This window comes from Alosa pseudoharengus, unplaced genomic scaffold (assembly GCF_046254945.1).
Source record: "Alosa pseudoharengus isolate Yale_2024_CS ecotype anadromous, Long Island Sound unplaced genomic scaffold, YU_APseudo_1.1 YU_APseudo_1.1_scf_10, whole genome shotgun sequence".
In the NCBI taxonomy this organism is placed as follows: domain Eukaryota; kingdom Metazoa; phylum Chordata; class Actinopteri; order Clupeiformes; family Clupeidae; genus Alosa; species Alosa pseudoharengus.
In genome coordinates this window covers 26,952,656-27,024,744 of record NW_027468565.1, presented here as the reverse complement: position 1 = coordinate 27,024,744, position 72,089 = coordinate 26,952,656, and the positions used below count along the sequence as shown (strand labels likewise).

Genomic DNA, 72,089 nt, shown 5'->3' with positions numbered 1-72,089 from the left:
GGCGTTATCAGCGCGAACACGTCATGCCTCTAAAAATGCCGCCCCTTCCCGCTGCACAGCCCCGTGACACACAGCAGATGGACGCGGCCGGCCGCAGACACACATACCTGCTGTTATAAATAGGGGAGAAAGGCCCGGATCCACCCAGCTCCACAAACCCAGATAATGCCGAAGGAGCCTCCTCCACCACATGCTGAGGCAGGGCCCACACTGCCATCTAGAGGCCACAGAGAGAGAACAAAAACAGATCGGACCAATGGAACTGTAACCCAGGTGACCACCAATGGGGCGTAGGTCCTATAAGAGTAACATTGTCAGGTCAGGTGACTCTCTCCGGCATCACTGTGTTAGCAGGTAGTGTGTGTGTGTGTGTGTGTGTGTGTGTGTGTGTGTGTGTGTGTGTGACTGATGAGGATGGAGACTCTGGCGGAGTTAGAGGCCGTTTGCAGTGTAATTTCAGTTTGAAAAGGGCAGCTGGAGCTGCGGGGTGGAACAGGCAGAAAGTGTGTCAGTCGCCAGAGCCGCAGCTGGGTAATTATGTAGCTGGGTAACGGATGTCCACACACATACACGCTCTCTCTCTCTCTGGTGAGATCAGGCTGCTCTCTCTCTCTCTCCCTCAGTTTCTTTCTCTCTTCCTTTCACTCACACACACACTAATGTACATACTAGAGTAATGCACACATGCAGAGGTGAACACCTCCTGTGTAATTCTTTCCTGCTAAAACTAGGCCTAGTGCAGCTGATGTCAGATACTTCAGGCTGCACAAGGGACATGGTTAGCTGGTTATAGGACAGCTCATTCACCTGTAAGGCACCTCTTGGTGGCTGCTTGACACAAACACTCTCTCTCTCTTTCTCAATTCAATTTCAATTTCAATTCAATTCAATGAGCTTTATTGGCATGACAGTAAGTGTTACAATGTTGCCAAAGCAGTAGTTACATCAAAACAATTGTAAATAATAATAATAATAATAACAATTGACATGGACTATGGAGAATAATAAAAATAATAGAACATTAGAGCACACACACACACACACACACTCACACACACACACACACCCACGCCGCACTCCATCCCCTCCCCCAAACATACACACACTAGCACACAATTTTTACCTTATTACTTTCTCTCTCTCTCTCTCTCTCGCTCATACACATTCCCAACCACCCTAACCCCTCTCCCTCCAGATGCCAGACTCGGCCTTGGGGAGAGATGAGGGGACTCAACTCAGCATCCTGCCCGTCAGCCTCCCTCCGCTGGCGTCAGGAGCTGCCTCTCCTTCGCCTGCTCAGAGAGGGCTTATACGTCAGAGAGCCACAGTGACCGTTTGTCTCTGCAGCAGCAGACTAGAATAGCTGATTATGACAGGCAGAGTTCTTTTCTCCACTTTAATCAGTCGAGTCACTGTGCAGCTGATTATGTGGCTGTGAGGATAGAGGATGATTTGTCTATTTTTTTTATTTTTTTTTCATTTTTAGGGCCTCTCTCGTCAAGCATCTCTCTGACGATGAAACTGTTGAGACAAAAGCAGGCACAAAAAAGCCCCCACAGCTGTTCCACTCAGCAACAGACACACACACACACACACACACACACACACACATAGACTCACACACACACGCATACACACACACACACACACACATAGACTCACACACACACACACATACACACGTACACACAAAACACACACACACACACACAGATGCAAACACTCGGCCAGCATCCATCAGCCCTCTCTCATTGTATTGACTTTGCCCCCTCCCGATTTTGTTTAGCGTTTTATCTTTTGTTTACCCATGGGTTTTATTCTCCTCTGTTTGGGGAGAAACCCAAAAAGTGCTTGGCAGCCGCCCAGTTAGATCACGCCGTCACGGATGAAAGGCCCTCGCGCGGGAGAGAGGCGCTCTTTGGAAACCATAAGCGCCACTAATTACAATAGAAATACACAAATATGACGGCTGAAAGGGGGCCTGGCCATGGAACTGTTAGCAGTGGAGGAATGGGGGAGCGGTGTGAGAGAGGCTGTGAATGTGTGTGTGTGTGTGTGTAACAGAGGAGCTGTGTGAGAAGCTGTGTGTGTGTGTGTGTGTGTGTGTGTGTGTGTGTGTAGCGGGGGAGCTATGTGAGAGAGGCCGTGTGTATATGACACAGTCGGGTCACCTCTGTGATCGGCCAGCATGAGTTCCCGCACAACTTCCCCCCTCTATGCCAGCGACGACGTTTGCATAAACGCGCTTTTGTTTTGTGTGTGTGTGTGTGTGTCTGTGAGTATGTGTGTGTCTGTGTGTGTCTGTGTGTGTGTGTGTGTGTATGTCTGTGTGTGTTTGATGATGTTGGAAGTCCAAATATGTTGAAAGCTTTGGCATAATTCATTCACTGCCAAGCCAGTTTATCAAATAGCAAGCGGTACATATAATCAGGTTGGACATCAGCCAGGAGAGAAGTAAAACTTTTACCAAATGATTCAAATGGTGTTTGGTCAAATGATTGCAGATGCTTGTCCGCACATTAGATGGACATTTATGGAACCTGTCATATCAGTTCCAATCTATTTCTACAAATATATAAACACCTGCTGAGAAAGTCATCTGTCTAATCTATGATTTTTCATCCAATATATTTCAAAGTCATGAAGTGCAAAATGTGGTATGAACAGCCTTCTATCAACACACCAGCTACAGTGTATGAAAAATGCACTTCTAAGACTTTTACTAACACACACACACACACACACACACACACACAGAGAGAGAGAGAGAGACTCACATACACAGACATACAATCTTCCACAATTATTGGCAATGCAAAAGTATCTATTTATCTATCTATCTAAAAGTGCTGAAAGCAATATTATAAGCAGTATAAGCTATTTTCTAGCTTCTCACTTTTTTTAACTGTTTACACACATTTTCAAAACTCTGTATCTATTTTTCAAAACTCTACACACAAAACCCACAATTGCTCACACAAAATGCAAAATGCCTCAAATCTCCAGCAAAATGACATGCAACATTCAAAATGTCATTAACACATCTCTAAAGTAAACAGTTCACACATTTCTTACACCCTTTTGCAACACAGATGTCATTCAAAACCCCAAAACTCTATTGGTTTTCCCATGCTTAACAAAAGGAAAACATATTTTCACAGGTGGTATAGATTCCTTGCATAAGTCTGAATCTCTGATACACCTGTGTGAAACTCCTTTGCACAATTCTTCAATCAGCAATCATTCATTATCCATAAGAGATTCCATGTCTGTTCTGCGCTGCTATTTGCAAGTATGGATCTAATGCACATTTAGACAAAGTACTGTTGCCTATTTGGTGGAGAAAACCGTATGAAAGGTGTTTACAGTAGGTCTGTTTAGATGAAAAATTACAAGTTGTAGTTCAATGAAATGTATCTTGCTAGGTGTTTACTGTATGTCTTACATGTCAATGACAGTTACATCTTGGGAGGAATGAATAAATATATTTTTTAGTACATTTTGCCTTTTCACAGTTTTTTTCTGATACCAGTAGTAATGGAACAGACATAGCAAAAATGCTCATTTTGAGAACTAGATTTTGCATTTTATTGTCCAGTGTGTAATGATTGATTAAAAGAATGTTTTTGAATTGGCAACAAGTTGTAGTGTTTGAAGGCAAGATTGGCTTTTGCTGCATGTTTTAAGTGTTTTGCAAGCAAAATGTGTCATTTTGTCCAGAGTGCTTTTGTTCAGACACAGGTGTTAACTGTTTTGAGAATGTGATGTCAGAGTTGACACAGGTATCAAAACGATCGAGAAAAAATGTAATATTATATGACATTTTGGATATATCATATGCACCCAAAACCTAAAGCTTTTCTGTCTTTCATGGGCTTTATATGTATATATCCATACAAGTGTGAAAGTCATCTACAGAGAGAAGTTGAAATACACAGTAAACATGTAAGCACAATTGAAACCAAAAATAGTGATTTTTCCCAAATAATTTGCTGTTGTGAATACAGTATTTTACAGCCAACAAGAAAAGGAAGCAAAATACAATGACCACCAGATGTACAGTACATGAAGTTTTAAAAAGTCTTCTGCCAAAGACAGGAATTACTGACTACTATCAAATTACTTTGCTTTTGATTTGAAAACTGAGTCAAGCACTGAGAATTACAGTTTTTTTCAGTCGCTAACAAGCGTTTGTCTAACCAGTTTTCACATTTTCAAAACTCTAAACACAATTAGCACAGCATCGGTCTTTTGTGGCCATACCATTCACACATTTCATGTCATTTTGACACAATATGCAGTCAGTGAACACATTTCCACAATGCTTACATTTTCTTCCAGTAACAAACGAGCTATACCTCACAACAAAATTATGGATTGTTTTTGCAGTATTTACGAATGTTAACACACAACATCCCACAATAGCAAAAACAATATTCCAAACCTTAGATACAGTATAAAAACCTCTGCTTCTACTGCCAAGCGGTTTTAGCATCGCCTTGGATACTGTAATATCAGATGCGATGTTGATGAAAACATGTGGCCTAACCCTGAAGATCTCAGAGATAAGATACAGTAATTTTGTGCTTTTTTAGTTCCCCCCTTTTTTATCTGGCCTTTTTGCTGTTGTTTTTTTGTTTAGAATGCTCTTGTGTGTTTCATGGATATTTTGTTCACTGTAAGCAATACTAGAAAACTTTGTTTTATCATACTGTAAACAGTATTTCTACTGTACCTCCTGTAGTACACAGTAAAGGGAAAAAAACTGATTTGCTTTTTACTGGAATGCTTTTGAATGTGAATGTGAACATAACATGTGGACATACAGTTCCCAACCAAGACATTTTGTGTAAAAATGGTGGATTGCATGTTTTGCATGGAAATACCTGTAAAACTGAAACATAAAAGTCTATGCCGTTTTTGTAATGTCAACAATAGCCAGTATTTTGAAACCTGGTGTACTTTGATTGACTGCATGTACCTTGTGAAGTGAAAACAAGTGTTATTCTTTGACAAAATAATTTCATTTTGAGTCAGATTTCCAGTGTTTTGGTAAAGTTAGTGTGTGCAGAGAAAGATGTGTTAGTATATATTTAACAAAATGTGTTTTTGAGAAGAAAATGATCCATTTGGCTAATTGTGTTTTGTAGGTGTGAATCTGTGTTAAGAGTTTAGAAAAAGTATCTGAAGTATGGGTAAACGCTTGTTAGCGATTGAAAAAAAACTGTAGTGTATTGGTGTGGGGTTATGGTGTTTGAAAGACATGTTTAGAAAATTGTGTGACTAGCAAAGATTTAGTGTGTAAGCAGTTAAAAAAAACAATAGCATGGCTACATGACTTCAGTCACGTCCCATGTGTCAGGTTCTAGGGAATGGGACCTCTGAGAACTGAGGGCTCTGACTCAGGCAGAGCAGTCATAATCAACACATGGCAAAACAAAGGAACTGGTCAGAAATAGTCACAGTCCATGGGAGTGTTGACCATCTAAGCAGCCAGCAGTCCCGTACTCAGGGAGATAAGAGGACGCTTTTAGCTACATGGACGGGAAAAAGGATAAAGAATATATGTCTGGAGGAAACAGAGAAAGGGAAAAAAGTTGCACAAAAAGCTGCACTTTTGAGCGAGGGAATGGAAAAGAGACGTGTGTGTGTGTGTGTGTGTGTGTGTGTGTGTGTGTGTGTGTGTGTGTGTGTGTGTGTGTGTGTGTGTGTGTGTGTGTGTCAGTGCGTGTGTTTGTGTGTGTGCGTGTGTGTACTGTATGTACATATGTGTTTATGTGTGTGTGTGTGTGTGTGTGTGAGGGATAGAGAGAGACGCTTATCACAAGTGGCGCCATTTAAGCCTGACATTTCAAAGTAGACTGCTCAGTCCCAAATCACCAAGTAACAACCCAGCCACCCCCTCTTTCACATACACTCACAGAGAAAGAGAGAGAGAGAGAGGAAAGAGGAAGGAGGGGAGAAAGAGAGCGAGGGAAGGGAGCGATAGGGGTAGAGAGACAGTGACAGGGAGAGAGTGTATGTTTGTATGTAAGAGAGAGAGGGAAAGAGAGAGAGAAAGGAGAGAGAAAGGGAGAGAGAGAGAGATTGTGACAAAGAACACACAACAACCTCCCCACGACCTCCCCTTATCTTCCTAAACCCAGGCATTCTCATTCTGGCTCAAACTCTCTGTGAGAACCACACACACACACACACACACACACACACACACACACACACACACACACACACACACACACACCAAACTCAAAACATCACCATTTTCCCAGCCAAGCGCTAGGGCTGGATGTTAATTGGCTGGGTGGGTATTTTTCATCTCATCTTGCAATCCCCACCACAAAACTAAAAAAAACTATAGAGGAACAGACTCAATCTCCTCCCAACACAAAAACAGTCTCTCTCATTCTTCCCTTCTCTCTCTCCTCTCTCCTCCCTCTCTTCTCTCCCTCTCTTTTCTCCCTCCTCTCTCATCCCCCCATTCTCTCCCTCCCTCTCTTCTCTCCATCCTCCTCTTACCCATCTCTTCTCTCCCTCCTCTCATCCCTCCATTATCTCCCCTCCCTCTCTTCTCTCACTCCTTTCTATCCTCTCTCATCCCTCTCTTCTCTCCCTCCTCTCTCTCTTCTCTCCCTCCTCTCTCTCTTCTCTCATCCCTCTCTTCTCTCCCTCCTCCTCTGCCCTCCTTTCCTCCCTCGTTCCTCATCCCCAGTTCTTACCACTCCTCTCTCAGATCATCTGTGCCGCGTCCATCTCCTCTTCAGACCTGAAATCCCTCACGTTTCCTTCACCCTAAAACAGAGAGTCAAGTCAAGTCAAGTCAAGTCAGTTTTATTTGTATAGCGCATTTAACATGCACAGAGTGCAACCCAAAGCGCTCCACATATAAGACATTGTCATTGACACATAGACTAACAAAGACAATAGATGCAGGACGGAGCGGCGTAGTCGCCAGCGTACCCGTGACACCAAGACATACAAGACAGACAACAAACAAATTAATAAATAACATAAAAATAAAAATAAAATTAGTCCAATTTTCAACCGGCTGAAAATGTCCAAGGGCAATGATGACTCGCGTGAAACTGCACACAGCTGTGTCTCCACACAACGCCAAAAAAGTTCTTTACAACTGACCAACCTGGTGAACTCACTAGCAGTCTGGAGATAACGTTAACGTTAGGCCTTGTTAGTCTGGAGATCACTGGAAGCATAACAGTCCAAAGTCGTGGGCGATCGTGTAGATCAGCAACTTGGTGGACTTTTAACAGCGACAGTTTGTTGGTCCGTGATGTAGAGTTCTTCAACGTTAACGTTAACGTTAGTCTGCTCAATTCAGACTCCAGGCAGTTGGCATGGCAGCTCACAGGTCAGAAACAGTTCGGTGGCCTCGGCAGATCTTTCGCAGAGTAGCTCACAGATGGATGGGAAGGCCCAGGGCAAAAGCTAACGTTAGCCATAGCAAGCTCCCAATGGACAAACGTTAACGACATCAGCCGACTTGGAAGCAGTAAAAAGGACTAAGAGAATAACGAAACACGAAAACTATCAAAAATAACGTAAATAAAGAGAGTGTGAAGCCATGAGGAGAACTACAGCACAAATGGCAAAATCACAATAAACACATCACATCACATCACTTCAGTGCACAAATGGCAATATGAGCATGTCAGATGTTTATAGTCTATATCAGAAATGGCTCTTTGATATGCACACGCACACACACACACACACACACACACACACACACATACACATACACACACATACATACACCCAGACACATACACACACACACACACAGACACAGACACACACACACACACACACACACACACACACACACACACACACATACACACAGACACACACACACACACACACACACACATGGATAGATAAGGCAGGTTGCATACTTGTGAGCACAAGCCTCAGATGGTCTCCAATTCAGAGCTGTTAGCTTTATTGGGTCAGGGATGTCCCACCGGCCTCTCTCTCTCTGACTCTTTCTCTGAGTCTCTCTGCAAGAGGACACATACAGAAATTACAGACACAGTACTTCTTGAATATCGAAACATCTTTTTAAACAGCACATTTACCATTTACCATACATGAGTATTTTAGTAAACTACAACTACAACAAAGATACAGTTTATTAGTTCAACATAGCACAAAGTGATTAAAAACTTGCAAACTGTATTTGTGAATGACAAAACATTCCTCAATTATTGTTCCCCCACCCTAAATATATAGGCTTGTATGACTCACAACTATGACAAATTCATCTTTTCTCTCTTTGGCCTACACTGACATCTTCTGGCCAACTTTCAAAACTACAATAATAGTCAGAGATTAAAAGCACCATCTAGCATTATGGATGCCTCCCACAGACTCACTGTCATATCTCAGCAGGGGGTGTCATTGCTGAGTCATTCAAATATTTTATTTATTTAAAACCTTGTGCTTAAACCATGAAAGTAAAGATATTTTCTTTAACACAAAGCCAACATTCCTGAGGTGTGCTTTGTTGCAAATCTCTTTCACAAATGATTTAATACATCTGCCAAAATTTTCCCCACATTAATACACTATTGTATTTCACATGTTTCTACCAGAAACTCTGACCGCAGCAAAGCTTAATAAAACTGGTTTTGGTATTGAGCTTACATGCGCTAGTACACACAGGAATAGAGAATTGCTGTTTTTTGTTAAATTTCACACATTGTAGATATGGCATATATTGCTGTATTAAATTCTGTATTTGTCTCTATATTTCATGATATACTTATTTCAACACATTGACAATAAATCGAGCATGAAGGGATGAATTCATTGGTTTAGTAAAATGAATTCCCTCCCTTGAGAGGCCATTTAGTCTAATCCTTAGTGCAGAAGAGCCCATATTGTTTTAGAATGTGAACAGAATTCCCGGAGAGTCCGTTTACGTCATGTACCATTTAGCAAGGTCATCTGTGACAACTCCCTTGAGCTTGTGGCCTTACAGCCTGTTGGATTACTGAGTCTCCTCATGTACCCCAACTTGCTATCAAAACTTCTCACCAATGTGATTCAGTACAGGCTGTAGCTAGCACTATCAGTAAAAAGCAGTAGGTGCAAGATCACTCCATTCACACTCAGGAGACATGCTCTGAAACACACACACACACACACACACACACACACACACACACACACACACACTGGGAGGGACAGGGAGAGGGGGGGGGGGGGCTGAGTTGCCAAGCTGCAGTAGACAGGCGATGTTAGTAATGCAATGCCTATCCACAGCTTATCTGTCTGTCTATTAAGCGGTATCTCTCCCTCTCTCTCCCTCTCTCTCTCTCTCTCTTGCTCCCCCTCTCTCTCCCACACTTTTCCTCTATGAAATATTGAACCATCAGGAGTAAGGGCACTCTGGGGCAGTACTAATGCTCTCTCCGGGGAGCGGACCGACAGACAGCCACTCCAGCACTCTGTGCAGCTCGCTCCTCTCTCACACACACATTGTTCGGCTGCTGTTGCTTCTGATGCTGTTGCTGCTGCAGCCACTCACTACTGTAAGTGGGTCACACTCACAGGTAGCTAACGCTAACGCTACCGCTACCGCAAGCCTCACGCTCGCACCAATATAGCTACCGAGAGACAGCGCAGTGGCAGTGCAGTGCATCGCACCCCCTGGATGCTGCATCATTTCAAAAAAGGAACATTGGGCCTGGCATAGCACCACAGGATGGGTGATCAGTGATCTTGCTAGATTTGGTAATAGGAAAGATATGACCCTTAGGAATCCCACATGTATAAATCTAAAATGGCCCTCGGAATCCCACATGTAAAAATCTAATCTTTTGCTGAAGCCCATGCAAAGTTTTCCTGGCAATTGCTTCAAAGTGACAAATAAAAATAGCAGTGTCAACCTACAGCAATGACAAGAATGCAGTGGACCACTGATGTGCTTTTCCTGCTCTGAGACAACTCGGATTCTGTGAATACAAATAGGGTTTTGCACGCAAATCTACTGTGTAGAATTTGCATAGTAGACAGAAAAACTAGCTTGGTGGGCTTGAAAAGTTAGTCCTCCTACCAAGAATCTGCTTGGCCTACAGGATAAACAAGGATACAAGATCACAAGAAATACCCAAGGGTACCACAAATGCCACATGTGGAAGATAAAAATAGCACGAGAATACTTGCTTGGCCTAAAATGTTTTCAAAATAGCACGTTCCGTTCGCGGAGTGTCTGCTGTAACAATTAGCTTTCTCTATAATCAATGGAACTGACTACACCAGATGTGATAGTGGCGCATACAGTATGTTCAAAAGAATTAGACCAGTCTTCTAAAACTATTTTAACGCTGCACAAACGGAGCGCTTCAGTTGAGTATTAGAATGAGAATTCTCAATATTAGAATTAGCTGGATCCAAGTTCTCATTGATCTCTTGAAGTAATGCCAAATAATATACGATTTTGACATAAAAGAGGAAAGGAAACATCAGTGAGCAAAGGCTGTGTACTGTCTCATGATCACTAACATGATGATTATTGTTCTTGCTTTTACACTTGGGATCTAGCACTTCCCACATAGCTGTTAGCAATATCTTAATTCACACTCACCTCTGGTGTGATATTCAAATGATATTCAAAGTGACTGTGCAGTGTTATGTGCTGTTTTATTTCATAAAATGTATGTCGCTTTGGATAAGAGCATCAGCCAAATTAATAAGTATATAATGTTTTAATGAGAGCCATGTCTACAACTATTTTGGCACCAAAGGTGTTCTTAACATTCTCAAAGCCAGAGTCTGAAGCTAGGAAGGAGAAAGAGAAAAGGGCCGTGTTTGAAGTGAAGATATATACTATATATTATCTATACTGTAAATATATGGACATCATGGATGAAGAGAAGGGTATAGGTGTATACTCACTCAGTATCCTATAGATTTCATAGGTTAAATGTGACTTTAGTAATTGGTGGTATTAGTATTGGTGGTCTCTATGCCAGCCAGTGAGATGGCGTGTCTGACTGACTGAATGGACTGTTGGAGTCCAACATTTTGTCAGTGCCTTGTTTAGAGTCTGGCCTTGGGTTAAGTATCTTGGGAAACACAAGTGTCAAGCTCCCCTGAAGCTGAATGATAGCAGCACGCAGCTGGCGCAATCTAGTGCAACGGTGAAACGGAATTGCGTCTGCTTGGGCTAGACGCCGAGTGTGTGGTAAATATAGTGACCACTCTGCTGCAAGTGTTTCCACCAACCTTTCCATAGCATTATTTCTATAATCAACATAATCCTGGAGATATAAGGAGACATTAGATATAGCTCTGTAATATAGATAGATAGATAGATAGATACTTTATTGATCCCCAGGGGAAATTCAAGAAGGTGTAAAGCACATTTGTAGAATTAAAACCTGAATGTTATTTCTTGTTTTCATTATGTCCATATTAAATCATCAGGCACTTCCTTTCCCATCATATACAATTCACTGGAGATCTATTTCACCTGGCTGTGGCAGACACCAGTTTAGCTGTCTTAAAACGAACAGGTCATAAGCATTTCCCTGCTAATTACCTGGAAATGTGCCTGGAAATCTTCTAACATTATCTACAACGGCAACAGCCCTTCAGCCCTTCAGTCCAATCATTTAGTCCCGCAACATTAGGTTAACTATTTTAAATGCATATCTTTGGAAGGAAAATCAAACAATCATGACTGTCAGAACATTCAAGGATAATTGTGTACTCCATGTTTGTGTACTGACTGTCCACTAGCCTACTGTTTTACTGCTACACTGTTTGCATGCTATATTAGCACATTGGCATAACCCCTCCCTCCCTCCCACAGCCTGGATTGTGGCCGTACTTTATACTTAATACTTGACCAATGGCGGTAACCCTATAACTTCAACCTATTCTTGCACTGATATAGTTTTTTATATTACTTTGTCTACATTATTTTCTTATATGTCCATATTTATTTTATGCTGGTCTCTAGACTTTATTCTTGCACTGTTGCACTTACTTATTTACTTATTTTACTTTTTTATATTTATATACTTATATTACTTTTTCTGTTGTAAGTGCATGTTTTGTGTGATGTCTGTATGCTACTGAGACCTTGCATTTTCCCTTGGGGATCAATAAAGTATCTATCTATCTATCTATCTATCTATCTATCTATCTATCTATCTATCTATCTATCTAATTACAGTAATACATTCACTCAACTGATAGCATGAAACATCATTGGATAAGCTTGGAAGACTTGAAGCATGCTTGGAAGAATGCAAGCATGTCCCACTACACATATCAGCACACAAAGAATGTCAGATGTGGAGAATACTACCTCAAACATTTAATTTTCAGTAGACTTGCTGATATTGGCAGGAGATAATAAGGAAATAGCTGTTAGCTGTGGTATTCATCTCCTAATAATCACAGGCCAATATTACAGTAAATTAGGAAGCAGGGGGGAGTGGAAGACAATAATACTATTCTGCTGATACTCATCCACCCACACAAAACTATTACTGTAACAGGGATGCAGCGTGTCATTTGAACTATAATGTAATGAATAATGACAAAATTATATTAACTTCAAATAAAGAAATCGTTTTAACTAAGACCGCTCCACGGACTGTTTTTCCTCTAGAGCCTGTTTGGCCTCCATATTACAGTAAGAAATTATGCTTAGACGAATACACATTCCCATCAGGGCAGGTGGCCTCTAATTTTAACCTGCTTTGAAGAAGTTTTTCAGTTGAGTCTGGATTAGAATTTCAATGTTCTGTGTATTACGTCTACGGCAGCCAATTCTTTCTTTTATGTTCACAGATTGAACTCAACAGACGTTGCTAGGTTGAGGTAGAGCCCAGTGCCGGTGTACCGTTTGGATGGGGCGAAGGATAAGGGTGGCACTCTGCATGTAAATGTACACAGCCAGGCACGCCCCAATGATGCCCTCTCTCACTAAAATAGCAAAACATAGAGATCTAGCACATGAACTACAGAGGTATTTGTGGCTGAGATCTAGCACATGAACTACAGAGGTATTTGTGGCTGTGACACCTCAGTGTTGTGTCTACTACAGAAAAAAAGAAAAGAACGTGCCTGTCCATCTATTTATTTGTTTTTATTATGTTTTATTGTGATTAAATGATTCTAGGATGTATTGGTTTTGAAAATAAGGGAAGCTACTAAGACAGGATATTAGATGTTGTGCCTCTTTGTTCCTTATAGCAAGAGTGTTATGTGTTGTGTTATCGCCTGTGCTGTCTTGCATAAAGGACCATGGTGGAAATATGTGTTCTCACTTTCACATTTCTTCCCTCAGATCTACATTGTGTCTTCTATAGCCTATTCATAAAATCAAATTAAATAGTCAATCTACAGTTGACACATTATCCCAACAGAGGTTATGTTTCCCCCTCATATTTCGTTTAGTTGCTGCCCCTATCCATTCATTGCAAGAGATCACAGTGTGTCCCATTATGGACCTGTGAGCACATTGGCAGTATGGGCAAGACAGTCCGTTTTAAGCTCCTGCACTGCACTTCATGAATTGTAAATGTGTCTCTCAGTAGCTTACCTCCCACAATTTAGAGCTTGTAAAATTGAAAGTCACACCCAGGGTATCATCCAAATGACTGGTAATTCAGTGGAGAGGTGGAGGAGATAGGCAATGTGTGCTGTGGCTGGAGCTATTCGCCCTTTAGAATGACCTGACCAAATACTGCTGAGAAAGAGAGAGAGAGAATGAATAAATGAAACTAAACAACTACATATGAGAAATTAAGAATGTCAGATTAATGTGTGTTCTATCATTAGGCAAAATAATGTAAACTACTTTTTAAAAGTTTTCAGTCTGTTTCGTTTCCAACCTGAGTAGATAAAACTGCAACTCGAACCAGGGAGAGTGTCTTATTGTCTGTAGAGCATGCAACACAGCTGTCTTGTCATTCAATTTAATCTAGTTTCAATCCGGCCTTAAAAAAACCAGATCGAATACATGTTGTGCAGAATTGTAGTGCTAAACAAGAGGACGCCAGACGGAGAAGAGCGACATAAAATACTAAAAGAGTGGCAGGCATAATTTGGTACATCAGTCCTCTCTGGAATTAATACATAAAACTAACATGCAAAAGTTGCGTAACAAATTTGACCAGCTCAGTGATGCAATCCTATCCCACCACTGGACATTTTATTACGCAACGCTAATACAGTGCATGTCACTAGTGGTATAGATCCTCTGAGCGTCCTTCGCGCGCGCAACGCAAATATTGCAGCATTTCTCAATCCTCTAGCTTCAAGTCCACTTAGCGACTGCGAGGATCTCGTCGTGTAGTGCGTCCAAACCGGCTACCGTACATGCAGGATCCAGCCACTTATATTATCTAACATTTAAACGGTAAAGGCAGTCGATTCGGATAATACTAGGTTTTGATTGCATGACAGTGTACGACTGGATGCTTTATCGAGTGTAAAATGCCTGAACAACGAAATAGTGATGGAATGTGTCCGATTTCCGTTTACCAACCAAGCAGTTTAGGGTGCTTTGCGCAGATTGTCTAGCCTATCGGATGGTTCCGAATACAGGTGTTCCTGGAAAAAAACGCATGGCAATATTTCAGGGCATGCACATGACATAATGTTGTTGTAGGTGGAGACAACATCGTCAGCTCTGACACACGCATCATCGCCGCTTCATCTGCTTTCATTTAACCGCGTCTCTCCTTTCCTACCCACGGCATCGCTGTCTGACGGAGGAGCCTGACGGCCGCTAGGAGAAAAGGATGCTCACCGTAGCCACGACAGGACTGCGTCTGACCCTGAGGTAGACATCGATACAGTTTTTGACGAAGTCATTTCTATAACTAGCTGTTTTTTTCTGTATAAACAAAACACGCGGATTTTGCTTGTGTCGACCGTGCTCTTTCAAACAAGGTCTTGAGAGATTTGCGTTAGCTGTTGCAATGATAAAATCGCGTAATGTAGGCTACGAATACACTGTGGTATACTGTCGCAGATAAGCTACTAATTCATTAATTTCTGTTTATTTCATCAGAAAGGACCCAATTGCTAAAAACTGACTGGTGGTGTGCCAGTTTGAATTGATGAATGAGTCAAACACCAAAAATGGCACTCTAAAGGTGTGGAACGGGTAGTTCGTGTCTTCAACCTGCACGGACGGTCGGGAATTAAGCGTAATACCGAAATCCTGTATTTGACTTTGAGCCACTGTTTTCCGCTTCGGTAACACAAACCGCTGTGGACATAATGCTTTGATCTTGGAGCAGTCTCACATCTCAGAGAACACAACTGCCTCTGAAACCTACCTGCTCCTGAATTTAGCAAGTGAGCTCTGCCGCGTTATCACCCATTTACAAACTAAGTTTTATAGCAGAGTAGGATATGATACCAGGAGCTGCTGCAACGATGTTACCTTCCTCTGAAGCTGCGAAACTCTACCAAAAGAACTATATCAGGAACTCCAGCGCCATTGGACTCCTGTGGTCCATTTTCACTATACTTTTTGCTATCTTGAACGTGGTGGTTTTCATGCAGCCGTACTGGATAGGGGACGGCATGGACACACCTCAGGTTGGTTACTTCGGCCTCTTCCACTACTGTATTGGTGACGGGCTCTCCCGGGACCTTGATTGCCAGGGAACCTTTACCGAGTTTGCCGCCATCCCGTCCACCGCGTTCAAGGCCGCGTCCTTTTTCGTGGGAACATCCATGGTCCTTGTGCTCTCTTGCATCGGCTGCTTCGTCCTCTTCTTCTTCTGTAGTACGCACACAGTTTTCAAGATATGCGGATGGATGCAGCTGGCCTCAGGTGAGTGCCCACCTGACGAAGTTTAGTTAATGATGGAATCAGTGTCTGTAGGAATGTCACCGGTTTACACAATGATAACAATAGATAACTTAGTAAAGCCATGTGTCGAGTTTTCATCTTGAGTTTCAAGATTAAGGTGAAAATTTGTAAATTTACTTTAAGAGCTGTTGTAGAACATTCACCATACATGCACAAGGAGATGAGATCTTGATCAACTTTTGCCACATTTGTACAGTGTGTGTGCGTGTGTGTGTGTGTGTGTGTGTACATCTGGTGTTCAGATCAGAAGTTTCAACATACTTGCCATACTGTATGTAAAAGAAAGAGTTATTCCAAAACCAATTTTATAGTGTATGTATATTTAAACATTTTCATATCTATGATTATTATGAAGCGATGAGCCTATTTTATGAAATAGTTTTTGGAATAACTATTCAGCTTTGCTAAAGTATTGCCCTAGATTTTTGCTACTAGTGGCACTGAGGATTCTGCTTCCCCCTCAGCATAGGAAGACAAACCAGGAAAATTATCGTATCAAAGTTTAAGTCAAGAGTATAGCAGCCTTTAGACAATAGCAAAATAGACACCAGCTACTTGGGTAATTATAGTTTTATGTAAAAATTTTATGAACATGATAGTGTAATGAAAATCACAATATCCATTCTTCTGCAAATGTCATAACATTACCCTCTGCACCTTTTAGAAAAGTATCTAATGTAAGTATTATATAATGCACTTACAATTGTAGATAAGTGACTGTTTCAAGGGCAGATGTATTTGATTATGTTAATTCACAGTGCCTGAGGTAGTATGAAGATTTTCTTTATACTTGAATACAAAGCTATTCAACAGCCAGGAATAAATTGATTGTTTACCCTCCAACAGCAATGTCTGTCTCAGCTGAAACTGAATCTCTAGCAGTGTTTCACCTTTCTGCAACAGTGCAGGATTTACAACACCAACACAAACTGCTTATACTGCAACACTTCTACCCAGTCCTGTAGTATGCTGTAGTAAGATGGTACTGGTCCCAAGGTTTTTACCTTCAAATCATCATCATCATATCATTCTCTCCGTTTTTTATTCAGGGACAAACTGACTGAGCATCAAGCTCTTTTACAACAATGCCATGAGTTTATAAAACATACAACAACAATAATCAAAATAACAAAACAAGAACAATAAAATGATAAAAAAATAAAAAATAGTGAGAAAAGAAGAGGGGATATATATTATATATATATATATATATATATATATATATATATATATATATATATATAATTTTAATAAAATAATATAATAAAATATCTAAATATTAGTCAAAACAAGAACATTTTATAACAGCCATACCCTTGAATTGGTCTAGTGACACAAACCTGTCTGATTTGAATAATTCTGTTTGTTCCATTTATTAAATGCAACAAATGTAAAAGCTAATTTACCGAATTTCGATTTAATTTGAGGAGTTTCAAGAGATATAAATCCAGTTTCAGACTCAGACACGTGTCTTGTTGCATATTTCACACGCCTGATTTCCACCCATCAAGCAATCAAATTAGATGGCCTTCCTAACATGATCAACCTGATGTTGCGTGTGATAATGTATCAGCAAATTGCCACATATGAGTCTGGACCTGCCAACGTAATCCACTCCATCAGTAGACACTCCAAGATTGCCCTGCCCTGGGTGTGGCAAACCCTCACTGCCCGACCTGACCCACTCCTCCCGCTCCCAAACGCCCATCGCTGGTCGCCGAGTCGCCCGAGCGAGCAATGCAGCACACATGGCTGCAAACAGGAGGCAGAGAGGAAACTGAATGGCCCAGGAACCCATGCATGCAGCGAGCAACCGAACGAACGAGCGCAAATGAGGGGATGTCTTGGGAAAGGCAGTGCTTAATCCAGCTGCATTATCTGGGGTTTTAAATTAACGCTATAGCCTGTCCTAATGAGCCCTCCACTGTGCCAGGGTCTCTGCAGCAGTCACCACCATCAACCCCCCATCCCCCATGCCCTCATCATCCCCCAGCCATGCACCTCCGCAGTAGCCCAGTGCAGCCGCCTGTCAGTGCCAGGGAGAGTAGGGCGCTCACAGTAATGAGACCCATGCCACTCTTCAGCCTCAACCTACATGCAGCATTTTGTGTTCATAAGTTTCCCCGGCATGAAGCCAAATGTCAGGACTGCTGCTGGTTTAATAGTTCCCTCACACCAACCTCACTCAGGCTTGGTACTTAAAAAAAATAAAAAGGACGCTCTTGAAAGACGCCATGTTTTTTTGGAGGGGTTTGAATGGCACAGTACCTTCTGGAGGACTTTGAAAGGCACAGTACTTTCTGAGGAGAATATTGAATGGCTCTTTCTGCTTTTCTGAGAATGTTGAAAGGCATGGTGCTTTTTTTGGGAGTTTTTTACCCAGGACAAGAATCATTAATGTCTATGGATCAGTCAGGGGATTTTAGAGGGATTTCCAAAGCATTTCTCTCTCACAGCATTTTGATCAGGTGCCTGATTGAGGAGGGTCTCCACAGGATACCTCACCCCAAGTGTGGACGGCATACCCTCCCAGTTGTCATAGCGATCAAAGCACATCATGGCACCTTGCTCTTTAGGGTGGCACACACACACTCAGCATTCACATCGCTTCTCTCCGGCCTGAGACCTAACACCTCTCAGACCCCGTTTACACGAGCATGTGTATTTTTATAAACGAAGACATTTCCCTACGTTTGAGCCTTTCATTTAGACGCAAACGGAGAATTCGCCCCGTAAAATGGTTATCCAAAAAAACTCCGGCCAAAGTGTTTTTTTTTTTAAAACTCCGTTTATGCGTTTGGTTCTAAACTGTGGTAAACGGAGTTTTGGGCAGCCAACGTCACAGTATGCGACAGAAGTACACCAAATGTGTGACCAATGTTTACATTTACATGTTCTCACGTGCGACTTTTCAGGGTTCTGATTGGTTAATGTGAGCTTGAGCTTATCGTTAGACTGCCACTGTGGTTTGGCGTGCTCATGACAGCATGTATGTACACGGGTTTGTGTAAACACATTTTAAAAATAAACGGTCTCGTGTACATGCAGTTTTATTTGCAAACGTAGATGGCCAGATATTCGTTTAGGAAAATACCCTGCTTCGTGTAAACATAGTCTCATTCTCTCTCTTCTCTCTCATTCTCTCTCCTTCTCTCTCATCCTCTCTCATTGTCTCTCCTTCTCTCATCCTCACCTCTCTCATTCTCTCTCTTCTGTGCACTTGCTCATTTTCACCACCTTCATTTCCCTCGCTCTCTGTCTTACAGAGTCTTCCATTTTTTTGCAGTCTCTGTGGCCCAATGAGAAGCCATTCACTTGGTAAATTTGAGCTTAAATAACAGCAAATGGGTTTTGGGGGGGAATTGTCAGACTCCGGTGTCTTTCAACATCAACAGACTCTGGAAACAAAAGATAGGTAATGAGTATGATACACGATAATTGATATCATTGGTAATTTTAGTGATACTGCTCCGGTAGAGAATAGAGATATGTGCCACAGACTGACCTGAACATTTAGTAAATGATTTGTGTGGTCCCTGTGTGAGAAATGCGTACGGCCAGTGGTGTGTATAAGTGTGGACAGCAGCATATCCAGAGGCCAGCCCAAGCCATTTATTGTGGAAGAGCAGAGCAGTGGCTAGTCCGCAGGCCTGCCCGGCCCCTTGCCTGCCTTTCCAATAGACCTGGTCCTCCCTGAGCCTTATGCAGGCCGACAGCTTTGAGGAATTTCAGCACCACTACTCTCAGGGTTGTCAGGGAATGTGAGCCGCTACACGTATCTCAAAGAAAAGGGCAGAAACATTCCGGCGTAGAAACTGTAAAAAGGTTGCATGTTTAATGAAAGATGAAACCACCCACCCAGAGATCTAAGCAGCAGCACAGGGGGTAGCTCCTTGAGTGTGCCCCCCCCCCCATGCTCTGTTTTAAAGGGGTGAGAAAACATAACTGTAATTGTGTTAGCTATGATTGCCTAGGCTATGATGTCTAGACTTAATGTGTATAATGGTTCTGTTGTCATCTCCGATTTCTCAGAGTATGCATGGGGCTGGTGTGATGTACTGTATGGCCAGTTAGCTTGTATTCTAAAGCACCTGATCACTCAAAAAGGTTCATGTCAGAATGGAATCTTAAATCCACCCTGGTTTACCCTTCAAAGTTCTGGCTAAAATGAAGGCATTTGTAAGCAACAAAGGGCATAATATATTGGCTATATATCACACCAATATAGCCTTCACATACCCCATAGGACTGCTCTTCAACGTCTACATACAGGATCTGTCCGTCTGCTCTGTGCATCTCCCGTGTCCATACTCTACTCTCACGTTAATGCTTCCCTCTGAAATCCCCTTCACTGCCTCTCTTTCCCACCCACATATATATATACATATATATATATACACACACACACAGTATATGTGCGCGCGCGTGTGTGTGTGTGTGATTGCTCTGTACAGCCCATGTTACCAGCTTTTACTCTTTCTATCTTTTACTTGGTCCACAGGGTCCTGTGCGGAAAGAGAGCTAGCGGAAGAAAAAGAGAGTGAGCGAGAGAGAGAGAGAGAGCCAGAGCGAGAGAGAGATAGCGAGAGAACAGGGGAGCAGATCAGCACATGTTCTCCACCTCCTTTTCCCAGCCACCCTGCACACTGCGCACCAATTAACTCCAAAATGCAAAGCAAAGCTGGCAGTGGCCTCCGAGGCAACCAGACCGTGAGGTCAATGATAATTACCTCAACGCCTTTCCCTTTTCTTTTCATCTGTTCTCTTGTGCCGCATGGTTATTTTAAAGCCCTCCCTGCAGTCTGTCGCATGTGGTGTGTCTGCCCGTGTAAACACAGAGTCGCCATCATCCAAAAGGAGCAGCGTTGCATCATGGTAGCTGGAGCGCTAGCACTCAATTCCCATCTTAGTGTGTGTTTCTGTGGTACGATGACAGAGTAAGCAGGAGCATCTCGCTCTGTTCGACACGGTTATAAAGATCGGGGCTACTGCCTTACAGTACATGCACAACAGAACCCAGTGTATATATAGCAAGAGACCTAAAGCTTCGTTAGAATTGAGAAATAGACCAGTTTAGTAGTTGTTTGTGGTTTGCTTAGTCGTTTCTGGAGCTTTTGGTGAATTTAAATATGTGGTGGTCTTGTTTTCTAGCTCATGGGAGTCTTGTGCCTCTGACAGCTTGTGTGGGCTTCCTTTTTGCCAGCGACTATTTTTCTTAATGAATATCATTTGGAACAGTTCAGAAGCCTGTTTTTTTACTGTTCTCTATGTTGTTTCCTAGATCCATTGATCCTTCCTGTCTGTAAGCACCACAGCTAGATAATTCATTCTAATAACAAGAGCATTTATGCTGACCATTTTGCCTTACCACTTCAGCCTTCAGCATGCTGCTGGGATAACTCTGCGAAGGCCCCTAGTGAAAAATATTCCATGCATACGAAATTAAAATAAATTATTTAGATAGAAAGAACAATATTGCATCATTAATTTAATGCACTCTGAGATCTTTTGATCTGACCTCTAAAAAAAAATCATAGCAGGAATTTTAGTGGAAAAGAAGTGTCCTTAATTGCAAATGTCTTCCAATTAATATTCTCCATAATTATCAGGGTTAGTGGCCTTAAATCTTGTGTTGTGGGATGTAATGGTAAGAGGAGCTGTAAGGACATGTTTGGAGGGACAGTATGGCCCGCAGCAGAGCTGAGGTCATCTCAGGTTGGTGGTGATGTTTGCAGACAGTGTGGTGAAGGTTGAAGAGGAAGCTGAAAGCACAGTTAGGTCCTGAGGGGCCAGCTAAACAGGGGTGAACCTGGCTCTTACACACACGCATACACAGACATACATGCGCACGCACACAAACACACACACACACACACACACACACAAAATGGACAGTCGTCAGAGCGTTCCAGTCCTCTTTATGAAAGAGCAGACTTTTTTAGTTCTTCTCCTGGTGCACAATTGCAGAGGATGCTTGGCCCTGTTTATGTTTAAAAGCCCATAAAACAATACTTTTTTTATTCACAATTTTTGTTTGTTTGTTTGTGTGTGTGTGTTTGGGTTTATTGATCCATTTCTCTTGATGCAGCACTACAGTTGATGAATGCAAGATGTATATAAAGCTAGATTTCAACCAGGATCAAATAGCTCCACATATTTTGAACAGATTTCTTCATGGAGAGTTCAAAGAGCAGGCCCATTACCAAGCAGGCTATGTTCCACTTTTGCCGGCTCCACATCAGAAGACAGAAAATGTTTCCACAGTGTTAAGAGTCTTTACTTCAGTGCCAGACGGCTACAACAATGTAACCACTCTAGTGATTGGGTTCTTGGTCCGTTTAAGAAGTAAGGGTTTGTGTAGGTACTTGGATCACACCATTTTGTGGTATAGACAACTGTTTCCACTGATTGTTGAAAGCATTATATTGTAATTATCCTTTCTTTGGCAGGGACATCTGCTTTGGAGCACCTCTTTACTGTGAAATGGAGGTGGCTAGTCCAGTAGTTGATCTGAAAATTAAATATATTTTGAAACTGATAATCTTTTACTGAGCGGTTTGGTATGAAATCTTGCCAAGAAACATCATTTGTGGCAGATGCGGTTGCAAATGGTATTAAAAAAGTGTTGAGCTGTTTTAAAAAGTCTTGACACAAGTTTGAGATACAGAGAGTCTCATGAATGTTTCAGCTGCTGGGACTTTCCCTTCGCAGGGGTATGACCTCATTTCCCCTTTAAGAGTCAAACAAGCACGCCACTGCCTGAGTGAAGCATATCTATCGTGTGACAATGAGAGAGAGCGAGAAGAGACAGAGGAGGAGCCTGACCTGGCCCTCACACTCCCAGCTGGAAAACAGCAGGCGTGCAACTCAAGTGTTTTTTCACTGATTGTATGCTGCAGCAATTAGCTAGCATTAAAATCAATATAGTTAGCTACACTAGATGTGATAGCTTCCACTATAATCAATATAGTTAGCTACATCAGATGCAGGGCTTAAAGTGTTCAGGCACTATGCCCTAATTCAGTCGTGGGCCGTTACGTTTAAGATTTGAAAATTAGATCCATGAAATAACTGGCCTTTAAAAATAAAAATCTGCCTACCTCTACTGGAATTTAACATAGGGGTATGTATACTTATGGCCCCTGTATTTTAAGGAAGAACATTTATTTATTTACGATACATTATTTATTCACAAAGAAAAATGTGTCCTTAAAGGTTGGATTTTTTCCTAATTTTTTAAATTAAGGCATTAAGATACATTTCCAAAAGATGATTTATGGTGGTTCCTAGAGATAGAACATGACAGGGATGTGTGAGAGGGATGCTGTGGGATACATGAGGCAATGCTGGGTGATCTTCCCAAAGGGCAGCTTGATGGAACCCATCAACATGGCTTGGTTGTGTATAGGCCCTAACTGCCATACCAAACAAGCCAAACCAATGTGGCTGGTTCCTTGGTGATGCAAACAGATTGCGTGTGACTGACTGTTAGCCTGGAGACTCAAGTGTGCCCTGTCCCTTGGAGGGGAGACGGGGTTGATCACTGTGAGAGTTTGCCAGTGATTGTAAAGGCCTGATCATATGAGCCTGGCCCTGAGGCCAGGCCTGTTTCATCTCCTAGTGAACAGAGCACAGGGAGCAAGAGCCGCGTCTGTGTTGATCTTTCATAAGGGAGGATGTGAGAGAGCCACACACAGGCGTATTGTTGTCAGTGGTACTGGTGGGAAACTGAGGGTGAACTGACTAGAGCTCTGTGGCCGGTTGCACAAAGCACCTTAAGTTAGGTTTTTCCCTTAAAATCTGATATAAGGGTCCCTTAAAATAAAAACGGTTGCACAAACACCCTTAAGTTTTCTCCTTAAGGTTTCCTTAACATTTTCCTTGTAAGAAATCCCTTAAACTGTTGCACAAACGAACTTAGTAGTCTAACTAAGGGGAAAAACCTAAGGGACATCTGACTCTGGTGGGAAACTGAGGGGGAACTCACTAGAGCTCTGCTCTTCCAAATAAGCTGTCCACTAAGGCTGCCCAACAGCAGTCACACACACACACACACACACACACACACACACACACACACTTAGGCTCCTAAACTGATGGCTGGAAATGCCATTCACTTTATAATGACGCCTGTCACATGGGCCACTTGCTTTCCTTTGCACCGGCAGAAATGTCAATTCCCCTGAGACAGTTTTATGAGGTATGAAGTGTCAGCCCAAGACACTGTTTGTGTGTGTGTGTGTGTGTGTGTGTGAGAGAGAGAGGGATTGAGTAACTACAGCGCTAATGGAATGTTAGCGTTCTTAACCATATCACACAGGGGAGTTAACTTGAGGCAATGGAGAGAAAGATCCAGTCATCCATATCATTGGGTTTATAAACAGTCATGCATGTAGGCCACGCTACTGAAGTGTAGATTGACCTTTCCTAATAGTCTCATTCACTGTCAGGTTTCTCAGAAAATGGTCAATATTTCTACCCCAGTCAACCCTAAATTTCCTAAACCCTAAATAGCCCTCGGGATAAATAAAGCATCTCTCTGTCTATCTATCTAACTAACCTCACCTTCAGAGATTAATTGGTGTCAAGTCTAGGAATCTATCTGTGGTTGTGTATCTAACCCTCATGCGCAGTTTATTGCCCTTCTACTGTAAATAAGCAAGACAGTTGAATATGAGTAAAGGGGTGCACTTTCTTAGTGACATCAAAGAAGAACAATAATGTACATCCTCTCTGCGAAACCACCGAAATATGTATACCTTTCTGCCATCTATGTACCTTGCTAATTTAGTTTTGTGACGTTGCTTTGCAAATACAGCTTAACACAAAGGTAAGGGGGAGCCTTTGAAGCCAGTGCAGCATGAGACGGCAGCTTTGGGAAAAGATCTGAAAGAGCGGATTTGGTGAGGGGGGTGGAGCTGGGGGGGGGGGGGGGTTGCAGAGGATGACAAAGTTAAACCAGCAGACAGAGCTGACAGGAATGTCAGAAATGGATCGACGCAAGGTGGATGATAATTGCAAAAGCAATCTACTTCCTTTTTGTCCACGTGCTGCTGAGAATGGTGTCGTCGAGCTTGTCTGTGGAGACCTCCAACCCTTTTCAATCACTTCAGCCAGACACACGGTGTCCCCTTCTGCACACTAATTCAGAGATGCTGCAGTAACCTATTTGACCGGGATACAGCTCATGTGTGGAAAGATCTCTCGAGCCTGGCCTCTTCTACCCCGTCTCTGTACCGTTCTTTCTCTCTCTCTCTCTCTCTCTCTCTCTCTCTCTCTCTCTCGCTCACTGGCCCGCTCGCTCACTCGCTCTCTTTCCAAACAGTTGATCTGCTTTAAACCAACTGCAGCATTAAGCCTTTCTTTCCCATCGTTTTAATTAAGAAACACAGTCAGTTGAGTTCAATTTAATTAGAGCTTGGAGGCGTGGAGCAGCCATCAGCCATGCAGCACACAGCCCTGCTGAGGTCGACGAGCTAGTGTACGAGAACAAGGTAGCAGCGGCACACTCACAGAAACACACACATACTGTACACACACCCACACGCATGCATACACACACACATATACAGTATACACACATACACAGTGCATCACACGGACAGACGCATCATCATGCTTGCGGCACGCACATATACTCACAATGATGCTCAAAGCAGAAAAAAGGGGAAAATGCTTGCATAAACACGCTTCACTGCTTGCTTGGTACACCTGCACACAATGTTACCTCATTTATTTCTGGGAAGGAAACATGGAACTGTACTGTCATGATTTCGCCATGTACTTTGCAGGGCAATGTAAGGCCTAATGAGACCTTGTTCTGGTCCGAAGGAGCGCACGTCAGCACAAAGAGGAAGCAGGAAAAGCCAAGCGAAACATTGGAAATGTCCTGTACCCTTTCAGAAATGCCTTTTCTGAAACATCTCCTACCGTCTGCAATCTTGATATCTGCTTGCGCTCTGTGATGAAAAACTAGTCTCTGTCCTTCAAATGACCTTGTCATAGACATTGGGCCCAATTTTGATGATCTGAAACCCACGGGGCCTTAATTTGAAGTGCAAAGTCAGTCTATATGAGCAAAGTTCTCGTGCATGAACTAACCGCATCATGTGGCGTGAAAGCCTTTACCTGACCCAGCACTATTTGTGCTTAGGATGTTAGACCTTACCAGCATTTAAAGTGGATTTGGACCAATGTACAATGTCAGCATTCTTCTGTTGCTTTTCATCCTGTGTGAGATATGGTTTTACAATCGCACCTAAAATGCAAGTGGTTTTGCTTGAAAACGAGGTAGTATTTCAGATTTTCACCACCAGGGCGCAGCCATCTTTGATAAAAGCATATGGTGACATCACTAGCATGGAATAAACGCAAAGATTTATCACGCAAGATGCCTTAAAGAAGGCAGAATCGTTTAATCGTATGATACAGGCAGTATGCTTTTTCTGAAGGACAGAAAGTGTATCCAAATTCACACTTATTCTTCTCTGTTGTGTCGTCACGGAGTACTCATGACACAGATATTACATGCTGCATATCACATGAAACTAGATGGCCTCAGCTTTCGAAAGGTGGTAATGGTGCTAGTTGCTGTAATAAACGGTTCACAAGAAAATTTACTTTGAATGGACATGACATTTAATTATATTTACATTCTGTACAGCTCTACATTTATTTCCACACCCATTATTCTCGGTGGAATATCTCACAAACACTTCACTCAACACATGACAAACTATATATCAACATAAACAACAGACCTTACCGAATACAATTATGTAAAGCATTCTTTTGTATACTTAGCCGTTCCCAAGTAATCCGGTTCTGCACTCATGCTAAACAACCGTTCTTGTGACATCACACCGTGTTGTTAACGTAAAAGCATACTAATTTGTGTTGTTTTTCTTAGAAAAGGCGTACTTTTATTTTTTTATTGTAGTGTTTGACTGATGGTCAGTGACATAATCATTTTCAGTATTGTCAAAATAGCAATTTGCAATCAATGTGCCTGGCCACACCACTGGGTGCGCAAGTTGATTTGCTATTTAGACAACTTGAAAGCTGGATGAGAAGATGATCACTGCATTGGTCACATGCTGCACATGCTACGTCCCATGATGTGCTGGGCATAAGTCAGGGCCGATAATGTTTTAACATCACATGATCCTAAAAATGGAACCGAAAATCATAACAAATAGCTGATGATTTGAGATTGAGTTTTTGTTTTCTTGGTGTCGGGAGAAAAATGTTCATGTTCCATGAAACAACAAAAATACTCTTTAACTCCTGTAGTCTTCAGTAGTGTGGCAAGGTTAATATTTAGTTTGTGGTTCATATCAGGAAAGAATAGGTTTATTGCCTCACGTTATTCATACAAGGTGTACATGTACATGTACAAACAACTCCATTGTGTGTTTGTGTGAGTGAGTGAGCACATCATGCCCAACTATGTGTGCATGCGTGCCCGATCCCTAACAAAGGGGAATGCTCGCTGCCCTTGCCAGGATTGGCATGGGCCACAGATGCCTCCCTGTGACCAGAACAGTAGCCCACACCATGGACGCTCTCCGTGGCGGGACCGTGGCAGTGTGTCTTCCTGCTGAGAATCAAAGATCCTTTGATCTTCTCCCTGCTCCTTTTCTCCAACGTGAGCAGAGAGCCGCCGCAGAGGTGCGGGGCGCATCTGGCTGTGTTACATAAGCACCAACAGCTCGCGCGCGCACACACACATACACACACACACACATGCGCACACACACGCACTAGTTCTGCCAGCTTGCTCACATTCTCTCTCTGCCTCAGTCAAACAGCACAAACTGCGTTTTCTGGAGAGACCATCTGAAATGCCAGGAATGACAAGCTCTCTGAAGGAGACCTCATATAAAGGTTGACGCGTTCGTAAGCGGCAAACCAACGGGCCCAAACGCATTCTAATAGCAGAAAAGCAGAGTGTGTTCCACCGTCTCTCTCCTCTGGCCGAGCCTTTGCTTCAGTGCCCTTGATTTCTCTTCCACACAATAAATCAATATGGAATAATGACAGACATCCCTGTGGCTGGAGAACTGTGTAGCCTACTCGTCATTAGCAGTCAAGCAGCAGTTCCTCCAAAATAAATTCACTCATACATCAAGGCCAGCAGAGTGTTTTTTTTTCTGTACTCTGTCCCAATTGATTACCCAAAGTAGCTTATTTATAGAGCACTGAGGATATGATGCAAAACATTATCAAATTAATTTATATTCCAATTAATAAGAAGAGCAGTGGTGATTCACCACAAAATTACACATTAATTGATCTTGTTAAGTTTCCCTTCATAATTGTTTGCATATTACTCACAAATTGGCTTTGGAATTGCTTGTTGTCGCCTAGGTGATGGCAGAATATTTGTATTATCAACCAGATAGAATTAGATGACTTTGAAGCAATAACATAGTTTTTCAATTTTAAGTTACTTAGTTAGATTGTTTTTGAACATCAATGGTCATTTGATGTAAGGACATGAGTTGTACCAAATACTGTTGCCAAGGCAAGACTTCACTGTTTGCTAGTGAGCTTGCTAGTTTGGGAGCGTGCCTATGTTCCCACAGCCTAACCCTAACCCTAAGAACATAGGCCTTTGGGCCCTATGATCCCGCAGCCTAACCCTAAGCCTAGGAACATAGGGCTGTGGGCCCTATAATCCCGCAGCCTAACCCTAACCCTAGGAACATAGGGCTGTGGACCCTATGACCCCGCAGCCTAAACCTAAGAACATAGGGCTGTGGGGAAAAAATCTTTAGAATTTTGGGAACATTGGGCTGTGGGAACATACAGTAGGGCTGTGGGAACATTGGGCTGTGGGAACATACAGTAGAGCTGTGGGAACATAGGGCTCTGGGACCATTGGGCTGTGGGAACATAGGGCTGACCCTGCTAGTTTTATACTCCTTAATGTTTCTTTAAAACATTCACTCAATCCTGAATTGTAATAGTGAAGTATACAGTAACTTCCAGTGGTCCATACACTATGCAAGGAACCTGAGATTCTTTGTAAAGATTTTACTGCATCAGACACGTGTACTCGAGAGAGAGAGTCATCTGCTCTTGTAGATGGTGAAGTTTCATAAGGGCTGAGTATTCACGTTGAAAGAGCCTATAGCTGGAAAGTTGAAGGGAAAGCTGATTCCTGCTGCATCTAATCCCTGAGTTGATGGGGCTTTGAGCACTACAGGCTTTCTGTGCTTGCAGTGTGAAAAATAGCTGATGTTGACAGGGTGGGCTTCCAAACATGCCTGCAAGGCTCTCTTTCTCTCCCTCCCTCTCTCTCTCTGCCCTTCTCACATTTTTCCATCTCTATATTCTCCTGTCTTTTCAATGTCTCCTTTTTTTTGCCAAGAAGGCCAACGGAAGTAGGATAGGAATAGGAAAATAGGTCTCTGATCTCTGATAAACATCCAGGAACACTTTGCACTAGATTTCACAGGTGCACACGATCACTCAGAATGGGTGTATAATTATTACACTACAGAAACTCCTGCTGAAAAGGTCAACAATGTGTTTTAACACTTAAGCTGTAGCCATTAAAGAATTTTCTCTGTCCATTTACGGTATTCTAATCATTTTCTTGCCCATGTCTATAGACAGAACACTGCCACGTTTTTAGATGCTTTGCTCAAGTACTGTAGGCCTACCACTTATCCCTCCTAAATGAAAAACAATTCCGGACCACAAAAATGCTGTTAAAATGGGCAGGGCAAAATCAAAGGTATATTACATAAAGCATACTAAACATAACCACGCAATTCCATCTTCTTATTAGATATTTATCTGCAGGTTCTCTGGCCTCTGATTGATATTGGTGACTGACAGACCAGACTCATGAGATATCCTGCGGTGACGAGTGTGGCAGGAGGAGATTGCGTTTCTGACCGTCAGAAGTCAACCACAGAGGTTGGGCATGACATTGCAGTGCTGTCACTCGAGTCGTGCGAGGCAAAGAAATAGATAGATCTGGAGAAGCCATTGGTGTGCTTTCTGTCTGGCAAATGCCAAGTCAGTATTACTCTCATATTGAAAGTGGCGATGCATTTTATTGCATTTAACTCCCCAGTTCTGTACCCTTTAAGCAGATTTAGAAAGCCGAAGCGAAGAGAAGTATTATGCCGCATTCCAATTGTCCGCCCAGGTCAGTCACCGTGTTGTTTTCCCAACAACTAACAGGAAGTTCCAAATGGAACGTCCCCTGAAGTTGTATCCCGACTCTGCTCGTTCGAACCCAGAGTACCATTAACGATAAATGAGAGTCGTAGATATACTCTGTTTATTAAAAGTTCTGTCTGATTTGTGTCTCTTTAAGTTGTAGAAACAATAGTGTCCCCTCTATCTGTAGCTATGTTGCTGTGACATTTGTTTGGGTAAAACACTGTTGCATAAACAGTTGTATAAAATAGTAATGCTTTGTTTCAAACTGGTATTGCTATATCTGGTAATATCACTAACAACAGACAATTACTAACAAACTGTAGCATTGTTCTCATGACTTGTTGACTAACTGCAACACAACCAGCTCAGGTTTTTACACGGAAGTGACATTGTTTCACGACTGGAATGTGGCATTAGTTCACATTTTTTGATGGCAACATATTGAAAACCTTGGACCAGTGGTCTAACTTGGCTTTAGAAATTGGTTTCAATGAGAGCGTGGCCAGGTAGAGCAAATACAAATGCACTTAAATCTGTCTCCAATAAAAAAGAAACTGAATTCAAGAGGTTAGGCAGGACTCCTTTGAACAAGTTTGTTAATGACTGTAAATATTTTTTGTTTCCCTGAGGCAAAACTGATAATTTATTTAAGGTCCCTCTTTGTGTTGCTTTTCAACAAACTACCATATAAAAAGCTATTTCAAACCAAGTAGTGTGCTGTGCTGTTAATGTTTTCTTCATGGCTGGATTTTTTAATGACTTCAATAAGGTTTTTTTAAGTCAACACTCAAACATGACCTAGAAATATCAACAGAATGTGAAAAAACTAGTGTTTTGATGTAAAAAATGCCCAGATATCCAGTAAAGTTAGCATTCAATCCAGCTAGCACTGAGCCGGCTTTATTAAAAACAATGTAAGGCAATGAAAGAGTGTTGTGTGGCTACTTTCAAGACAACCCGAAACCTACAGAACCCCACATTTGCACCTTTAAAAGGAGCAATAGAGGTGCAGATTTGACGCAATGGGGAAAACTATTCTATATTTGGCATCATAGGGAAGACTATTACAGATTTGACGTCATGGGGAAGACTATTCCAGATTTTATGTCACAGGGAAGAAGACTATTCCAGAGTAAAGGAGCTAATCTTACATGGCATCAGTGCTTTTCAAAGCATCATATTAATCTTGACATTTGCAGACATCCAGTATAAGATAAGAATTGAGGAATCCGCCATTCTGTGTGCTCTGTTTGGTTCCGGTTACAGTAAAAGGTAAATGACATTTATGGGGAGTTAAGCCAAATTAGCATTACAATAGCTAAAATGGAGAAATGCTATCTGCATCATTCACTCAGTTTTCTCTGCAATACAAATACAAGTGGCATTATGCCTTTTACATTGTCAACAGATGTTTCAAATGCTTTTCTGCCTAACTCTCTCATACAAGATTGCTTATACACATGAATTTAAAAAAAGAAATACACAAACTTCAGATAAGACTGCTCTGCTTCACTGCCCTCTCACTTTCTGGCTACACAGCATCAACAGACAGTTCAGCCAAATGCTCTCAATCAACCGAGAAGGTTTGACCTGCATGTGGCAGAATCTGGAGGCAGAGAGAACCAGCTGAAACCTGGTTCTCCTTAAAGTTTAATGACCTATTAGCCCTAACCGATTGTTTCTCGTGTCTCAGAGACGACTGCCTTGTTTTCACAGCGAAGAATCTGGCTCAAGTGTGAGGGGCCTTTCAAATCCCTTTAACTGCTTCAGTAAGGCGAGGATCACATCAGCCAGCGGCAGTGGCAAACGTAACGCAACGCTCAGACCATAATACGTTTTATCTTGTTCCTAAGCAACACAGTTTGTCAATTGAATACGCTCGCGTTGCGCTTTGAAAGTTGAACCAAGTTCAACGCTCAGCTTGTTCAACGCTAGCGGTACGCCAGCGTTGCCATCGTTCCGCTGCCAAACCATAGAGAACAATAGGAAATCTACCGCTTGTCGCTGGCTAATGTGATCCCCGCCTAAAGGCTATGCTGCTGAACAGGTCGCACTTTGGTAGCCCTCTTTATTATCCACTGTATCACCTCCCTGAAGGTGTCACCTTGTGACTATTCAACTGTGCCCTGAGACGTGCGAGCGTATTGATTGGTCACCTTCCAGTGACTCTCTGATAGCTCTGGCGTTTCTTGGGGTCAGGTGCCCTCTGCCAGGGCTGAGTGATTATGAAGTACCTCAGCCAGCCTGGATAGGGCTCGAGGCTTAGCCAACCTCACCTGACTACATCACAGCACAGTCACAGATCCCTTCAGGATGCATGAGGTAAGTCAGGGACCACGGTGGAGGTCAGGGGCACAGAAGGACAAAGGGAGAGAGAGAGAGAGAGAGGGGGCCCAGAGCTGTTGAGAGAAACTGATGCTGACAGCCCAGGCTAGTGTCTCATTAGTATTGACGACATATTCTCAGAGCAGTATGTATGTGTGTGTGTGTGTTTATATATGGGTATGTGTGTGTGTGAGCGAGGGAAGGTTGTGACTAAGCACCCGGAGCTGCAGCGTGGATGAGCTGATAGGTGTTGGCCCACAAACAATGTCAACCTTAGGTCAGCTTGTCCTTCCCCTAGGCATGATGGCCTTGATCCAGGCGTCTTTGTGTGTAATTAAACCGCAAACACTTTTTTCCTTTTTGGAAAATTGACCGAAGAATTAAACAGATCCCAACCGACAGGCATTTTTTATCTGCCCCATTTGAGTGCTTTCTGTTGTAGGCTCAGTTCTGCCAGACTAATTTAATTTTTTTTTTGGACAAATTCAACAAATTTATCCTCATGGTCCGATAGCTACAGTATACATTCAGCATGGGCTTCAGTAGTCGCACCAACCCGTCTCTGTGAAGGAGAAGAGAACATAGTGACCCAGGCCAAGCCGTAAACAACTCCATTCAAGCGACGTCTTACTCCAGGGACTCTGAAATGGAGGGGGTGTCATTTGAATTGTTGTGCTCCAATATCAACTGCCTTTCATCAGAATTGCATACTCTATATTGCACACAACCCTTTTCCCCCCACCACTCCTATCCTTGAGATAGTCAGTCTGTGCAGACTTATAAAAATATCACACTATTTTAGAAAAAATAGTGTGAGATGCTTCATGAGTTTGTTTTGTTTCAAAACCAAAGATTCTAGAACAGAGCTCTGTTCAAAACTATAGGCACATCAAAGCACTGGCTGCTCCAAAGTGTCCTTGTGTGTTGAGTCACCTCTTGTCTCCTTGTTTCTCCTGAGATGATGTGTGGCTCTCGCTGCCAACGCTACCGCCATGCTACTGCCTCCCCTGAGCATTCACACGTGTCCCACACCACCTCACCAGACAAGCTGAACGCTGTCTGCAGTCTCTCTACACACACACACACACACACACACACACACATACCGCAGGTCACCTCAAGTCTTACTGCCAGGCTTCAAGCACACATATGGATCACTGTGTCTGGAGGATTGTGTTCATTGTGCAGTCGAGTTGTGACATTTTGGATTTCACTCATAAGGCATCATTCCCTGCCACAAACATATCTAGAGTATTACTAGAGTATATAGGGTATAGGTTGGATTAGACACGCTGCACTGCAAATCAAACATATCTAGAGTATAGGGTATAGATTAGGTTAGACCCCCCTGCCCTCAAATCAGCTGCCATCAGAACTATTAGTCATGCAGTGGTCACAAAAAGAAGAGAAAAGGTCATGTCAAGGTCACAACAGATCCGGTAAATGGAGCTGAATGTTACTCCAATGACAAAACTGTTAGAAACAATCCCAGTCACAGACCCGTTTTCCATTCCTTGTTACAAGGCACAAATTGATATTTAATGACCAGTATTTGCTGCTCTGATGTTGTTTACATATCTCTATCTTGGCTAAGTGAGCTAAAGGGGAGATATGAGCTCCTCGTTAATAAATCATGTGTCAGATACAGAATATTGTAATCACCCTCACAGTCTCTTGCATACTACAGGTGCATTTTTTGGATCATCAATCATCGCACTTGATGATGATGGGTGAAGTGCAACTAATATGTCATCAATTTGTATCCCACGCCCCCAGTGGAATGGCTGTGATGGATAGCTGTTGTCTGCAGGCTGGTGCACTATTTGTGGCGATATGAAAGTCCACTAGTCTCAGTGCCAGGTAGCGGGAGACAAGAACACGATGCCCAGCGGAACCTTGTGCCACAGCAGGCGGCGTGACAGTGATGATGGAGTGCCAAGGAGCAGAGCAGGTGTCAGTGTCCACTCTTCCAGTGCATCGGGAAGTTAATCCATCTATGCAGGGAGACACACACACTCTCTCTCTCTTTCTCTCTCTCCCTCTCAAACACACACACACACACACACACTGAGACATGCAGTGTCATGTGCAGAGATCCACACCACCTGACTGTTTCTGACTGTTAACACTTCCCTCCCTTGTGTCACCCACACACCCCCCTTTAGTATTCAAATGGTTCGCTCTGGTCCCATTTCAGACCCATAAAGCCCCTACCATCATTTGGAAGGCACGGGAGGCGTGCTCTTCTCTCATTCTTTTGACTTTCCTTGCCGAGTGTAAGCCCTGTAGTCAGCTTAACAAATACAGACTCTGAGAAATAGCTTTCATCTCACCAAGTCATTCTGTGCCGCCTGCCATCTACTCTAATGAGACTGCAGAGAGAACGAATTTCGCACAGAATTCTTGGCATTCACAGAGTCAGTGTCGTGCCTCTGTTGAAAAAAAGAAAAAAACGCCACAAGAGGAGAGCAAGCGTCAGCCACAGTCACACAGACGAAATGGCGCAGTGAGGAATAGACACAGTGTAGCATCGGCAACGATAAAGCCCTCATACGCCAGTGGAGACACGCTCTGAGATGCAGCATGTGTCCGTATGTGTGTGAATGAGCGATAAATATGCGTGTCTTTACAGGATTTTATACACGCACACACATCGTGTATATTTTTATATGCTCATAGTAGCGAGTCCTTAAACGAGAAGAAAGAACTGGGATTCAGACGGAGACAAAACATGCTAATCCCATTTCATGGGGTCTTAAATGTGCTGCAGATGTGTTCAGTAGAGAGGAGCAGAGGCACTGGTCTCTGCAATGGGATGCATACACACTCACACACACATTCACACACTCACACACACATTCACACACACATTCACACACTCACACACACATTCACACACACACTCACACACACATTCACACACTCACACACACATTCACACACACACTCACACATTCACACACTCACACACACATTCACACAAGGAGATAGAATGATGGAGTCTGCATACACTCTGGTCTCTTCAGATTCACTTCCATCCTCACACACACACACTCGCTCTGCGACACACACATATGCACACTACACTGTAGCTCTGTGACGCACACACACATGCACACACATTGAAAGTCACCACACAATTGCTGTCACACCGATGAATGGAGAAGTGCACTTTGCCTCCTCATCATTGTACCTGCTACATGCCCCACTCTCTCATTAAGCCTTTCATCATGACTCTCCCTCACCCCAATATAAATCTAAGGGCACCATGGCCACCAAAGATCAATTTTCTCGTGTCTACAAAGTCATTTACAGTCCTCGCTCTAATAAAAGAGGCTCTCCTTGTCAGTGGATTGAGATACCTTGTTGAAGGCTGGTAGTATCTTCTGTGCTTAGGACCCAGCGCTGCAAATAGCTCACATGAAGCACATATGCGAGCTTGTCCTAGGGGCCCTGGCATATGGCAGCGGAGTCTCGTGACGTATGTGTGAGCCCAAGAGCATGCTGGGAGCCAGGGGAGAGGACCTAGCACTCTGCAGGAGATCTGTCTCTATCTCCACCTCTCCGTCTCTCTCTCTCTCTTCCTTTTACCTCTCCCTCACTCTTCTCTGTGTGTTTCTGTGACATCACGACATGCTCGTCTCTGCCTGTGGGAGCGAATGAGAGATGGAGGAGGGGAAGAAGAGGGATGGGGGGGGGGGGGCGTAGTGCTGTCCGTTATCATTTGTTACTTCACTAACTGACAGCTACAGTGAGTGTGGGGCGTGCATCCGCTGCTCCGGTGTGCACTACCCACAAGGCCCCTCAATCGGTACCATGCTGAGTAGGACAACAGGAACACACAAAAAGGGAAGAACCAGGGGTAAAATGGGGGGAGAGAGAGAGAAAGGGAAGAACCAGGGGTAAAATGGGGGGAGAGAGAGAGAAAGGGAAGAACCAGGGGTAAAATGGGGGGAGAGAGAGAGAGAGAAACACAGAAAGAGAAGAACTGGGGGAGAATGGGGAAAGAGAGAGATAGATGCACAGAGATCACCTGCATAGGGGCGCGGTTCAGAGGAGCTTACCAGGTCATTGTGAGTGTGTGTGTGTGTGAGTGTGTGTGTGCATATGTGTGTGTGTGTGAGTGTCTGCTGATTTGTAATCCAGAGGGTTGCGGTGGCGCCGACGGTAGTGGCTATTTTAAACGCTCCGGTTCTGGCGCTGCTTTGGTCTCCTCTCAAGTGTGTGTGTGTGAGTGACTGCGTGTGTGTGAGTTACTGTGTGTGTGTGTGTGTGACTATGTGTGAGTGACTGCGTGTGTGTGAGTGACTGTGTGTGTGTGTGTGTGACTACAGTATGTGTGAGTGACTGCCTGTGTGTGAGTGACTGTGTGTGTGTGACTGTGTGTGAGTGATTGCGTGTGTGTGTGTGTGAACGTGACACCCGTCCCGTGCGTCAGTGCATACGGCTTGGAGTGCCAGAATGACTCGGTGATAACCTGAGGAGGGTACGGGCGTATCTTAGCGCTCGCTAATTGGCCTTGGTTTGGGTCTCATGCCTGCGCAGATGACTTGATTTGTGCTCATCATTCTCACGGAGTGGAAAATTAATCTGTCAGAATAATTGTGAGCATTTATGCCCCTTGTGACGCAGAACATTTCGGCCCATAATTGTTCGTGTGAGAAATCTGATAAATAGCAGAACTAATTTTCTCACTGCAATCCCAGTAAGTAGATATCCATCCATGTTTTATTGCTGTCTGCATATCCATCCATGTCTTATTGCTGTCTGCAGATCCATGTGTTGCTGCTTTCTGCATATCCATCCATGTCTTATTGCTGTCTGCAGATCCATCCATGTCTTATTGCTGTCTGCAGATCCATGTCTTATTGCTGTCTGCAGATCCATGTCTTGCTGCTGTCTGTACTGTATATCCATCCATGTCTTGTTGCTGTCTGTGTTCAGCTTTTTCCTCCTCTGTCAATGGTGTTTGCTGTTGGTCTGTTAAAAACCATGATCAGGATTCTATACTCCCTGCATTCCCACTCCCATTCATATAGACTCGTCCACTGGTGTCAATGTGTTTCAAATGTATATCTGCAAAATTAAGTGACTTTGAAAAGGGAAGAAATGTGCAATAAGATGGATGGTGCATTTCCTCTTGTTTGAAGGGCAGCAGGCCTTTTCAATGACTATCAATCATGGATTTGTTGTGTCTGATTCTGCTCTCCCCTCATCGTTCAAATGAAAAGGTCTCACGCTATAAAGTAATATGGTAAGTGAATGTAATGTTTGACTGTTTTTCCCTAAGACATTTATTCCCTATTATTCCCAGTCACTATTAAACGTTTCCAATCAGATGCCAATCGAAGCCTGAAGGGAAGTTGTAGGACCACCCACCTGCTTATTTTCCAATTCTCGCTAATAGATCAAGCTCTTCTTTTTGAAACTGTTGCCTTGCTTTCCTAAGTCAGGGAGTTTTTTTTTTTTTGTCATGGCTGGCTTGTATGCCCTGTATGATAGTATAGGCGCTCAGACTGAGCGAAGCTTTTATAATCAATATGCCAGAGAAAGAAATACAGCTGCACCGTCACAGGCAACTTCATCAAAGACCTGCAGTCTGGTAGAGTCTGGAGAACTCGGAGCTGTCATACATCATGTTCAAGCACAGAGGTGAAGATGGTGGGGGGGGGGGGGGCTCCAGGCACACTGTACACGCCCATGGGACTCAGAGTCTTAAGAGCGCTTCATAGCATTATTGAAGCAGCAGAGAGGCAGAAAATTAAAAATGTTACCCATGAACAGATTCATAACTGGCTGAATTATTTGACAGCGTCATCTCCTCTGCTAGAGGCTCGTTAGAATTAATTGTAACCTCTTTAAGTATCTGGAAGGAAATAGCTAGGCTACTTCAGGCTTCATGTGCCAAAGATCTGCATCTAAAGGGGGAAGAAACAATCTATCCTAAACCCTCCCATCTGTCTTTTCAACATCTGGTGGTGATACAGTTTTTTATTTCCCTTCATGGAGGGAAGATGGGGCCATGTTTACATTTGTTTTTTGTTTGTTTGTTTAATTCTCTCTGAGTTAAAGTCTCTGTTACGCAACAGCGGGTTTTGCAGAGGGACAGATTGTGTCTGCGTGTGCAGAGTTTGAAAGGGGTAGCTGGCAGGGAACTGGTGTGTGATGAGGCGGTGTGTGAGTGTGTGTGTTGGGGTGGGGGTGGATTAGCCTGCCTCAGAGCTTGTGTAGCATACATGTGCCTGTGTTGTTATGACACGCTATTTTCAGGGGAGAGCACTGACTGTACAGCTCTCCTAGTGGTGGACAGAGGGAACTGATCTTCTGAGATCCCCTTGCTGACTTTGAAGCAGTGTTATGCTCCTCCATCTCCCAGAAACCCTCAAAACATATGGGCCCTCTCCTCCACTCCTTCCTCTCTGACACTGCTACCATGAAGCATGTGGCAGCTGCAAACCACATCATATCTCCCTGAGCCTTTTGTACCTCAGCGTGCAATTCAGGCCACTGCTCTAACATGTCATTCTCAGTATAAATAAAATAATAAACACTTGGCATGCAGCCAAAGAGGAGCAGACCTTTAATAATTCATCCACCTTAATTCTAAAACATGGCAAACTCCCGGTGGCTCACAACCAAACCAGCTCTCCTTCAGCTAGCTGTTCTGCACCAGGCCACTGGACATCTCCGTAATGCTGTCAGTTGAGGGCTGGACGAGTGATGGGCAGCTAGCTGCCACCTGTGTGCACTTTGCCTCAAAGTGTAGGACAGCAAGCTGCTGTGTGGATACATGGGCCGTAAATATAGCTGGTGGTGTGCACAGCAGCTAGCCCGTTTCTTTGATATATTTTGACTGCCTTTGAACTGCAGACCTCAGTGAATTGGCTTTGACAGGACTTGCTGCGGGATTTGTGAGGGGAAACTTAAAGAAGCTACTGCAAGGTACGCAGTGTGTCTGCAGTGGCCATCTCTCTCTCTCTCACTCTCTCTCTGTCTTTCTCTCCCTCTCTTTCACTCTCCCTTTCTTTCTCTCTCTTTCTTTCCCTCTCTTGAATTTCCCCTGGGGATCAATAAAGTATCTATCTATCTATCTATCTATCTATCTATCTTTCTTTCTTGCTCTCCCTCCTCCCTCTTTCATTCTGTCTTTCTCTCTCTCCCTCTCTCTCTTTCTCTCTCCCTCTCTTTCTCTCCCTCTCTTTCTTGCTCTCCCTCCTCTCTCTTTCATTCTGTCTCTCTCTCTATCTCTCTCTCTCTCTCTCTCTCTCTCTCTCTCTCTATCTCTTCACTTGCGTTCTCATCGCCCTGATGTTGTTTTTGCCTGCTGAGGAATATTAAAGTGTAAGACCTTAATGAGGCCTGGTGCAGGAGTGGCCAGGCAGCGTGTTTGGCCTCACCGTCAAAGTGGACACTTGAAAGCATGGCAGGCAGCTAAGCATTATCTAGAGGAGAATTTCCTCAGATGTCTACAGAAACACTGAAAACACATTACAAATGTTTCAAATGCTGCAGCATATGGAAAAGGGAAGGGGGGGGTGTTTGTTTAGCAAAAAGTAGCAATTGTTAAATTAGCAAATGTGCATTTTTGAAAGAGTGATTGTACAAAAATGATACAATGAAGATTAGCTGAAGGTAAGGCTGTGGGAGAGAGGGAGGAAGACAGGAAGGGAAGGAGGGAGGGAGAGAAAAGAAAAGCAAGGATGTTGTTGTACAGGTAGCACCATGGTGTACGGAAATAAAGCAGATGTGGTATCATCAACACTAGTGTCTCTCCACAGTCGGAACAGCAGCCAAAATGTGTGTGCAGTCTTGCAGAGGAATTCATGCTGGACAGCATTGTATCAACCGGAAAATTATATCCAGAGGGTTTCACGCGCGCACACAGACCAAATTATATATTTTTTTTTTTCAGTAAGGAGGAGGAAGTGCGAGGTGAACTTGTAAATGTGTTTCATTATTCATGTACAGTGCACTATGGGTAATATGTAGTCAGCTCTTTTTTGGCTGCTCTGATTCTCCGCAGTGCCATCACCTCCGGAGGAGAACTTCATCTCCATCTAATCCTGGCCGCTCCAGGCGGGAACGCCGAACGCTGAGCGAGGAGCCTCGACTAAATATTCAAGAGAGGAACACGCCGATTAACCGCCTAATAGAAATCTGCACCGTAGCCTTTTGTCATATATCTGAGCATAAAAATCATGTAATATGGGGAGGCTTTCTCTCGCCACGCTGACGAAGGCGTTGAAGGTTGAAAGTGAAGGGATGTGATTTGTGGTTTGTCCTTGTGGCTTCTCGCTCCTCGTGGGCCTGAATTTATGTTGCTCGACTGGTTGTTGCTGTTGTTGTTGTGGCTATTGTTGACTCCTGCCGTTACCTTAAGTGGAGAGCCGCAGAGAAAATGAATCAGGCTGTGAATGAAGTGTGGCATGCAGAATGAGGGGCGAGACAGCCAGGGGGAGGGAGGGGGGTAAAAGATGACCGCCAGGGCTTTTAGAGTGCTAGTGGGAATATGTGTCCTAACTTCATCTCTCTCTCATCATCTCTTTCTCTCTCTTTCTCTCTCTCTCCCTCTCTGGTGCTGCAGACAGGCACTGTGTTCCGTCATTGATGACAATTTGCACTTTAGTCACCATCTGTAGTCCTTTTAATTTTTTGAACATATTTTTTATCCTATACAAAAGTTTAATTGTGTGAATCTTTCAGTGTTTTTGTAAACCAATAAAGAATGAGTTAAAATCTCAAATCTCTCTCTCTCTCTCTCTCTCTCTCACTATCATTACCATCTCTCTTATTCTCTTCTCTCTCTCTCTCATCATCACCATCTCTCTCTCTCTTTCTCAATTCAATTCAATTCAAGTGAACTTTATTAGCATGACAAATATTTTTGCATTGCCAAAGCAGAACATTTAGACATACATTTACAAGATTTCTCTCTCTCATCATCACCATCTCTCTCTCCCTCTTACTCTCTCATCACAATCTCTCTCTCTCTCTTCACCATCTCTCTCCCTCTCTCTCTGGTCCTTTCCAACTTTCAGTTATTCTCTTGAACTGTTCCAGCTCCTCCCACCTCTCTGCGTCCCCATTTCGAAACCTCTTGATCTGTCCACTGTCTCACTTCGTGCTCCGCACCACTGTTCCTCTCAACATCTCATCATTATTTAATTCCTTCTTTGACATTGATTTCGTCCTTCTCTTCTGGCCCCCTCCCTCCCTGCCTGGACAGGTGTGTGTCTGGTGCTGGGCTGCATGATCTACCCGGACGGCTGGGACGCCAAGGAGGTGCAGAGCATGTGCGGGGAGCAGACGGACAAGTACTCCATCGGAGCGTGCTCAGTGCGCTGGGCCTACATCCTGGCCATCATGGGCATCCTGGACGCCCTCATCCTCTCCTTCCTGGCCTTCGTGCTGGGCAACCGACAGGACAACCTGATGGCCGAGGAGCTGCTGGCGGAGAGTAAAGGTGAGGACTGTCCGTTTGTCATCCTCACAACGCATATGAAGTAACCGGGAATGAATAAGAGCACCATCAGAGGTACCTGAGCAGCAGAGCACCAGGGCACCAATCACCAAACACTTGGGAGCTGCTGGCTGAGAATAAAGGAACGTTCACACCAAGAATGGTAACTAGAACGATAACGGCGAAAAACTATCGCTCTAGCTAATATGAATGACAAGGTCCAACTCCAAACTCCAACTCCAAACCTGACTGACTAACTATACTAACACCAACATAAAAAAAGAAAATCATAGGTTGGCTACTTAGCCTTGCACCTATGCACCAATCACCAAACACTTATCACTGCGAACATTGTCTAAGATATCTATTACTGTGTGAATAAGTGTTAATATTGCATCTATCTGTTGATATAGGTTGTCTGTAGTTAACAGGAATTATATTCCTGCCATTATAAACACAGTTCTTGAACTCCTCCAATGACACATTTATTGGACAAACCTTTAAGCCTGTATTAGATTAGCAAAGTGTTCAGAAAGTCAAAAACATTTTTTAAACCACCTAACGACTCCTTAATTGTATGCCTTGGCCATTTTCAAATAGAATTAGCCTTTAAGGCTGTCCCCAATATGCCATGCGTGAGTGGCCCTCATTTCTGCTTCAGGGGGACTATCACCCCATCTCACTTTAATCTCTTACACCTACCTGCTATGGCACTACTAAACGCCAGTCAGAGGCAGTGTGAGGGAGCAGGTGGGAAATTAAGTAGAAAATGGCTAGTCTGACCAAAAGATTCCAAAGGCACACTCTTTTAAGACAAGAAGTATTCCCTTGAAACCAAAGAGCACCTGCTTTCGAGAGATATCAGTGACGAAGCACTTCCGACAACCAACCTTTTTTTGGTATTTGAAGATATAGAAAATGGCTAGATTATGTGTGTGTGCTGTGTGTCTATCTCAAAGCTCTGCTGAGTGCCACTTATAGGCTGAGTTTGGCTAGCTAGACACTCCATGCTTTAGCCAAGAGTCCAGTGCTGTCTGTCAGATCTGGAAAGACACATGAGTGGAGGTCGTGTGAAGTTCTCTGCAGATCATATCCAGAATGAAACTATGGTGTAAATAGTGATATTAGGTACATTTATAAGGTACACAAATCCTATATGCCCTGTAATCTATATGGTTAGAAAGTCAAAGGTGAAAATAATTGGCATCATTGTGCATAGTTTTAGTTTTTCATGTATATAAATCTCAGTCGTGGCACATCTTTGATTTAATTACTGAGCCATTAAGGGCTGTAATGGCAAGAAACCAACCGTGTCTCATCTTAAAATAATGAACTTGATTGATTATGTTTCAAACCACAAAGCAATTTAAGATACCACACATTACTTTGTAGGTCATTTCTTAGCAGCATGGGGACTTGTAAAAAGTAAAAAGGTCAAAATTGCATTGTGATGATTGCTAGATCATTGCTAGAGAATACATTATACGAATAGAACATGGTAATGTTTTGGTCTGTAGAGAGTAATGTGTGTTGTAATAGCAATAGCTTCCCTTGTAGCGACAGAGATGCCAAAGCACCCCCACCTGAGTGTGGAGTAATGACATCGCTAACGCCACAGAGCACAGTGTGAAGCAGGCAACACCGCCCCAGTGTCTTGAATTTTGTCCAGCGTGAAGCTCTTGCCAGATGATGACGGTTTAAGTACTACCGTAGTAAAACAGCCAAACCTAAATATCGTCATACACACAGTCACAGCATATGACAAGGAAGTGTGTGTGTGTGTGTGTGTGTGTGTGTGTGTGTGTGTGTGTATGCGTGCGTGTATACATTTGTGAGTATGAGTGTGTGTGTGTGTGTGTGTGTGTGTGTGTGTGTGTGTGTGTGTGTGTGAGAGAGAGAGATAGTGTGTGTGTGCGTGTGTGTGTTTGTGTGTGTGTGTGTGTGTGTGTGTGTGTGCATATGCCCTGTTGTATCAGATGGGATGGGACAGGAACAGCGCAGCTGTGAGTGTAAGAGCATGGAGAGAGTGTGTGTGTAAAAGGAAGGTACTGAGAAGGGGAAGTCAGTGGCTCAGGGAGTGTGTGTGTGTGTGTGTGTGTGTGTGTGTGTGTGTGTGTGTGTGTGTGTGTGAACATGGGGAGAGTGTGTGTGTAAAAGAAGGGGATGAGAGGAGGGCTTCCAGTTCAGGGAGCAGTAACACCGTCGGGTGGACATGCGCTAATTGCAGCCCACAGCTCTGTGATGGAGGGTTGGCCCGCTCGCCGGCGGCTGTTTATCTGTCTCGCTGCCAGCGAGAGGCCAGAGGAGTGTCCTGTGCATGGCTGGAGCTAACTGAACCCTAACGCCAGCCGCCAGGTGCTTGACAAGATGTCTTCTTATGACTGTCAGAGGGGTCCTAAAATGCCAACCAGGAGATACGGTCTGCTTACAGAAAACATCAATGATGTAATGCTGTTATATTGAAATATAATCGTAATTGTAATATAATCATTTTATAAAACTCACTTTTAATGGGGGGCGCTGTGGCGCAGCAGGCTACAGCGCTCGACCATATACGGGTCCGAGTGCCCACGGGGACCCAGGTTCAAATCCAACCTGCGGTCATTTCCCAATCCCACCCCATCTCTCTCTCCCTCCCACTTGCTTCCTGTCACTCTCCACTGTCCTGTCCAAATAAAGGCAAAAAGCCCAAAAAATACACTTAAAAAAACAACTCACTTTTAATAAGTTACAGACCACTAGTTTGAAAGAATTTGAATTGAATTAATTTGGCCTAAGAGCAATATCAGGGTTTTGTTTTTGTTTGTTCAAACTCAGAGCCTTAGGCGAAGTCCACATTACTATGTTTTCGTTTGAAAACGAAAGACTTTCTTTTCATTTTTGCCTCTCAACCACACTACTACTCCAGTATTTTCAAGCTCCTGAAACCGAACAATTTGAAAAGGCTGTCTGCCCCATATTCATTAAACGCAATCCTTTTGTATTTGTGTGGACAGTGAATACACTAATATTTAAACACAATGATGTAAAAAAAAAGAGACTCAACTTGCACTACTAGCCTGCCAGCGATGAATGCAACATAGAGACCAAAACACAAGCTTTACTGGCCTCTGGGCATGAATGGTCATGTGATCTGTGATTCAGGTTAAAGCGAAACAATGTTTTAAAAAGAAAATCGGACTAGTGTGAATGTGGTCTTGTAGTCTGGTAGGATTATAAGAAAGCATTCCGCTTGAAAGAAGATCTGTGCCATAATGGTGGATTCAGGAGATGGATTGTTCTCTCTCAGGACACCGGGAGACATCTCTCTCATTTCCCTGACAAAGACAATTAGGGTAATTGGTGAGGTTGTTATTCTGTCCTGAACCTCTGCGAAGAAGGACACTCACAAATTTGTCATTGACTTCCCCGTGCCCAAACGCAGCATGTAGTCTATTTGTCTTGTCACGGAAATCTGGATCTGACAAGGTGCAGTGGTGCGGGCCAACCAACCAAATGCTTGTGCTTGCATGCTTCCATTATTATTAGCTTTCAGGAGATGTACAAACAACCTTCTGTAGGATTAGAAAGAATGTAACAATCTCTGTATATCAAAATATGTTTATATTATGTTTCTCTCTCTCTCCCTCTCCTTCTCTCTCTCTCCTCTCTGTTTCTTTATCTCTCTCTCTCCCCAGCGGAGGGTGGGAACGCCTAACACACACCGAGGTGAGTGCTGAGAGGGAAGAGAGAAGTAAAGTGTTAAATGTTGTTAAGTGTTGTTAAGTGTTAACCTTGATAAAGTTAGCATTCAGCCATTTAAGCATTTCTAATCCTGAAGGACGCCCACCTGGGAAGAGTGTGTGAAAAGTGAAGTATCTTTTTAGAATATGTGAAAGTTCCACGTCAGTAATTGCTCTCTCTGTCCTCCCTGCTCGTAGCTCACGCCGCACCAGGGTCACGTCCTTGCATAATGATCCAGGATCCCAGAAGACGTCAAACAACAATAGTATCATAAAAAATGTAAGAACACACACACTCTCCACACACAATTACGTAGTTACCCCCCCCCCCCACCCCCCCACACACACACACATACACACACACACACACACATGAACTCTGCTATGAACTGAACTTCTCACTCTGCTCTGGCCCTAATGTCTCTGCCAGTTCCCAGGCTGTGAGAAGCCTCCTGAGGAACATGTTCTCTGTACATATTTAAGCAGCACATCATTTAGAGACTGTTACCACAACCACCAGCCCTGTCCCGCATCTTTTACACACACAACTGCATCAGAACACACATACACAAACACACACACACACACACACACACACACACACACACACACACACACACCACACTAAATTAACCATGTCATAGCCTATGTACAGTATAGTAGACAATCACACTCTAGAGGCCCGTCAAGAACGCATTTCTCAACATGGACAATTATTCATGTATATGGCGGCTCTTGTGACTGCCAAAAAAGCATATTAGAGCTGGTTTCCTGTTCAGGATTACATTTCTGTTTTTCCCTGTTTCCTGTGTTTTTCATGACTTATAACTTGTTGACAAAGAATGCTTTATTGTCAGTAGTATGTTTCTGGAGCAGTTAGCGTTAATGAATATATGAATACATGCTATCAGTTCTACTTCTCATCACATGTGGAAGCATTTCAAAGACAATTTCCACCTAACCTAACCTATAGAAGATTATCACTGGATCCCCTCGCACTGTGAAAGGATTAAGACTGCACTAGCTTTTCCTGTCCTGTGTTTCAATATGAGTGTACGGCTGTTGTGTTTGCGTCTATTAGAGAGAGAGAAAGAGAGAGAGAGAGAGTAAGTGTGTGTTGGTGTACCCTGAGCACACAATGACAATGGTAGGATAACAACCAGGCAGTTTAACTGTAACCTAACATCAGCTGAAACCAAGAAAATCCAAAACTCATCGGTGTTGTAAAATTTACAGTGCCCATTTAATGTTTAATGGCTTTCCAACATAAAACCAAGAGATTATGTAAATACACTCCATAATGCATACCTAGCTATTTATAGTTTATTCTGGATCACCCTTAAGACCAGCGCTCTTTCTGTCCTGTGGTTATGAAATAGCTTCAACCTTTTACCATAGGAACCTATGGGCCCCTCCAGCTAATACTGTCCTATGGCTCCTCACACATTTATTTACTCTGTGATAACGTTCAGACTCTACTTATATCAGAACCTCTATAGCATATCAGAATTGTTCCATTACTGCTGATTACTTCATTTGTACTTGACCTTATATTTTTGAATGCATAGCTTTAAAGGAGGTGTAAAGCTTAACCCACCCCCCCACCCCACACACACACGCACACACACACATATCACATGCACATGCTAGTTATGTATTATGGTGTTAGTTTGTACTCATATTTACATATACTGCACACTGCTAGACAATGTAAACATGCACATGCAGATGACTGCACTATAGCTTTTCCTGTTACTGACCAACATGGCTGGTCTGACTCTGTTGCGATGTGTAAATATGTCCAAAAAACACCCCCCACGTGTTCTGTGTCTCTGTCTCTGTTCGGCCTGAGCCGTGTCTCAGCAAACGCACCCTTTAGTTGGGTTATATATATACAGGGTATTTGATGAGAAGAGGCATCGCACCAACGTGGGTGGTTATGATATGCCACATTATAATCCCATCTGTTTTAGTTCTCCTGTTATGGATGTATACTTGTGTAAATAGCCCATACATTACAAATGTGTATGAAATCAGCAAAGACTACAGATTATTATAAATGTCAATAAAGATTTTCACTGTGTAGGCACCCTGATCATGGGCTGGTCTTTTGTCGTCAGTTTTGTATTTATTCCGATTATCTGATTCTTTCTCACCAAATGTCAAGTGTCTGACACAAAATCAGAAAGACATCTCTTGCTTCCTCTGCTGCACAGCGTCCATACATTTTATATTCCATTTTCCAGATATTCAGAACAAAAGGGCCAGAAAATAAAGCAACTGTGCCGTTTGAAGGAAAATAACTGTTTATTTCACAACATTCCTTGTAGCCCATTGAGTGATGACAATATTCTGATCACATAGGATGTCTGTCAAACACACACACACACACACACACTCACACACACATACACAGATCAGTAGGAGTTAGCCAGGTAGTTCTTCAGCATCTGCAGAGCGGGGCCAGGTTTGTACTGCGGAACCATGTGGCCGGAACCCTATAGAATCACAAACACACACAGGAAGTCGTCTAGCGCCTAACTCAAATCACAGACACACACAGGAAGTCGTCTAGCGCCTAACTCAAATCACAAACACACACAGGAAGTCATCTAGCGCCTAACTCAAATCACAAACACACACAAGAAGTTGTCTAGCGCCTAACTCAAATCACAAACACACACAGGAAGTTGTCTAGCGCCTAACTGAAATCACAAACACACACAGGAAGTCGTCTAGCGCCTAACTCAAATCACAAACACACACAGGAAGTCGTCTAGCGCCTAACTGCTTTATTAGCATGGCTGTTTGAGTACAGTGTTGCCAAAGCAAGTGTTACGAATGGCACAGTAATATCACAAACATAAGAAAGAGAAAAAAATACAGCAATGTGAGCATAGAAGAGTGAATACAGTAGTAGAAGTACAGTAGGTAGGGGTGTGTGTGTCTGTCTGTCTCTCTCTGTGTGTGTGTGTGTGTGTGTGTGATTATGTGAGGTGTATGGGGGTCATCCCTATGTTCCCCAGGTCCTATGTTCCCCACTCAGGGTTAGGGTTATGGTTAGGGTTTTAAAAAAGGGTCCTATGTTCCCCAGTCCCATACAAAGCGGGGAACATAGGTACGATCCCGGTGTATGTACCCAAGGGTGTTTGGGAAGTCGTAAAAAGGGCACGTTCAGACAGCTTACCTTCACCGTCATGAAGGTGATCTTCTCATACTGCTGAAAGTAGCCGGCGATCTGGTCCTGATAGTACCACGGCTGGTACTGACTCACCACCTGAGACAATCCCCAAACCAAAGAAACCATTTTGTTTACCAAAACAAACTCAACGTCACCGCGGTCACCCACTCTGCACTCACTCGGATGTTTGCTTATTTGCAGTCAACACTACTCTTGGTTTAGCATGAATGAAAATGCTAATGCTAGCAGACAAGACAAGGTCACCTGCTGATTCAGAGACTCCACAAACCACTTCCCCCCGAGGAAGTTGCAGGCCATGTCCACGTCTCCGTTATACACCAGCAGCTGGAGGTCCTGCTGCAGCAGAATCTGGTAAAACCAGGTCATGTCCTTGTAGGTCCTCTGGTAGAGTGACCCAACGGTATGACTGCAAGCATAGTTGTTATTTTAGTGTGGGGATGCAATAGTGTTTTAAAATTATCAGATGATCATATAAAATTACATATCATTGTGTGACAACTTTGTTCCATTATCAGACAGAAATATGTGTGTTTATCAGCCATAGAATTACATAAAACATTTGCTATATGGGTGATGCTAATAAATATAAGATTTTGATCTTATATAAGATTTATATAACCTGATATTACAAGATTTTGAGGCTGAGGGGATACGCAACATGCTGCTGCATGGGGCATAACAATCACTCTTCCAGGTGTGCACCTCACCTGCAGAGTTCCCAGGACTGCACAGAGGAGGGGATGTGGAGCGCTGCACGCACGTTGGGGTTGTTCAGCCACTCGTACATGGCGGTGCCATTAATACACATGGGATTGCCAGGAATAGCTACCTCCTCCTAACAGAGAAGCAGGTGAGGGGAGAAGAAAAAAGATGTGGTAAGCTAAGAAAAGAAGAGGGGTAGAGAGGGGAAAGGAGTATGGTAAAGTATTGAACCCCTAGAGAAATAGAGATGAGGGTTCTTTGTTCTCCTATGGACCCTTTCAACAAGGTAAACAAAAACAATGCTTGAACATTCTATTTGGGCCCCAATCTACTTCCTCTGCATTAAGATAACATATGGAATGTTAAAAAGGAAGTCTTGTGGGGCCAACTATGATGCTGATAATGAAAACTCCATGAAAGGGTCTTATAGACCCTTTCAACAAGGTAAACAAAAACAATGCTTGGGAACCAAATAGAATGTTCAAGCATTGTTTTTGTTTTTATTGTTGAAAGGGTCTGGCTGGTAGGACTCACTAAAGGCTTGAAGGAGAACCCAGACTCTCTGAACAGGTTAGACATGTCAGCAGCATAACGTCCAGCGTAGCTGCTAATGGGTGCTCCGCCGTAGCACTGCCCATACAGGTTGTAGATGTTGAGCCCAACGTCCTGGATCAGGTACAGAGCCTGGTATACCTGGGCAGGTTCAAGTCATACAGTAAAACAGTGTCAATGCAGATACACCTGGGCAGGTTCAAGTCATACTGAAAACAGTTTTGGGGTTAAGACAAGGATGGATGACTGGACAAGGGATCGATACTGTCATTGTGGCTACTCTGACAGGACAAACTCACTGAGTTCTGGCAGTTGGTGTTACTGTTGCTGTAGAAGTTGCAGGAGCCTCCCGTGCAGCACTGCTGATTAAGATCACTCCACAGACTGCAGGGTTAACAGAAGAAATGTAATCACATTTAACACCACACAGCAAAGATCACACACAGCAATCAAACAAAACCACACACAGCTACAAGAAGCCAAATGTTAAAATGGAAAGAATGAGCAACTTCTATACAATAAGCCTACGTGTAGCTGTCTCATAATATGATGGATACAATAAAATGAAAGAAATACAAATAACTATTTGAATAGCAATTCATATTTTAGATAGCTGATGCTTTCAATTAAATACTTTCATTCTTTATGCATATTTAAAATCTCACTTACCTCTCAGCCAAAAGTCCATGATAGTATCCGAAGTAAAGCAATGAGTTATCATTCAAAGCATAGCTGGACATTCCGTTGCCAATACCCATTCCCTGTTCACATAATACAGTTGTCAACATTATCTGCATAATAATGATAGTATTAGTGCATCCATGACACCAGTTCAGTTATTTCACCTTGAAATTGATGCTTCCAGGGTTGCTGACAATCATTTGGGCCAGGGATGGTCCATAGACACCCCCGTAACTCTCAGCAAACACGTAGAAGTCATTGGAGAGGAAGGAGGGGAATTTGGTGAAGAAGTTTTGCAGGGCTTCGTAGTTGTCCTCTGCCACCTGAGAGAGACAGGTGTAGTCATGACATGTTTATGTGGCACTTCATTTCCCAGAATGCCAAAATAATAATATTAATTAATAATAATACAAAATAAAGACTCTCAATATGAATACATGGATCAAGAAAGTATACACTGTGCACCGAATGGGTAAAACTGCATTTTGTTGTACTTTGCACTATATGCAATGACAATAAAGTTGGAGCTAATCTAATCTAAAAGTGGTATATTCTAAAATAACATTGAAATGAGTGATATTGATATTGATCATGCTTAAGCACACTATGTGGATATTTGATTTAGTTTTTTTTTTTTTTTTGTATTTTTATTTACTATTTTAGTATTTTTTTTATCTTCTACTGTCTCTATTGTGCAGTGGAGTTTTTTATATTTATATACTTATATTACTTTTTCTGCTGTAAGTGCATGTTGTGTGTGATGTCTGTATGCTACTGAGACCTTGAATTTCCCCTTGGGGATCAATAAAGTATCTATCTATCTATTCCATATATATATATATATATATAGAGAGAGAGAGAGAGAGAGAGAGAGAGAGAGTGATATATTCCAATAACACTGAAATTAGCAATAATAATTATACAAGTCATGAAGGTGAGCAAGTTAACATCTATAAGGGACCCTGCTGATCAACCCCCTGCGTTTCGTCCGGTTCTGATACCTGGGGGTCACTGGTGGCGTAGTTCCCAGAGGTGGAGTAGGAGAATCCCACACCAGCGGGAGACTCCAGGTATAGGACATTGGCCACCTGGTTCCAACTGTAGGGGTTGATGTAGACGGTGCCATCATCTCTCAGCTAAAATACAACATTTACATTTATTCAATTCGCAGATGCTTTTATCCAAAGTGTCTTACAGAATGAAGAATAACATTCATCCCTCAGCTAAAACACAACAATAAGCACGTAATAAAAAAAAACTATTATTGGAGATCAGTAGAGTACACAAAACCAAGATGGAGATGAGATGTGCCCAAGATTGAGGTTGGGCACAGGCGGTTGATAGCATGTTATGGAATAGATGCCCGGGTTCCCAGACTTACATGGAAGGGTCCATTCTCGGAGAGCATGCCCTCCATGGCACTGCAGCCTGGACCTCCATTCAGCCAGAGGATCACAGGGTCAGTAGAGGGGTTGTTCTGGGACTCCACAAACCTGCACAAAATCAATGTCATTCAACTGTCACTGCACACAGAGACGTATATAACAAACTTTGAGATTTCATATACTATTCATACAAATGTGAAGTGTTACTGCTTTATAGCTAAAGCATTTAGATAGAAATCTGCCACTGAAACTAAATAAAAGTAAAAAAGACAGCTTGGTTCTCACCAGTAATGAAAGTACTTCCCCTGCCCAGCCTGGACATAGCCAGAGTAGTGTTTGAAGGAGGGGTTCTCGGCCAGACCGGGCAGATGGCTGACAAGATCGGCCTCAGGACCACTCTGAGCCCCCAAGCCCGTCAGGCGGAGGGCAACAGCAAGAGCATAACACCACAGGAACATCATGGATTCTCTGGAAGGGATGCCAGGGTCTCGTTTACCTGGGTCTTTATTGCCGTTCTTATCACCATGTTATCAGCTACTGTACACAGCTACAGTTTCTTATTGAATGTTATCAAGACTGGAAAAGTGTACATTTCCGTTTGAGAGAGATTCCATGAAGTTTGCAAACCGATAAAAAAAAAGACAAATAATAAAAGGTTAAATGGCTACAGTAATTACCACCACTAATGTACTGCTGTTGTTGCTATATGAATATGAGGGATACAGCATATTATTTGGAATGCTCATATATTAAGGTTTCTGACCTGGAAGGAAAGTTTGAAAGTTTCGTGTGCGCACGCAAAACCTTTTTACATGAAAGTTTTGTGTGCGCACGCAAAACCTTTTTACATGAAACTTTCATGTGCGAAACTATCCCTTGTGATTATGTAGGCTACAAATGTAGGCTGAAGGGTAAAGCATAGCCTACTGAAAAAAACTAAGCTGGAGATTTGGAGTTGTCAAAGAATGTTTTGCAATTATTTCACTGGTCCGGCCCACTTGAGATCAGATGGGCTGTATGTGGCCCCTGAACCAAAATGAGTTTGACACCCCTGCCTTAGGGGCTCCGTAGAAATGTAACATGTTGTAAATTATTTATTCTATTATTTCAGAGTAAATGTGTCAATGACTTATAGTCAGAGTAAAAGAACAATAAAAAACAATAACAATGTCCCAAAGGGTTGTTGTGCCCTATAACGTTTCATTTGTCATAACTTGCTCAGCCCTTTTATTTAATTGATTAGTTTCCATAGGCATCGACTGAGGGTGTTTACATTAAATGTGTGCCCAAGTCATCAAAATTGCATTATCTCTTACTACAACTATTTCAAAACACTGGGAGGAATGCAAGAGGTAAACTCCAAATCATATCACTGTAAAATATCATCTATCACATCATCTAACTGCAAGTATTTTTCTAACTAAGTGTGATAAGACCTGCCATCAGAATGAGTTATGATGTATGAAAAAGGAAACAAAATGGGTTAGAGCATAACGCAGTGTAATGGACTAGTCCAAATGGCTAAATAAACTATAGGCTACAGTGTATTCTCATTAAATTGTGGTCAAATTTTAGTTGTTTCAATAAGATGCAACTGAAATATTGGTGCATGCAAACTATAAGTAAGTAAGAACTTAATTTTCTATAATTTAGAAGCACAAATTAAAGGAAAAATCAGAGAAAACGTTGCCATTCGTATTATCTGTACTGGCAAGGACCTAACTGGAAAAGGAAGTGTTATCAGGCAATCCAAACAATTTGACAGCTACTGGGAACAAGTGTTCTGCTTATCAGTTTGGTTTGGAAATTAGGAACTACTCCATCACTAATTACCTAAACACAATGGATGTGTTTGCGCGTGTGTGTGTGTGTGTGTGGGGGGGGGGTAATGTAAGCCTAATAATAATGGAATGGAATTAAATCATATATTTATATTTAAATATAAAATAGGGCTGCAACAATGAATCGGCTTGACGTTATGAATCGGTTGGGTTGACGTTAATCTGAGTATCCAGAAGTTCGCATCATGCTGAGGTTGACGTTGACATCAACAGCAAGTAGTCGTTCACCAAGAGCACTGTGGCTTTAAGAGGAAACTACCTCAGAGGGTTGGGAAATGCGGATTCAAACAACACGCTACGCTCCTCCTCCAATGTTGTCCAACGGTTTCAGTTTCTTAAGAATCGGCTGCGCATCCGAAAATGGGTGCCACATTGGACACCCCAGCGCGAGTTCGGGCTTCTGTGTGCCCACTGTGTCATGATGAATGCAAGAAACCTACAACGCTGAGGTGTAGACACCGCTTCTGCGAGGGATGCATTGGCGAGTTGTGGAGCGGGTCACAGTCGGGACCTTACTATTGCCCCGAATGCAAACAAGAATACAGGAAGTTAAATGATGCGCTTTGGGATACGGAAACATCAACATCGCCATCGGCTAGCAGAAATTCTACGGGTATGTATATTATATTCGTTTAGAAAAGGACAAGCAAATGCCATGCCCGTTATGTGATAGACAGAATAGCCTAGCTTCCGTAATCAGTCACCAAATTGGAGCAGTGCAGGCCTATCCACAAACCGAAGTCCTCCACCAAGTTGGTCTACTGCCACAACACATTCTTGTGTTATCAAAGTCCAAAATGCTTTTTATGATGTACAATACATAAATCATTATCTTTAAGTTAACTTTGATAATTTATTTTCTGTTGTTACATCGTACTGAAACAGGTTGGAGAGACAGGCTTTCCTCCCGAGCCTCCAACAGTCTTCTGGGCAAGAGAGTTAACTCCAGAATCCCTCAGCAACAAGGAGGCGGCCAGAGGCTAGGGCCATCTCCTACTACAAACGGAGCAGAGAGTGATGGCTTTGAGTACCTTGGTGGTTACTCTCCTCCACGTAAGAAAACACATTCCAGCAGTAATGCATCCACACCAAAGAACCATGGCTCTGTTAGAAGGCCATCCACTGACAGGAGCTCACCACCTTTGGAAGGGACGTCTGCAGACGTGTGGGTCTCCAATCAAAACCCAGTCTCAGTCAGTGATGACAGTGATGAGGAGGAGGTCCAGGTTGTAAGTGGTGCTTCCACAGGCAGCCAATCACCAGTGGCAGCAGAAACACTAGATGAGCCCGCATTGGCGCCATCGGAGTCCTCTCCAGCATCCACCCCGACTGGGAGGAAATCCCCGAGTGCCACGACACCTGCAATGGACATCTCTCCATCATCCAGATCTCCCCGTGTTAGCGGCTCACCTCAGGCGACTGGCTCACCACTCCATCTTACACTCACTGTCAGTCAGCGGCCCTCACCCCGCAACGAGTCTCCGCCGGCTGCATCTGCTGCCCTGGACCCTGAAGCAGCCTCTGGCCGCAAGCCTGTCCTCTGCCACTACTGCCCCAGCCAGGAGCAAAGGCCTGCGGTCAAGACCTGCCTGCAGTGCGGAGCGTCCATGTGTGCCGAACATCTGCGCATCCACCTAGAGTCGCCCGTGTTCCAGGGCCACCCGCTGGTGCCGGCCGTGAACGACGTGTCGCCCTGGAGGTGCCAGGAGCACCAAGAGATGAACCGCATCTACTGTCGGCCGTGCGCCGTGTGCGTGTGCACCGTCTGCACGGTGATCGGCTCGCACCGCGACCACGCCTGCATCAGCATCAAGGAGGCCGAGAAGGAGCTGAGGGTGAGTAAAATGTCAAATGTAAATGTAAATCAGGTTTCTATGGCCAAGTATACTTGCAGGTTTCTGCATTTAGTGAACACAACAGAACACACAGTGAGGTGAAGCACACACTAACCCGGAGCAGTGAGCTGCCTTGCTACAGCGGCGCTCGGGGAGCAGTGAGTGGTTAGGTGCCTTGCTCAAGGGCACTTCGGCCGTTCCCACTGGTTGGGGATCGAACCGGCAACCCTCCGGTTCCAAACCCAAAGCCCTAACCAGTAGGCACGACTGCCCCCCAACAGTCTGGGGAAGTGAGGATGCTGCTCTCGCAAACAGGGGTCATGGGGAGAATCCAGAGCAGCTAGACAACCACGGGGGTCATGGGAAGAATCCAGAGCAGCTAGATGACCATGGGGGTCATGGGGAGAATCCAGAGCAGCTAGACAACCACGGGGGTCATGGGAAGAATCCAGAGCAGCTAGATGACCATGGGGGTCATGGGGAGAATCCAGAGCAGCTAGACGACCACTGGGGGTCTCCAACAGGTTGCTCGCCAGCGGTCAGAAGCTCCCCACCTGTTTCTGGGTAGCGCTCCTAAATCTTCAAAGAAAATGTTCGTAAATCTTTGGTCATTTGGTAGACCTGTTAAAATTCCGATCAAAATCAAATTCACAGTCTACAAACAGAGAAGGCAAAGGAGTTTAAAGGAGCCTTAAAATGCACACAAAACATATTCAGCTGTTTTGGGTGGAGATCAGCTAGCCTTTGTGCTACTATTTGAAACATTGGTAGCTCTCGGCCATGTTCAATTTGTGAGAGTAGTTCTCAAAAGAGAAAAGGTTGGAGACTCCTGATCTAGCATGTAGGTTTTACATTTCAGTGACCTAAACTAGACTTGTTGAATAAATACACTAATGTTGCCTCAGGTCTTCCCTTTGAAAAATCAAAGGCTGATGCTCACTTAGCTGTATGTGTCTTTCACTGAAGTCTAAGCAGTGATGTTTTTGCTACACTGCTTTTAAGTTTTGTGTTAAGATGTTTTGTAGATTTTTGTGTTAATGATGACATCTTTTAGGGTAAAATGAAAGAAGAGATAAAGAAGCTACAGGAACATGAAGAAGCTGTTCTGTCCAGAACAGATGAACTTCTTAAAAAGAAACAGGCATTCCAGGTAAAGTGGTTAAAATGGGGTCCGAGCTATATTCTTCTTTTTGTTTACTTTAGCACAAGCATGTTGATTTGGTGTGTGTATATGTTCGGTTAGCAGTTTGTGTTTAGTTGGTTTCATTAATTAAACAAATTTTAAAAAGTAATGTATGCTATATAATGTCTACCTGACCTAGGTACTTTCTGTATCACCACCCCCCCGCCCCCACACACACATACACACACACACACACACACTCACTTCTGCAGGAGGTTCTAGACGAGGCCCGGGCCAATGTACGGAACCAGTACCAGGCCATGCGGGAGGCCCTGGACCTGGAGGAGCAGCAGGCCCTGCGCTGCGTGTCCAAGGAGGAGGCCGGCAGTCTGGCGGGCGTGGAGGACCAGCTGAGCCTCCTGCATGGCAGTCTGACCACCATCCAGCACAGCGTGGGCTCCCTCACCAGACTGGCCGATGCCACTGGGGCTCTCAGGGTGCAGGACCAGGCCTTCATCATGGTACTGCAACCCAGACGTTGTCGGTGTATAATTGTGTTTTTGTTGTCGTTGTTTACCGTGGGACTGAGAAATGCAACTTCAATTCTCTTGTCTCTTGTCTTGTACATACAGCAGAATTAACAACAAAGTGACAATTTGACTTTTTTTTTTTAACTTTGAATAGAGGTCTTGACAACCTGTTTTTTTTTTTTTTTTAGTGGAATTATACAAGATTAAAATTGCTTTGTGTAATCGCACCTCTACAAATGCAAAAGTCTTCATTTATCTTTATTTGTATTTCCTTGTTCTCTGTTTCTCTCTAACAGGAGTACAGCCAGGTGGCCAACAGGTAAGAGCATGACTGTATAAAAAAAGCTGTTTTCATCAAATGGAATATCAATAATGAATCAGTGGATTGCCTGAGCTGCACAAATAGCAGGGTGACTCGGCTGGGATTACTGTGTCGATTGTGGAGCGCTACAAGAGCATTACATCATAATGCTGGCATTTTATCCGCAGGATTAGTGGACTCTCCAATCCGGTGGAGGACTTGGAGGCTCCTCGGGAGGTGGACCGCGCTCGTCTGGACTGCCTGCAGGGGTGGACGGAGAGGAGGCTAGACACGGTGGTCATCTCACGTCCCCACAGAGACCCGTTCAGACTGATGTGTAAGTCGACCTGCGTCATTTCAGTCTCATGCAGCAAATCAAAGCAAGATCAGCTCAACATCAACAGCTCAACATCAGATCAGCTTATATTGTCTATGCTGTTATGGCTATGCTATGCTGATCTCGCACACATTATTGACTAGAGCAGGGGTGTCAAACTCATTTTGGTTCAGGGGCCACATACAGCCCATCTGATCTCAAGTGGGCCGGACCAGTGAAATAATTGCAAAACATTCTTTGACAACTCCAAATCTCCAGCTTAGTTTTTTTCAGTAGGCTATGCTTTACCCTTCAGCCTACATTTGTAGCCTACATAATCACAAGGGATATATTAGATTATTACACATTTATTCAGAGAGGCCAATGAAATTGAAATAAAATGCATTTCACTCATAAACAACTGGTTTATTTTTATAGTTGAGTGGATAGGCCTACATTTTTACATCTGACCACCTGAACCAACTCACCACACTAAACTCAAGTGGGAGCTATGAAGAAAGTTAACATCCTGCCTTAAAAATGTAAATGTGCAAATGTATGAAAAATAAAATGAATTTAACAAACATAAGTTAGCAGTGCATGAGCAATACGATCAACTGATACGATTAGGTTACATCAGATCAAATAATTTTGTAGGCTAGGTGGCGGTGCTGTGTAATAGGCTATCCACCATAAAGGCCAGATCCTGCACCCATTCCGGGCATTTAAATTGCTACTGGTCTGCCTTTTTTCTCCAAGAACTGTCCAATTTCCTCTCGTAGTTCAAAGAAACGATTGAGTACGGCACCTCGGCTTAACCACCGTACTACAGCGTGGTATGGTAAGCCAGACAGAATGCCAGTATCACTAAGAAAACAGTCAAACTGACGGTGTCAGACCCCACGACCTGATTAAATTTACAGTTTGCACAACCACACTTTAACATGATCCAAGTTTAGTGTTTTACAACACAACACTTCCTGGTGCAAAATACAATAAAATGCCCAAACATCTTGTCCTCCGTTTGCAGGCTGCACTTTGTCTCTGAATTTTGTCGCAACGCCTGCTTTTCTCCCGACAATGTAGCCAAACTGACAGCACAGGACCAGTCAACTCCGAACTTTTTTTTTGTTTTTTGGCTGCGCCTAGCGGCTGAATTGAGCATTTCGGTTATTTTTTTGAAAATTCATAACTATTCATGGGCTAGAGATTTTTTTTTTTTTTTTTTTGACATCGTCAGAAATGTATTCTCTACAAGTCTGGGCCGGATTAAACCATCTAGCGGGCCGCATCCGGCCCGCGGGCCGTATGTTTGACACCCCTGGACTAGAGAAATTATGCAATAACCGCTGTCAATGGCAACGGATTTTCATTCAAAAGTGAAGGCAGACGGTTGATCAGCTGTGTTTGATTAAAGTTCAGCGTGTGTTGCAAAACTATTTGTTTCTCAGCAAAAGCCACAACGAAATGGTAACAAACTAGATGTACCGCAGAGCGGTACAAAATATGACCGCCGCCCAGTCCAGCACATTTTTTCCACAAAAAGAAATCACGCTGAAAGGCCTATATGATTCTAACTGTCTCACTAAATTGCATTATCCACACTCAATTCTCACTGGTATCTGCTAGACAACAAGTACCAAAACATGATTAGTTCATAGATTTCACATGTAAAATTCATTTTATACAACCCCACCTCCATCTTGCCTGTTCATAATTATGAGAAATTCTTGATTGTTTGTGTTATGTTTATGTTATGTGTGTGGGTGTGTGTGTGAGTGTGTGTGTGTGTGTGTGTGTGTGTGTGTGTGCGTGCCTGCGTATGTGCCTGTGCATGGAAGCGTACATGTCTACTGTGTGAGTATGTGTCATGATTACTGTGAATGTGTGTGTGTGTGTGTGTATCTGTTTGTGCACATGTGTGCACATGAACTGGGCTAACATGACCCCTGGAGGCAAATATACGGAAAAAATGGTCATCCTAGGCCCTACAGTTCTCAAGATATTCACAGAGAACTGTGTCTGGCCTACCCTCCTTTCGGGGGGTCCAGTCCAGCGGGGGGGCTACAGATCAAAACGAAAAATGACAGTTCCATGCTATCCATGTGGGGGTACATGCCCACCAAGTTTTGTGTACCCCGGTCTTTCAGTGTCCCGGGAATCCTTGTTGGTGTACGTCACTAAATGTACACATAAATTGTTTTATTGTAAGGCCCCCCATGAACGAAAGTACACAAAACTTGGCATGCATTCGGAGGGTGTCATAATGATCCTACACTTTCAATTTCGTGCAGTTTTGACCATGTCAGCCAGAGATATTGTGATGAAAACACCTCATTTTTTGCTTTTTAATTTTTAACTAGGTGGCGCTATACATGAAATAAGTGGTAATGGGATGGGTTGACATGGCCCCTTGAGATCAACATACAAAAAAAAGGTGGACCTCCTAGGCCCTACGGTTCTCGAGATATTCACAGAAAACTGTCTCCGGCCACCTACAGGCCAGTTGGTGTATAGTAACATAAATGAATTTATTGTGTGGCCCCCCATGAACGGAATTCCACGAAACTTGGCGTGCATTCAGAGGGTGTCATAATGATCCTACACTTCCAATTTCGTGCAGTTTTGACTATGTTAGGTCACAGATACCTGCGATTACAACACCTCATTTTTACTTTTTTGTGTTTAACTAGGTGGCGCTATACATGAAATGAGTGGTTATGGAATGGGTTGACATGGCCCCTTGAGATCAACATACAAAAAAAAATGGTCCTCCTAAACCTTACGGTTCTCGAGATATTCACAGAAAACTGTGTCTGCCCTACCCTCCTTTCGGGGGGTGCAGTCCAGCGGGGGGGCTACAGATCAAAACGAAAAACGATGGTTCCATGCTATCCATATGGGGTTACATGCCCACCAAGTTTCGTCTACCCCGGTCTTTCAGTGTCCCGGGAATCATTGACAGAAATTTGGACATGCGAAAAAGAAAAAAAAAAAAAATCTGACTAAACCTATATGACCGCCGCTTCGCTGCGCGGCGGTCATAATAAATGTAAAGAGATATCGTGGAGTTTATTTTTTCGTTTTGGCAAGTAGCCGTATAATAAGCGGGATAATGTATAGAATGCCGGTCATTATTGGGAAAATAAGTCCCATCAGGGCGAAGCAAGACTGGTTCGCCCTGTCAAGACTTATTATGACCGCCGCGCAGCGAAGCGGCGGTCATATAGGTTTAGTCAGATTTTTTTTTTTTTTTTTCTTTTTCGCATGTCCAAATTTCCGTCAATGAGTCCCGGGACACTGAAAGACCGGGGTAGACGAAACTTGGTGGGCATGTAACCCCATATGGATAGCATGGAACCATCGTTTTTCGTTTTGATCTGTAGCCCCCCCGCTGGACTGCACCCCCCGAAAGGAGGGTAGGGCAGACACAGTTTTCTGTGAATATCTCGAGAACCGTAAGGTTTAGGGGGACCATTTTTTTTTTGTAAGTTGATCTCAAGGGGCCATGTCAACCCATTCCATAACCACTCATTTCATGTATAGCGCCACCTAGTTAAACACAAAAAAGTAAAAATGAGGTGTTGTAATCGCAGGTATCTGTGACCTAACATAGTCAAAACTGCACGAAATTGGAAGTGTAGGATCATTATGACACCCTCTGAATGCACGCCAAGTTTCGTGGAATTCCGTTCATGGGGGGCCACACAATAAATTAATTTATGTTACTATACACCAACTGGCCTATGGCAAGCGATTTTAACATTTTCCGCTAGACTGGATATGTATTGCAGATATCTGTAATTCAGTTTTGCCTAGTCAAAACGAACATTTTTGATATCCGCAACTGAATTCTTCCTATCCATAATCGTCATTTCAGATATCCACAAAGACATTCTTCCTAGGACAAATGACGCCACATTTGCCATTCATTTCTATGGGGTTTATCATTACGGATATCTACAATTCAGTTGCAGATATCCACTATGTGAATTACGGATATCTGCAATTGAATTGTAGATATCTGTAATTCCAGTTAGAGATATCTACAATTTGATTCTGACTAGTCATAACTCCAGTTGAAGATATCTTTAATTCACTTCAATTCAAGATATCTACATGTTCCTTTTCAGATATCTTGAATTAAGTTTTGACTAGGCGAAATGACATTGTAGATATCTGTAAATGGAATTTTGACTAGTCAAAATGACGTTGTAGATATCTCAAACTGGAGTTAGGGATAGTCATAATTTGATTGTAGATATCTATTATCAAGTTATCGATATCTTGAATGATTTTTGATTCGAGATATCTGAAATTGGAGATATCTATAACTTTCATTCTGCCTAGTCAAAATGTAATTATAGATATCTTGAATTAGAGTTTTGACTAGGCGAAATTACGTTAGAGATATCTGTATTGCTATGCAAATTAGGCCCGCATCCCACTTTAGGCGGGAGAAGAGCGTGTTGTTGTTCAAATCATCAAATCACATAGCACCTGTTAACTGTTAACTTTGTAATTAGCACCATGTCAGAGCAGCCAGAGGGCGAAGGAGTTTTTAATCGTCTTTTTAATGCTGCAGCCTATGCAAGACAGGAGCTGGCAGCAAGAATTGATGATTCAATGTTGCTTTGATTTTTTCGATTACAGCCAACACCATTATGAATGGAATTTCCTGTAGCTGGTGCTGGTGAATTTAGTAGCCTAGGCCTACTAATTAATGTAGGCTACGACATTACAGCCTGCTTATTCTTCTTCCATTCATAGAAATAAGGACATTTCTTCGATTATGTTGGGGAGGGGAAATTAGCTGACAATGTCTAAGTAGATGGGCTAGCCTAGAAATCTAGACGGGCTCTGCTACGGAACTAAAGAGCAACGTCTTGCACAATAATTTGCACTAGTCATAATGACGTTTGAGATATCTTCACCTTTCATTCTGCCTAGTCAAAACTGAATTAAAGATATCTGCAATTGCCATTTAAGATGTGTGACGAGTTGAATGTTGTTTTCAATGACGTGAGGACAGATATCTGTAATTCAGTTTTGCCTAGTCAAAACTAAATTACAGATATCTCTATCTGACGTTTCGACTAGTCACAATTACGTTACAGATATCTTGAATGACAATTCCAACTATCCAAAATGTAATTGCGACTAGTCAGAAAGACGTTGTTGATATCTACAATGTTAATTCCAGATAGTCAAATTTAGCGGGTAAATGATAAAATCGCTTGCCATAACTGGCCTGTAGGTGGCCGGAGACAGTTTTCTGTGAATATCTCGAGAACCGTAGGGCCTAGGAGGTCCACCTTTTTTTTGTATGTTGATCTCAAGGGGCCATGTCAACCCATCCCATTACCACTTATTTCATGTATAGCGCCACCTAGTTAAAAATTAAAAAGCAAAAATGTAGGTGTTTTCATCACAATATCTCTGGCTGACATGGTCAAAACTGCACGAAATTGAAAGTGTAGGATCATTATGACACCCTCCGAATGCATGCCAAGTTTTATGTACTTTCGTTCATGGGGGGCCTTACAATAAAATAATATATGTGTACATTTAGTGACGTACACCAACAAGGATTCCCGGGACACTGAAAGACCGGGGTACACAAAACTTGGTGGGCATGTACCCCCACATGGATAGCATGGAACCGTCATTTTTCGTTTTGATCTGTAGCCCCCCCGCTGGACTGGACCCCCCGAAAGGAGGGTAGGCCAGACACAGTTCTCTGTGAATATCTTGAGAACTGTAGGGCCTAGGATGACCATTTTTTTTCCGTATATTTGCCTCCAGGGGTCATGTTAACCCATTTCATGTGCACACATGTGCACAAACAGATACACACGCACACACACACATTCACAGTAATCATACGTATGACATATACTCACACAGTAGACATATGTACGCTTCCATGCACAGGCACATACGCAGGCACACACACAAGCACGCACACACACACACACTCACACACACACACACCCACACACATAACATAAACATAACACAAACAATCAAGAATTTCTCAGAATTATGAACAGGCAAGATGGAGGTGGGGTTGTATAAAATTAATTTTACATGTGAAATCTATGAACTAATCATGTTTTGGGACGTGTTGTGTAGCAGATACCAGTGAGAATTGAGTGTGGATAATGCAATTTAGTGAGACAGTTAGAATCATATAGGCCTTTCAGCGTGATTTCTTTTTGTGGAAAAAATGTGCTGGACTGGGCGGCGGTCATATTTTGTACCGCTCTGCGGTACATCTAGTTTTCCCAACAATGACCGGCGTTCTATACATCATCCCTTACAAAAGAAACATCAGATCAGCTTAATGGACAAATAGCCCTCCTTCCAGGCCCTTCACTGGCTTCTTGGCCTCGTCATGTATGTAGCACTTACCCTGCACCATGGTGCAAACCACAGTGTTCCTGTATATACTGTATATACAGATATATACTGATGAAATGCATACTGAGTACTGGCTATGTTCTACTAATAGATAGATAGATACTTTTTTGATCCCCAAGGGGAAATTCAAGAATGTAGTAATGGAGTACTGAAAGTAATGTACAGTAGTAATGGAGTATTGAAAGTAATGTAGTAATGGAGTACTGGCTATGTTCTACTATTGGAGTGCTGGCTATGTTCTACTATTGGAGTGCTGGCTATGTTCTACTATTGGAGTGCTGGCTATGTTTTACTAATGGAGTGCTGGCTGTGTTCTGCTAACTTGCTGCTGTTTTGTCCTGTTACAGATGGTATCTCTCCAGTGCTGGACCCTGACAGCGCACACCCGAAGCTGCTCCTGTCCATGGAGAACCGACGGGTGACCTTCAGCGAGACACCGCAGCCCTACCCCGAGCGAGAGGCACGCTTCACCTCGTTCCCGCAGGTCCTGGCCTCGGAGGCCCTGCGTGGCGGCCGCTGGTACTGGGAGGTGGACGTGACGTCTGACGAGGGCCGGTGGAAGGTTGGGGTGTGTGAGGGGCAGATCGGCCGCAAAGGCCAGAAAGACGCCAGCCGCCTGGGCTTCAACGGGTTCTCGTGGTGCCTGCTGAGCGAGGGCAAGGGCAAGGTGGAGGTGCTGCACGACAAGGCCACCGCGGCCGTGTGCGCGGACGCACCCCACAGGGTGGGCGTGCTGCTGGACTTCCAGGAGGGCTCGCTGTCGTTCTTCAGCGTGGCTGAAGAGGGCGCTCTCACGCTGCTCTACAGCTACCAGCATGCCTTCTCACAGCCCCTATACCCAGCGCTGGCTGTGTCTAAGACCCAGCTGACCGTCTGTGACCTCTTCCAGAGTGACGATGGCAGCCAGGAGTAGAGTCTCTGAAATCACTTTTAAAAATCACTTCTATCATTCCAAATTTTTGTATAATTATTTTCTGGAACATACTTTTTCATCTACTGGACAGACTTGCACCTTGGCTAAAGTTTTTTTTTATGTATGCTCTTTTAAAAGTAATGGAGAGTAGTGTCACTCAATTTCTATCAGTTTTTAATTCAGTAATAAATTATGTATTTACAAATTCTATGTGTTTTGTCATTCACTGTTTTGTTTAAGCAGCCCTGGTGCCTTGAAGCCTGAGAGCTGGGACCATCTAGGCTCTAAATGTCCTTTTTGTAAACTTCTTTTAAATTCATGGTAGAAATGGAGGCCCATGAAGTCTGTGAACCAGCCTGTGAAATGATACTGGAAAGACACACACTATTCTTGATTGCCCAGACACATTTCCATTTACCAAAACTCTCAACACAAATGCATGACTTCACACTCAACTACCCAAACTTCAAACTTCCTGTTCAAAATGAAACTCTCTTCAAAACCATGGAATCTTGCATCAAAATCATACTTTGCCTTCAGACATCACACAAAGCCCTGAAATGCACATACACTACAATATAGACTAGTATGCTGGCCAGATCCATTTAAATCATTACCATAAACAGCAATGAGTAGGCCTAATGTTAACATGGGTTTCCCTTACAACAACCTGTTTAGGTGATGAATAACATATAAAAGACAACTAATGCATTATTTTTAACCATAGGGTTGAAACCCTAGTGAAATTAACTGAAATCCAGTGAAAGACTAAATAATACTAAATATTCTGTGAAAACATTCAAACTCTTTGCATATAAGAAAATGTATTTGGGGATCCAGTGTTCTAAAACAAGTGGCCTGACCGTGGCCCTTCTAGCTAGGTACCCAGAGGTAATTCAGGTGTGAACATTTTGACTCGTAGGTCTCCCCAATAGATTTTAGAAAGCTAGATGCCGCACTGTCTGTCGAGTTCTAATAGGTGGCATATGTGAACGCGGCTGCCATATTGCTGGGGGCAAACACCTTACTGTCTATGGGCAACACTTGCCGGCAATCAGAAACAGGTTTCTCTATTGGCCTCTAGTGATTGTTGCCCCCACCATGATGGCGGCGACGATGCAGCCCAATGCAGGATCTAGCTTTCTAATATCTGTGGTGTTCCCACCTGGTAAACTGGATGTTACTGTAATTGGGTTTGAACTATGTTGCCTTCAGTTAGTGAGACTGAGTGGCAGCGCTTTCTAAATGAGCACAGGGGGCAGCCGGTGGTATATGAAACGTAACAGTGTCTAGATTAGAGAAATAGTTCTGTCTTGATAGATGGTGTTATGGTTTGGGAGGTTTAGCTTGGGAGCAAGTGTGTTGAATAATACTGTGATCAAGTAAAACTGTATAAAGATGTCTCCACAAGATGGCAGTGTATCCTTGTATAATATTTTAACGCAACCTGAAGGTGTAAATAATAATTTTGCCACCACCATGACGTATTTCACATCAGACTTATATACCAATTATATTCTCTAATCTGTGCTGTGCTTCTAAATGATGCTGTCAGTTTTCAGCAGGCTGACAGGGTGTTGCTCCTCTGGCGTTAGTGGCGTTAGCAGAGGGCACTGGTAGCATATGCTGCCTCTACTCTCCTGATTCTGAAGCAGCTGCGAGGAGCGGAGGCAGCCACAGAGGAGCAGGGGCACACACACACACACACACACACACACACACACAGAGAGAGAAGAAGCCGCAGCCTTCCCAACCTTTCACTGAGCTCATTACCACAGAGCAGCCTGCAGGCCTGCACTTTCAAAAACAGCACACACACACACATGTATACACACACAAACACACACACACACACACAACACATTCACACTGGCACACTCTCATGTGGGGTGATGTTTCAATAATCGTCACAGCATAATAACTGTGTGTGTGTAGGCCGGTGGTTGCAGCAGTGGCAGTGAATCTGTTTGTGTGTTCCCACACTCTGAGTGTCCTCCATTTTACTTCTGGATTTCTGACGTTGAAGGGCTCCAGCAATAGTATCCACTCACACTCACCTCGTCATAATGCTGTAAATGTTTTTAAGAGTTTTTCTTTTCCTTGAAAGGCCATATCACAGACATATTTTGAGGCTTATTTATGGCTCAGCACTTCAGAAAGATTGTGGTCAGCTGCTGATGGCACATTCAAGTATGGTCCATCTATTTGTCTGATTCTTGGCGAGTGTCCTGAGAAGTTCTATATTTGATTGCCGCACATTCCATGCACTCTGATGGAACATCTCGGGTGGGGCTGTTGAACTTATTGGTATGCCTTTTCATTCCCACTGGTAAGGATTATTTTTTGTAGTTGTAGTTGTTGTCACAAGAGGGTGTGGGTGGGGGGGGGGGTGACAGCAGAAACAGAACCAGACAGCTATGCGTCAGAACCAACGCAGGAGAAGATGAGAGGGGGAGGGAACACAATCAGATGCGAGGAGATTGTGAGAAGAGAAGAATTGATTTGTCCAGCAAATCAGACCAGCTCTCCTCAAGATAGCTGCTGGTGGCTCTGCATTGCTCTTATCTTCACACTGCAGACACACAGCAAAACTAATTGGAAATGTACTTGGGCGATAGTGCATGGAAGTGCCACCAACCCCCTCCCAAAAAAGATAATATATAAATATAAAAAATAAATGTATAAATTCTTATAAGAACTCAAGAGTTTCTTTTCAAGAGACTCAGGGAAGCTCAAACAGCCAGAGCAGGTGTACTGTCATGTTAATAATCTTCACAGCTGCAGCCATGTGTGTCGGAGTGTGTGTTGACATCATCGCCGGGAAATGGTCAAATCTTGTCCTCAGCTGCTTGCAGCGCGACTGCACAAGGGACAGGTGTTGCAGACTGACTACTCAAACAGGCCAGCTAATTCAGTCAGGCTTTCAGCCACCAGCTGACTGTGACCACACTGTGTGTGTGTGTGTGTGTGTGTGTGTTTGTCCCAGAAGACTTCCCAAAGGTCCAGACAACCACCGAACAATCTGGAGGTGTATGGCACGTCGCACTGCATTTTAATTAGGCACTTGTGAGTTCCATCTCGGCAAATTGCACCAAGTAGCAAGAGGCCTCATTTCATTTCTGTCAAATGTCTGGAGGGAAAATAGAGTCTTGAGCCTTTTGCTTTTGCCTTTTTTTTCTACATCAGTGCACTGAGTATAGGAGATACTGGATATATTAGGCACTGGTCAAAGGTAATCTTCCAACTAGTAAATACAATCTCTTGGACACTTTAACCCAACTGTAAACTTTGGCTTTGCGCCCCCTTTTTTAAAACATGCCACATTTTGTGCTCCTGCTTCTTCAGCAAACAGATGGTTTGGGGAATAGGCAATGGCCTCGGGCTAATACCCATGTTCCAATGGTCATCTCACGAGACAGACTTTTCACACAAAGGCCTCCGCAAATTCCCAGCCAACAATCACAACAACCCACATGTTGTGCTGGTGCAATCATCGCTACTATGGAACCTTACAGCAGCTCACATAAGACACTTTTGAATCAAAGCAACCTCAGCTACACTTCTGTAATTCAAAAAATAGCTTTTAGAATGAGAAAGAACAATCGAGTGCATTATAAAAATCATTATTAAAACCTATTCAATACTATAATGTTCTATTGTTCTCGGTTCCCTATTATGTGTGATTGTGGAATTACTTTGCAGTTATCTGAAAAGCTGTGCATCTCTTTTGTCTAGGCCTAAAATAAATTAGAGAATAATTGATCTAATTCTCTCAGAAGACAAGACTGTCTGCAGAGACGCATTTGTCTGACCGTAAATCATGTGATGAACTATGAAATCATCTGGTGCTGCGAGGACAAGAAGAGACCGGACCTGGGGTCTTTGGCCTGCTGTGAACCAGATGAAAAGAAATGTCATAGACTCTCATTGGCTCTTCATGGGGATTCACATAAATCCCTTGAAATTTGCTGTCCGGGCGCCATTATGAGACTGCAGGGAGGAGCTCCAGTATTGCTGACATCTCAGCTAAAAGAGGTGACGTCCCCTGGCCTTAGGCAGATAGACAAGGGACCGGAGGAAGGCAGTTTACAAGAAATGTATGAAACTGTGGGCCATTGTTGAGAACAGCAACTACCATGACTTTTTTTCTGGGCTCTTCTCAGCTTTTCTCAGCCTTTATGCCTCTAAGTTTTGCTCAGTTTCTCTCAAAACCTCATTCTCAAAAAAAAAAAAACTTTGTTGTGTCACCTTCAGTTCAAACACAGTTGCTCAACATCATCAATTCACTCAATGTCAACTTCAAAATGCCCACTAATCTTGAATAAAACATTTCTGCACTGCTGACACTGCAAATAACTGCCTCTGCTGAATGTACAGTAGAGTGACTACAGACTACAGCAGCCCTGAAATACAGTGTATTAAGCATGTGATGCCAATCCCAACATGTCATGACTGAGGTGCCCACACAGGGAATAGCCACTGCAGAGACATCAGAACCGCATGACCAGATCTTACTGTAATGTGATATTTAATATCTGACGTCATATCTACTGAACCGTCTCATTCCATGAGTCAGGCTTCTGACGGCTGCCAGTTCAAGAGTAGCCTGCTCCATGAGCATGACAGTATTTACAGATGAATTGGACATGATGACTGCATGTAAGAATTCAACCAAGTAGTTGTGTAATCCAGCCATGTCCGTGCGTCAGAGATAGGAGATGCTTCCAGTGCTGTGAGCCACCACTGATGTAGTTCATGTTTCCAAAGCTCATATTTTCATTTGAAGACTGGGCTTAAGCCAGGGAGAGACTGTAAGGAAGATGAATGGGATTTTATTAAATGGCCCATATGAATACGATTCATCCAGTGTGCCCTCAGAATGTGGACCTCCTCTCCATTAAATGTCCATTAGCCCAGCAATTGCCCTGTAATTTGCGCCCTTCCACACACACACACACACACACACACACACACACACACACACACACACACACACACACACACACACAAACACACCTCTTCCACCAGCCCCCCCCCCCCTCCCCCCCACACACACACCTCCTCCACTTACCACCACATCACTGCCACCAGCCCTGTCCCCTTCTCACATTCCATCAGAGCCACGCAGAGAGAGGGAAGAAAATGGTGTCAGCCTTTGTTCTCTCTCTCTCTCTCCCTATCTCCTTCCCTCTCTCCCTGCTTTCTCTCTCTCTCTTCCTTTCTCGGAGATGAGCGATGTTCCTGTGACTGTCAGTTCGCTCCTTTGATGGGCCTATCTGGCTGTCTTGATTTTTTCCCCGAAACCACTCCTTGCGGTGCACCATGCTATTCTAAAATCTCATCTTCGAGGCTCATTTGCCCTCATTCGCCGCTGCAGAGTCTCTCTCCGAGCTGACGAGTCCCGTCTCTCCTTACTGAGGCCACCGGGACTGGGACTGCAGAGCTGTCAGCACTCCTCATGCACAGCACACAGTTTCAGACACAAGATATCTACAGTATACTGTACACACAGACGCTGCATCTCAAAGGCTTTCCTGTGCTTGTTTGTGTGATACGACTCCTGCAAAAACACATTCAAATCTCCAAAATATGAAATATAGCTTAAACATTTGCCAAAGGACTGATTGCACCAGTGGGGTAATGCATGTGAAGGCCAAACTCATTCACATCACAATAGCTTATTTGTATATTTATAGATGCATTTACATGTATTTAACTCTTTGGTTATTCTATATGTTTTTATAAATTCTATGTGTTTCGCTGATTTTATGCATTGAATTTCCTGTATGCATTGAATTTCCTGTCAGTGATCAATATAGTACATAGTGATCAATATGGTACCTCCGATCCTATTCTACCCTACCCTATCCTATCTCCACATCATCTTGACCTGGTGGCATTGGTCATTCTTCTGAAACAGAGAAACATTCTTCTGAAACAGAATCTGAGATGAATTGTGCTCCCGCTGCAGGAGAATATGATTGAATGTCGACGTGATAAGCAAAATAATTATTTATGTTGACAGTACACCTAGATCACACTAGAACCGGACCATAATCTATCAAGCAGCCTCCTGGGTTGGGGTGTAGACTGATTAATGCATTGGTTTTGGTGTGCTTATTCGCCATTAAGATGTGAAACAACAGCACCTGCCATTCATTGTGGCCAACAGTGCTTCTGGAGTCTTCCAATGCCTTAAACCTGTCTCCACTCTACAACACACTATAATCACACTGACTGCAACCTATTAATAATCATTAATGCCCAAGGGTAGAAGTCTTTCATGCTTTCCCACAAAGACCATTATGTCCCTGATTTTTTTGATGTCCTCCACATGTCCTTTCCTATACAGGGCGAGCCCATCATTTGTATGTGATTCACTGGAGAAGATGAGAGGAGCTCAGTACCCGTGATGTTCTGATGAGTTCCCTCCTTTCAGCCACCACGTCTGTTTGGCTGGCCCTGGCACGTTGACACATCCAATCATGTCATGTGATGGAGGTGCCCGCGGTTTTAGGGGCTCTCTCAAGGTTAGGTGTGGCACCTTTACCCAGGTGGCTAAACAGAAGTCCCAGGCGAGAGAACTTTTCCGAAGCTGTTCTATACCGTTTTAGGCTTTGTACCGCTGACATTATGCTAACTGACAATCAAACAAGGAGAGGACCTTTCAGACCTTTTGCATTAGTTATCCACCATATCAATATTCTTGATTTAATACTGACA

The 72,089-nt window shown here is 43.3% G+C and overlaps 3 protein-coding genes across 3 annotated transcripts; 2 read left to right on the top strand and 1 right to left on the bottom strand.

The window, feature by feature from the left end:
* Window positions 1-14,419: 14,419 nt before the first annotated feature.
* On the top strand, window positions 14,420-45,890 carry LOC143140567 (LHFPL tetraspan subfamily member 3 protein-like). Its single transcript, XM_076301554.1, has 5 exons — window positions 14,420-14,830; window positions 15,062-15,835; window positions 41,607-41,843; window positions 45,518-45,548; window positions 45,761-45,890. The coding sequence occupies exons 2-4, from the start codon at window positions 15,409-15,411 to the stop codon at window positions 45,535-45,537; spliced, it is 684 nt and encodes a 227-aa protein (XP_076157669.1). The 5' UTR covers window positions 14,420-14,830; window positions 15,062-15,408; the 3' UTR covers window positions 45,538-45,548; window positions 45,761-45,890.
* A 1,966-nt stretch (window positions 45,891-47,856) lies between these two features.
* Window positions 47,857-52,545, bottom strand: LOC143138488 (lysosomal protective protein-like). The gene is made up of 11 exons (XM_076298949.1): window positions 52,370-52,545; window positions 52,081-52,192; window positions 51,701-51,787; window positions 50,864-51,022; window positions 50,688-50,779; window positions 50,318-50,402; window positions 50,001-50,159; window positions 49,472-49,599; window positions 49,000-49,170; window positions 48,750-48,831; window positions 47,857-48,060 (listed from the first exon to the last, which is right to left on the bottom strand). Exons 1-11 carry the CDS (start codon window positions 52,543-52,545, stop codon window positions 47,980-47,982), a joined length of 1,332 nt encoding a protein of 443 aa, XP_076155064.1. The 3' UTR covers window positions 47,857-47,979.
* Window positions 52,546-54,238: 1,693 nt separating this feature from the next.
* LOC143104947 (E3 ubiquitin-protein ligase TRIM21) lies at window positions 54,239-65,572 on the top strand. Its single transcript, XM_076269292.1, has 7 exons — window positions 54,239-54,538; window positions 54,811-55,760; window positions 56,815-56,910; window positions 57,156-57,404; window positions 57,710-57,732; window positions 57,903-58,051; window positions 64,801-65,572. The coding sequence occupies exons 1-7, from the start codon at window positions 54,286-54,288 to the stop codon at window positions 65,364-65,366; spliced, it is 2,286 nt and encodes a 761-aa protein (XP_076125407.1). The 5' UTR covers window positions 54,239-54,285; the 3' UTR covers window positions 65,367-65,572.
* The last annotated feature ends 6,517 nt before the right edge of the window (window positions 65,573-72,089 follow it).

What these genes read in the sequence shown, in the direction of transcription:
- LOC143140567 (XM_076301554.1), top strand. Translation starts at nt 15,409, where the DNA reads ATGATACCAGGAGCTGCTGCAACGATGTTACCTTCCTCTGAAGCTGCG. An exon ending in ATGGATGCAGCTGGCCTCAG is followed by an intron (nt 15,836 to 41,606) that starts GTGAGTGCCCAC and finishes CTGCCTGGACAG; the next exon opens with GTGTGTGTCTGGTGCTGGGC. An exon ending in GCTGCTGGCGGAGAGTAAAG is followed by an intron (nt 41,844 to 45,517) that starts GTGAGGACTGTC and finishes CTCTCTCCCCAG; the next exon opens with CGGAGGGTGGGAACGCCTAA.
- LOC143138488 (XM_076298949.1), bottom strand. Translation starts at nt 52,545, where the DNA reads ATGATGTTCCTGTGGTGTTATGCTCTTGCTGTTGCCCTCCGCCTGACG. An exon ending in GGTTCTCCTTCAAGCCTTTA is followed by an intron (nt 49,600 to 50,000) that starts GTGAGTCCTACC and finishes CTTCTCTGTTAG; the next exon opens with GAGGAGGTAGCTATTCCTGG. An exon ending in CTGAATCAGCAGGTGACCTT is followed by an intron (nt 48,832 to 48,999) that starts GTCTTGTCTGCT and finishes TCAGGTGGTGAG; the next exon opens with TCAGTACCAGCCGTGGTACT.
- LOC143104947 (XM_076269292.1), top strand. Translation starts at nt 54,286, where the DNA reads ATGGGTGCCACATTGGACACCCCAGCGCGAGTTCGGGCTTCTGTGTGC. An exon ending in GGCTAGCAGAAATTCTACGG is followed by an intron (nt 54,539 to 54,810) that starts GTATGTATATTA and finishes GTACTGAAACAG; the next exon opens with GTTGGAGAGACAGGCTTTCC. An exon ending in AGACCCGTTCAGACTGATGT is followed by an intron (nt 58,052 to 64,800) that starts GTAAGTCGACCT and finishes GTCCTGTTACAG; the next exon opens with ATGGTATCTCTCCAGTGCTG.